Genomic DNA, 69541 nt, shown 5'->3' on the forward strand with positions numbered 1-69541 from the left:
GAGAGGAGTTCACCAAGGGAGGGAGTGTAGATGGAGAACAGAAGAGGGCTAAGAACTGACCCTTGAGGAATCCCTACAATTAGTGGATGGGAGGGGGAGGAGGAGCCCGCGAAGGAGACCGAGAATCAACGGCCAGTAAGATAAGAGGAGAACCGGGAGAGGACGGAGTCCGTGAAACCAAGGTGAGATAAAGTATGGAGGAGAAGGGGATGGTCAACAGTGTCAAAGGCGGTTGCCCATCCACCTCCGTGTCAAACAAAAACTCCTCACCATTGGCTTTAAGCACTCCATCACCTCGCCCCCTCCTACCTCACCTCGCTACTCTCCTACTGCCAACCAGCCCGCACACTTCCCTCCTCTAATGCTAACCTTCTCACTGGGCCTTGGTTTCGTCTATCTCTCCGCCGACCCCTCGCCCAAGTCCTGCCTCTGGCCCGGAACACCCTCCCTTCTCAAATCCGACAGACAATCGACTCTCCCCCATCCAAGGCCTTATTGAAGGTACATCTCCTCCAAGAGGCCTTCCCTGACTAAGCTTCCCTTTCCTCTTCTCCCACTCTTCTGTGTCACCCTGACTTGCTCCCTTGGTACTTCCCCCCTCCCGGCCCCACAGCACTTATGTAAATATCCGTCATTTATTTATTTAGATTAATGTCTGTCTCCCCCCCCCCCCCCCCCGTCTGGACCGCCAGCTTGGTGTGGGCAGGGAATGTGTCTGTTTATTGTTGTACTGTACTCTCCCGAGAGCTTAGTACAAGTATTGTGCACACAGTAAGTGCTCGATAAATATGAATGAATGAATGATTATCATGTCTACCCCAGCCCTTAGTACAGTGCTTGGCACAAAGTAAGTGCTGAAAAAATACCTCCATTATTATCATTTTTATTATGATTGGCAGAAGTGTTGAAGTGACAGTAGTGGGGAAAATAGGGTGGAGAGATGAGAGGATAATTAGAGAAGGCCCTCTGGGGGAGGTGTGCTTTTAGTAGGGCTTGAAGACGGGAAGCGTGGTGGTTTGTCAGATATGAAGGGGAAAGGAGTTCCAGCCAAGAGGGAGGACATGAGCAAGGGGTCAGTGGCAAAAGAGACAATTTCGATTCACATGCAGCATGGCATGATGGAAAGTGCATGGGCCTGGGAGTCAGAGGACCTGGGCTCTAATCCCAGCTCCACCGCCTGCCTGCTGCGTGATCTTGGGCAAGTCACTTAACTTCTCTATGCTTCAGTTTCCTCAACTGTGAAATGCTCTCCCTCCTAATTAGACTATGAGCCCCATGCGGGAAAGGAACCGCGTTCAACCTGATTAATTGTATCCATCTCAGCGCTTAGGACGGGGCCTGACAAATAAGGGCTTAACAGATACCATTAAAAAAAAAGACGAGGTCTTCAATTTTAGATTCGCCCTCAGAATCGATGGATGAGCCCCAGGAGGGAACATCTGCACAGAGTTTGGGAGTGTTCATGGTTTTGCAGGGCACCACTCCCTACTCTTTCATGGCTTGGGGCATGACCCCTCGCCAAGTGTACGTGTATGCGGTTTCTTTTTTCCTCACTAGAGCCAAACAAAGGCAGAGGCCCGACTAGGACTCGGGTGTCCTGGTGCCCTCTTTCCACTGAACCAACAGTCCAGCACTCTGTCATAATTCACGACGACAACGAGGGGAAGGGTGGGGGGGGCGAGGGGGGGCGGGAAGGAGGGGGGCTCAGAACTTGGAATGGGTGGGTGTCCTTACGTAGCCTCCCCAACCCACTGTGCCATTTTTTGCTCCAGTGGCTGAATGGCAGCACCTCTGCGAAGATGTCTTCCCAACCCCTAGCGAGCCTAAGATAACGTGGGTGGAGGGGAGAGCCAGGGCAGCTCCTCCCCCGCCCCCCCCACCCCTTTTTTTTCCACCCCTCCCCTTCTACCTCTATCCTTCTCCTGGCCTCTCCTATTCTCCCTTCCCCCACTCGTTCTCCCATCATCCCAGTTCTCCTTTGGCTACTCTTCTTGCCCCCTCCACCCTGACTCTTCCTTCCTTGTCTTCTCTCTCTCCCGGCTTCCGTCCCTGTTTCGTTGGTTGTTTTTTTTTGAGGTGCAGACATAATCTCGGCACAAGGGGGCGCCTAGGAGTCAGGGGGCGGGAAAGGCGCCTGAGGCGCCATTTTAGGTGGCGCACTTCCCACCTTTGTGCTCTCAACTCTGAGTGGCCGGTAAGGGCAGAGAACCAGAAGTCCTTGCGACGTTCAGTTTCACCTGCCTTCGGCATTAACCGTCCCGACTTGGGGTGTTGAGCCCTCGACCCCCCCAAGTCGGCTCAACGGCCCTGCCATCGATCCCCCCCACCCCAAACCCCCGACCACTCTGACAGATCAGCCAGTTCGAAGGAACATCGGTGGGCAGAAAAATGAACACCCCGTCCTTCTTAATCCAGAGCCTGCTGGAGAAGATGGAATCCGCCGACAAGGATTTAAGGTAAGAGCAGTTGTCCTCTCGACACCTTCCCTCCCCGCCCCCCATACGCACATCCCCAGTTTCCCCCAATTTGGTTCTCCACCCTTTTTGGGAAAATGCGAAGTGGGAATCAGAAAGCCCGAGTTTTTTCCTCAAGAATTTTCTTTTTTTTTTTGAGGAACTCTCTGGTTTGCCCTCAGGAACTTCAACTTTTTCCTCAGAAGTTAACGTTTTTTCTTCAGGAGAAGCTTCCAGAGCTTCTTCAAAACCTTAACGTTTCCCTCATTAGTTATTTTGGGTTTTTTTTCCCCGAGATTTTTTTTTTCCTTCAGAAAAAGCTTCTGGAGCTTAAGCTTTTTCCTCAGAGGTTAATTTTTTTTTCCTCAAATTTTTTTTTCTTCAGGAAAAGCTTTAGGAGCTTCTTTCAGAATCTTCAACTTTTTCCTCAGAAGTTGGAGATTTCTTTTTCCTCTGGAGCACAGGAATCTCCCTCAGGTCCTTTGAGTTTCACCTCATAGATGGGAACAGTTACGTGCCTCTTATAGGTGCCTAGTGCCATTTCCTGCAAATTCCTAGAGTTCAGGGCTATCCAAGCATATATGTGGGGCTATAGTGTTATCTCTATATGCATTTGCGGGGGTTGGAGGGGGCGTGGAAAGGGGCCTGGGGGAGAGCCAAATGAAACTTTTGAGCAGTCCGTTTGCAAAGAGCCAATTGGGATTTATGAGCGCCCGTCGTGATACGTGATGTCATTGCACGACGCTGCCCATGGGGTAAAGCACTGATGTCATTATGTTACATGGCTGCCTCAGAGCAAAAGCAGGGAAGGGGGAATGAGGCTTCAGAGGTAAGTGGCCACCTCGGGGCAGCACGTGGCCTCCCGATACTTCCACGACAGTCACTGCTTGGGACACACAAGATGGCGTCCGTACCGGCGATGACATAAACATGGCCGACACACGCAGAGTCGCTGCCTCCCCACCTCCCTCTGCTGCATATGTGACACACGTACACACCTATATATCCTCCTGAAATAAAGGAATTCCCCCAGAAAAGTCTGGCTTTTTCTTTTTAGCACCCAGGGGCAGTGGGGAGTTGCTTGATTTGGGGAGGGGGTAGCGGAAGGTAGCCGCTTCATTCAGGGGAGGGACTCGCTTCTTGCTGTCCCAGGATGGGAGCTCCCTCGGCTCCTGCCACACCTAGGAAGGCCTAGCGTGCGCAGGGAGAGATATTAGGGGAGGACAGACCGTGGGGTGGACTCCGCCGGCCTTGTCCCTGGCTCTCGCAGGTGCAGGCGCCGGGGACGAGACCAGGCCCCGAAGGGTCGTGGGCTGTGACAACTCCAGACTGGTAAGATAAAGATATCCGCTTTGGAGCCCTGGAGCTTGTCAGCCCTGTCTCTGCCCCCGGATGAGCCCTCTCCAATTTACAAAATGGCCACCACCACCACCAGCTATGAAGCTTTCTTCCCAGTTGCTCCCTGCTCCAAGCACCCAGCCACCGGCACCTGCCTACCACCAGCCTTGAGTGCAACCAGGCCCAGTGAGATATCTGCAACTCAGTTCCCCCACCAAAAATCCCCAAACGTTGGGCCAAAGCTGGAGCAGCCAGGACTCAGCCAAGTTCCTCCCCTAATATTTCTCCCCTTGCCCCTTAATAATCATTAACAATTATGTTATTTGTTAAGCATTTAGGATGTGTCAAGCACCCTTCTGAGCACTGGGGTAGATACAAGTTAATCAGGTCAGACACCGTCCTGTCCCACATGAGGCTCACCAGTCTGAGTAGGAGGAAGAACAGGTGATGAATCCCCATTTTACAGTTGAAGAAACTGAGGCACAGAGAAGCCAAGTGACTTGCCCAAGGCCCTACAGCAGACAAGTGGCAGAGTTGGGATTAATGATAATAATACTACTAATGGTATTTGTTAAGCACTTACTATGCACCAGGCAGTATTTTCAGCGCTGGGGTAAATCCAAGATAATTGGGTTGGACACAGTCCCTGTCCCACATTAGGGCTCACAGTCTTAATCCCCATTTTACAGATAAGGAAACTGAGGCACAAAGATGTTAAGTGACTTGCCCAAGGTCACACAGCAGATGAGTGGCAGAGCCAGGATTAGAACCCAGGTCCTCTGACTCCCAGAGCCGTGCTTTTTCCACTAGACCATGCTGCCTCCCCCTTGAAATAAAGATATCTCTGCGGGGGTTTTTTTCATTTTAAGAAATAGGTCCACTTAGTGGATCCTATTTCGCCCCCCCCCACACACACACACACACACGCACACCCAGTCAACCAATCAATGGTATTTAATAAGTGCTTACTGTGTGCAGAGCATTGTACTAAATTCTTGGGAGAGTACAATATAATTGAGTTCGTAGACATGATTCCTGCCCTCAAGGAACTTAAAATCTAATTGGAGAGGTAGACACCAGAGTAAGTTAGAGATAAGGAGAGCAGCAGCACGTGAGGATATGTACATCAGTGCACTGGGAATGAAGTGGGTATCGAAGTGCTCAAGGGGTACAGACCCGAGTGCTTATGCATGGCAGAAGGGAGGGCAAATAGGGTGGGGAAATGAGGGGTTAATCAGGGAAGGCTTCCTGTAGGACTTCGAAGATGAGGGGAGTGGTAGTCTAGATATGCAGGAGTAGGGCTTTCCAGTAGGTCAGTGTTAGAGGAGCAAAGTGAGTGTGCTGGGTTGTAGGAGATGAGCGAAGAGGGAGAGCCGATTGAGTGCCTTAGAGCAGAGGGAAAGGACTTTCTGTCAAACTGGGATTAAGAGTGGGAGCCCCATGTGGGACAGGGACTGTGTCCAACTTGATTAACTTCTATCTACCCCGGTGTTTAGAACAGTGCTTGGCACACAGCGCTCAACAAGTACCGTAATTTCTCTTCTCTTTGATGCGGAGGTGGATGGGCAACCATTGGAGGCTTTTGAAGAGTGGGGAGAGCTGCACAAAATGATTCCCCAGTTAATCGATGGTATGTATTGAGCCCTTCCTGTGTGCAGAGCACTGTACTCCGCACTTGGGCGAGTACATTACAACAGAGTTGGTAGGCACGTTCCCTGCCCACTACGAGTTTACAGTCACCACTCCCACTAGGGGGTTCTCCTCACTCCAGCAGTCAGGAAAGAGGCAGGAATGATCAGGCCACACCGAGGCCAACGAGTATGTGGTGTGGCTAGGGTTGAAAATCTCAAAGTGCCCAGCTTCCCTCTGCCCGAGTTGGAAGCAGCGCTTGCGTGAATCCAGGGAAATGGGAGTTATGTGCAAAGACAAGTGAAGGGATGGGCTCCGTATCCAAACTACCTTCCCTCGATGACCAAAATGATGCTCTCGACACCACCCTCTCTACTGAACTCAATTCACTTGCTCTCTTATGTCTTCACTGATCTCGTACCACTAACCCACTAACCCAACTGCTACGACGTTAATCCAATCACTTATCCTATCCTGCCTGGGTGACTCTGTCAGCCTCCTCGCAGGCCTCCCTGCTTCCTGTCTCTCTCCACTCCAGTCCCTACTTCACTCTGCTGCTCAGAACATTTTTCTAAAAAACGTTCAGGACATAATAATGATGGTATTTCTTATGCACTTACTATGTGCCAAGCACTGTTCTAAGCGCTGGATGTCTCCCCATTCCTCGAGAAACTCCAGTGGTTGCCCATCCGCCTCTGCATCAAACAAAAACTCTTCACCATTGGCTTTAAAGCACTCAATCATCTTACTCTCCTACTACAACCCAGCCCACACACTTCCCTCCTCTAATGCTAACCTTCTCACTGGGCATCTCATCTATCTCGCCGCCGACCTCTCGCCCACATCCTGCCTCTGGCCCGGAAAGCCCTCCCTCCTCATATATGACAGACAGTCACTCTCCCCCCTCCTTCAAAGCCTCACTGAAGGCACATCTCCAAGAGGCCTTCCCTGACTAAGCCCTCCTTTTCTCTTCTCCCACTCCCTTCTGCATCACCCTGACTTGCTTCCTTTATTCATCCCCCCTCCCAGCCCCACAGCTCTTACGTACCGATCTGTCATTTGTTTATACTAATGTCTGTCTCCCCCGCTAGACTGTAAACTCATTGTGGGCAGGGAGTGTGTCTGTTTATTGTTATATTGCACTCTCCCAAGTGCTTAGTACAGAGCTTTCTGCACAGTAAGCGCTCAATAAATATGAATGAATGAATGAATGAATGAATGAATCCCTCACCCAAACGCAGGGGGCTTCAGCAAGATCTCTGGAGAGAGGGTTTGGGGTGGAGGTCCTGCTCTTCTCTGCCCCCACAGCCAGAAATGGGTTTTGGCTGGCGATCCCCCTTCCTCCACTGACGTGAGGGGCAGGAACTCCCTCCCTGGGCAGAACAAACCAGGATTACCCTGTCAATGTGGCACTGTATGGGGAGGTCCAGGCGGCACGGGTCCAGCCTCCTGGGAGTCTCCAAGGCAGGAGACTGTGTCCCTGGCACCCCGGGGGTTGGCATCAAGCTGCCCTGTCCAACGGGTGTCCCTTAGTGGGCCACCTAGTGCTGCCTCTCGTTGTCCTCCAGTAAGAACGGTCTGGACAAAGCCCAGCCATCCCGCGGCTCTTCAGGTACATCGCAGCTGCGGTTCGGTGTGTGATAGTGGCCCCGTGCTGCATTGGGAGGTGTTTGGCAGCGGCTTCCCTGTAGTCCAAGGCCCTACTCAAGGGCCACATTCAGCTCCAAGGAGCCAATGTAGCTTGAGGGCCATAAGTTGCCGACCACTGTCCTGAAGTGAGACGTCCTCCCAAGTCTACGCCTTTACCTCACAGTCACTGAGTCTTCATTCAATCGTATTTCATTCGGTCATATTTATTGACCGCTTACTGTGTGCAGAGCACTATATCGAGCAGTTGGACAATACAATTCAGCAGCGAATAGAGACAATCCCTACCCACAGTGGGATCACAGTTTAGAAGGGGGGGAGACAGGCAGCAAAGCAAGTAAACAGGCATCAATAGCATCAACATAAACAGAATTATAGATATATACACATCATTAATATCAATAGAATTATAAATATGTACATATATACACAAGTGCTGTGGGGCGAGGAGGGGGATAGAGCAGAGGGAGCGAGTCGGGTTGACGTGGAGGGGAGGGGGAGCAGAAGAAAAGGGGGGCTTAGTCTGGGAAGGCCTCCTGGAGGAGGTGAGCCTTCAGTAAAGCTTTGAAGGGGGGAAGTGTGATTGTTTGAAGTCTCCCCTTTCCTGCGCCAGACGATCAAGCAATAGTATTTATTGAATGCTCCCAGTGTGCAGAGCACTGTACTAAGCCCTTGGGAGAGTGCGATACCACAGTCCGTAGTCACGGTCCCTGCCCATAAGGAATTTACAGTCTAGAAAGACATTAAAAGAATCGGCGTGGTTCAGTGGAAAGAGCCCGGGCTTGGGAGTCAGAGTTCATGGGTTCTGATCCCGGCCCCACCTCTTGTCAGCTGTGGGACCTTGGGCAAGTCACTTCACTTCTCTGTGCCTCAGTTACCTCATTTGTAAAATGGGGATGAAGACTGTGAGCCCTGTATGGGACAACCTGATTACCTTGTGGCTACCCCAGCGCTTAGAACAGTGTTTGGCACATAGTAAGCGATTAACAGATACCAAAATTATTTATTATTAAAATAAATTGCAGCTATGTACATAAGTGCTGGAGATGGGGAGAGGGTGGGGTGAATAACAAATGCTTAAAGGGTTCACAGATCCAAGTGCAGAAGGGAGAGGGAGCAGGGGTGATGAGGGCTTAGTCAGGGAAGGCCTCTTGGAGGAGATGTGGTTTTAATAAGGCTTTGAAAGTGGGGAGGATGTTGGTCTGTCATATGTGAATAATACTACTAATGAAAATTTGTTAAGCGCTGACTTAACAAATTTTTTATATACAAAGTGCTTACTAGGTCCCACATGGGGCTCATAGTCTTAGTAGGAAGGAGAACAGGTTTGAATCCCCATTTTGCAGATGAGGGAACTGAGGCACAGAGAAGTTAAGTGAATTGCCCCAGTTAAACTACAGGTAAGTGGTGAATCCAGGATTAGAACTCAGGTCCTTTGACTCCTAGACCCATGCTCTTTCCACTAGGCTACACTGGGAGGCAGGCGAGATTGAGGTACAGTGAGCAGGTTGTCGTTAGAAAGGCAAAGTGTGTGGGCCAAGTAGGAAATCAGCCAGGTAAGGAAGGAGTGGGTGAGCTGCTTGGGTGTTTTAAACCCAATTGCAAGAAGTTTTTGTCTGATGCGGAGGTGGATGGGCAACCACTGGAGGTTCTCGAGTGGGGAGGTGTGTGGGCTGAACGGTTTTTAGACAAATGATCCGGGCAGCAGAGTGAAGGAGGCTGGGAGGTCAGTCCGGAGGCTGATGCAGTAGTCAAGGTGGGATAGGATAAGTGCTTGGAGCAGCGTAGTAACAGCCTGGATGGAGAGGAATGGGCAAATTTTGTTAATGTTATGGAGGTAAAACCTACAGGATTTAGTAACCGAATGAATATGTGGGTTGAATGAATGAGATGAGTCGAGGATAACGCCAAAGTTATGGATTTGGGAGACAGGAGGGATAGTGATGTTGTCTATAGCGATGGGAAAGAAAGGGGAGGATGGGATTTAGATGGAAAGATGAGTTCTGTTTTGGGTATGTTAAGTTTGAGGTGTAGGGAGGACATCCAAGTAGAAATGTCTTGAAGGCAGGAGGAAATATGAGACCGCTGGGCCCCACAGCCTTTCTGAATCCCTTTACGGATCTCCTGGGATCTTTAGGAGGCTGGAGCCAAGGGATGCTTGAAAGGGCTTGGGGATTCTAGCTGACACTGAGCCCTTCGTATGGAGCACTTGGAAGGTAACCCAGGTCCAGGTCTATTTCTTCCAGGCCAGCCAAACCTGAACTAAGGAAACAATGGCAAGGAGAGAAGAAAGTGTGATTCACTGTTGCTGTCTGGGGAGGCAGTGGGCTAATGAGCACTTAATTTAGCCTCGCTGAGAAGTGGGACTCTGCTTGAAGGAAGCCAGGGCTTGGAGAGTCTCCGTCGGGCCTCTCTTCTGGGGCTGGGGTTCCAAAATGCAGCCTCTTGGTAAAGACTGTATGGTCCAAGTGGGGAACATAGTCCCAGGCCCAGCTCTGCCCGATTCCCTCTAAGACTGGGCTGCACTGCCATTCTGTGCTGCTTTGGGCCTCAGCTTCCTTTTCGGTGAAATGACAAAGTCGATGGAATGGGTTGGAATGGGAAAGTCAATGAACCCCACAGGCAACCGAAGCAAATCCTAGAATTGTTAACCCGGCAGCGACCCAGAGAAAACATTTCGTACTCTTCCCTCTGCCTCGGGGATGGACCTCATCTAATCCTTCCCAGCCAAAGTCACCTCTAGAAGTTACACGGTAAATGGAAAAAAGCAGGCCTTTTCCTTTTTCTGGGTCCTCCACTGCTCCCTGTTAGATGGGGCAAGGAGGGAGAGAAAGATGCTGACTGATAACGAAAAGACCCAAAAAAAAGAAGGAGAACTCAGAATAAATCTTCCCCTGGTACACAATGCCTGTACTCAGGGCTGCAAGTGCTCAGCAAGTGCTCAATCTATAAATTCTAAATTGTTTATATTAATGTCCGTCTCCCCCGCTTAGACTATAAGGTTCTTGTGAGCAGGGAGCATGTCTACCAATTCTTGTTGTATCGAACTCTCCCAAGCGCTTAGCACGGAGCTCTGCGCACCTTAAGCACTTAAGTAATACCACTGAATGACTGATTGATTGACTGACTGCACTTTCTCCGTTCTTGTTGGCCTTCCTTGGTGTGGCTCACCTGGTCCTACTATGGCCTGTTCTTGTCATTTCAGGTTCATGGCCACCTACGATCTGATAATGATGCTAAAGAAAGACTACGTTATAATGGATGAAAATACGACCAGAAAAGTGGCGATGATGGTCCCAATGCTGACACAAGATCAAAATGCATCGGTCCAGACTTTGGCGGTCACGTGGTAAGAACTGTAACACTAAGACCGTTTTGAGAGGCTTTTAGAGAAAGGTGTTGTTCATGGTTCTTTTTAGAAGAATTCCTTTCCTCTTTCTCAGAACCCTACCTGAGTCCTTCCCTTGTAGATTGAAGACCTGAATCACTGGATTTGGGAAGGGAAAATAGGCCCAAACCAAGGTCCGGGGCGGGGGGTGGGGGGGTGGGGCAGGAGGAGAGGAGGGAGGGGAGGGTCATAGGAATCCATCTGACCCTGTGAGCCACGTAAGATCATAGTCACAAGAGTCAAAAGACACAAATAACTTGTCCACATACGCCCCTACCTAACCCCCAGCTAATGCCCGCCACCCTCTCATTTTCATCAGTGGTTTCCAAAGTGCACCATTTTAATACTTCACCCTAAAAGTGTTAACAAAAACAAGTGAGTGGGGGTTGGGAAGCAAGTTAGTTTTAGAGTGATGGTGGTGAGAAGACAGATCTGGCCTGAAGAGGGAGTTGTCATGGGTAGAGGTGAAACCAGGCCGGGGTACATTAGCAAGAGGATGGAGAGTCACACTGGATGTTGACCAGGAGTCAAAAGGACCCCAGCATGGCCCTACTCCTTTACACTACCTGATGTAGGGGAGGGCGTGTAGTTTAAGTTTCCAGCTCTTCGACTTTAAGTCTCAGAAAATATATTGTACACTCCCGAGTGGACACGGTAAGCCCTCAATACATACCTCAATGTACTGTCCAGGAAATGTCCAGCATTGTGACTCTCGAGTGGGTACCCGTTTAAATTCCAGTCCTAGGCACAGAAAGCAGTGGAAACCTCCATCGAACACCCCAAGCACTTCAGGAAAGTATTGTAAGGAAGTTGAGCTGGGACCTTCTTTACCGAAGTCCTTTTAGATAGGTTTGTCTTGTGTTCTCCATCTTCAGCCGTAGCTGCCCTAGTTCTCCTCATTTCTTTCTCCCTCGGCTTTGCCCTGCTGAATTTTTTGGTTCCTTTAATTTAGCTCTTTACTCTCTCTTTACTGTCTCTTTGCTATTCTGCTTGCACTGTCACTTGCTTACATGTTTTTTTTCTATCCCTCTGTTTCCCAGCAAAGATCATTCCTTCAGGTCATGCATTCACTTTCTTATTCTCTGGCTCACACTGGCTTCTCTGTTCTCCAGCTTGAGGTCGTTTGATGGTGAAATCGAGAGGGAGTAACAGCTTCACTTTCTGAGCACATTGGCTGCCAGGAAGTGGAAAGAGCACGGGCTTGGGAGTCAGAGGTCGTGGGTTCTAATTCCGGCTCTGCCACTTGTCTGCTGTGTGACCTTGGGCAAGTCACTTAACTTCTCTGGGCCTCAGTTACCTCATCTGTAAAAATGGGGATTAAAAAAATGTGAGCCCCACGTGGGACAATCTGATTATCTTGTATCTACCCCAGCGCTTAGAACAGTGCTCAGCACATAGTAAGCGCTTAACAAATACCATTATTATTATTACTTCTCAGAAAGCCTCACTGCCACTACCGTGCTGCAACTCAACCTCTCCGGGCCTGTTTTCTCATGTGGAGAAAAATATAGTTCTCACAACCAAATATAATACAACCAAATCGATTCTTCAGGGTTTAGCTTCAGGTCCAGATGAACAGGGACTGATAAGGGGCAAGGCTTCTCATATGTGGAATCGTAATCTCATTTGACGTTCACAGCTAAGTTCCTCTAAGCTCTACGCCTTCTCCAGGGCCATTTCACCCCATGAAGTGCTGAAGCAGTTTCTGCCTATCTTTTGTGTTTGAACGGTGGATTTTCCTCTCTTCTCTGCAGCTTGTGCCTTCTGGTACAGAAAGTGAAAGAGACTCAAGTTGAAGTCATCGTGGACACTTTGTGTGTCAGTATGCTCACTGGGAGCAATAAATTTCGGGACATGTCTGGCATTAGCCTTGGAAAAGTCATCAAAGAATTTTCTTCTTTAACAGGTAACTGGTTCTCTCCCTGGGTATGTGAGTTGTGGGGAAAGGGGGAAGACTTTCTTTCTTTGTAGAGTGCATTCAGTAAGTGCACAATAAATACCATTCCTACCGTTAGCCAAGAACATTAAAACCATCCATGCTTTTTTGAATGATGACTTTCCGGATCATGTGACAGCATGTTATGACTGACCCGGGCTTTAAGATGGTTCAGTGGTGAATAAGGAATCTCCACAGTTACTTTACCTTGCTTTACTTCAGTCTTGGGTTGGTCAATCAATCAGTCATATCTATTGAGCACTTACTGTGTGCAGAGCACTGTACTTAGCTCTTGGGAGAGTACATTCCTGCCCACAGAGAGCTTACGGTCTAGACGGGGAAACAGACATTAACATAAATAAATTAATTAATTACCGATATGTATGTAAGTACTGTGGGGCTGAGGGAGGGATGAATGAGGGAGGGATGAGGGATGCTAAATGAGGATGTAGGGAAGGCTTCTTGGAGGAGATGTGCCTTCAACAAGGCTCCGAAGGCGGGGAAAGTCATTGTCGGGTATGAAGAGGGAGGGCGTTCCAGGCCGGCGGCAGAATGTAGGCGAGAGGTTGGCGGCCAGATCCAAGAGGTCTAAGTGCAGGGAGTAGGTTAGTGTGAGAGGAGCAAAGTGTATGGGCTGGGTCATAGAGGGAGAGCAGCGAGGTATAGTAGGAGGGGATAAGGGGATCGAGTGCTTTAAAGCCAATGGTGAGGAATTTCTGTTTGATGTGGGGGTAATGAAGGCAGGATAGGATAAGTGCTCGAATTAACGTGGTAGCGTCACGTCATCACTAAAATTCATTCATTCATTCAATAGTATTTATTGAGCGCTTACTATGTGCAGAGCACTGTACTAAGCGCTTGGAATGAACAAGTCGGCAACAGATAGAGACAGTCCCTGCCGTTTGACGGGCTTACAGTCTAATCGGGGGAGACGGACAGACAAGAACGATGGCAATAAATAGAGTCAAGGGGAAGAACATCTCGTAAAAACAATGGCAACTAAATAGAATCAAGGCGATGTACATTTCATTAACAAAATAAATAGGGTGATGAAAATATATACAGTTGAGCAGACGAGTACAGTGCTGAGGAGATGGGAAGGTAGAGGGGGAGGAGCAGAGGGAAATGGGGGGAAAAGAGGGTTAAGCTGCGGAGAGGTGAAGGGGGAGCGGTAGAGGGAGTAGAGGGAGAAGGGGAGCTCAGTCTGGGAAGGCCTCTTGGAGGAGGTGAGTTTTAAGTAGGGTTTTGAAGAGGGGAAGAGAATTAGTTTGGCGGAGGTGAGGAGGGAGGGCGTTCCAGGACCGCGGGAGGACGTGACCCAGGGGTCGACGGCGGGATAGGCGAGACCGAGGGACGGTGAGGAGGTGGGCGGCAGAGGAGCGGAGCGTGCGGGGTGGGCGGTAGAAAGAGAGACGGAAGGAGAGGTAGGAAGGGGCAAGGTGATGGAGAGCCTTGAAGCCTAGAGTGAGGAGTTTTTGTTTGGAGCGGAGGTCGATAGGCAACCACTGGAGTTGTTTAAGAAGGGGAGTGACATGCCCAGATGGTTTCTGCAGGAAGATGAGCCGGGCAGCGGAGTGAAGAATAGACTGGAGCGGGGAGAGAGAGGAGGAAGGGAGGTCAGAGAGAAGGCCGACACAGTAGTCTAGCCGGGATATAACGAGAGCCCGTAACAGTAAGGTTATGTCATGTCCAACAGATGATCACTCTCCCCACCTTTAAAGCCTTATCGGAATCACATCACCCAATTAAGCCTTCATTTCCTACTCTCCCACTCCCTTGTGTGTCACTTTTCTATGTGGATTTACACCCTTTATTCACCCCACCCTCAACCTCTCAGCATTTATGTACAGGTGCATACTTATTTCTATTAATGTGTGTCTCCCCCCGTAGACTGTTAGCTCATTGTGGGCAGGGAGTGTTTCTACCAACTCCGTAATGTTGCACTCTCCAGAGTGCTTAGTACGGTCCTCTGCGCACACTAAGCACTCAATAAATACAACCGATGGATAGTATTATTCTTATTAGCAAATGCTGCATTTCTTTCATTCACACTCAAACTGCATTGCAGTCTCACCTGTAATAATCCAAGTGTTCCAGAGACTCACAACTCAGCTCGTGGATGCTATTGAACGGCATCACGATGTGTCAGTGCAGATAGAAGCTCTGGATATCCTGCCACAGGTACTGAGCAGGTAAGAATAGCTCAACTCCCGGAAGGATGTGAAGGGCAGAGCACTTCGAGATGAAAGGGGCCTCCTGAAGCTCAAGCAGGCCTGGAGAATGCTCCTGGGCTTTGGGGGTTGGCTGCTTTCCTGCCCCCTGAGGGAGTCTCCAGAGCCAGAAATCTCTTGCAAATTAAGGGACCTGGAGCTGCTGGGTTTTGTGAGAGCCGAGGCTGGTGGGAGGGTCCATCTTGTGGGCTAAGGTGTTGGGATTGAAAGACAGAACCCAGGTAGGAGGGAGAGTCTTAAGGTGGACAGAGACAGCTGTGAACCCGGAGACCTCTCCCTGCCAAGAGGAGAGAGGAGGAGAAAATCCCGTGGGCGTCTTGGCACACTTTAGTGGCGGGATTCATCCATCGTCTAGGCTGAATTTTGACGAGCTAGTGGACGTCTCCCCAGTGGAGCCAAAGTCCCTGCTCCATAAATCAGCAGTATTGATCATGTCCAGTACCCTAGCCTGTCTGACAAGCCCAGAACAATATAATGAATTGGGCTTTAAATCTAACTCTGCCTCTCAGTGCGACCGTGGATGGGCCCCTGAATCTCGCTGTGGGCCATCTCCTCCAGCGCCATCCCGCGCCCTATCCCAACAGGCTTGCGTTGTCGGAAGGCTGTCCCCTCGTTCTCTTAACAGTATCGGAGCCAGAACGCAGAGCGCCAAAGTGCGTATTAGAGCCAAACCGAGGGCGCTGATATTTGCCCTGTTTGCTTTGCTTGGTGTCTTTGCTGTGCCCCTCTCCCATCTTGGGCTGCCAGGGGCAGACAGGAACCCTGGACTCCGCTCCTGCTCTCTCGGCTGAATCGTGGTCACAGAGCTGTTTCCTACATCATTTACCCTGCTTTCCAGATTGTGATTCTTCACCCCTGCCTCGTGTGAGGTGGGAGCTGGGAAGGTAGAATGAGAGTATGCGTGGAGGGCCCAGGAAGTCCCTTAGAGGAAGAAGTCCCCGGGTGCCCACAGGAGTTTTCTGGCTTCGGTTCACCACCTGCTCTCCCTGCCCTGCCGATCTTGGGCTCTTGGCCTGGCTCCGGCTGATCGGTCTTTTCTGTGCAGCTGTATCCTCCTGATGGCATGCCGCTTGAATGGTTTCCCTCCTTCTCTGCCGACAGGGGCAGAGCGATGCATGTCGTGGGCTGGGAGGAGCCAGGGCCTTGGGGGCGGAGGGGGTGGGGGACACCTGCTCTGCATCTGAAACTCCCTCCTTGTGCACCTGCAGGTTGGGGAAGGCTCTCTTGGATGTCCAAATTCCCGTCCTCCACTGCCTGATCTCAGTGCTCACCACCCCCAACAGTACTCTGCGGAAGAGAGCCATCAATGCCCTGGGATGCCTAGTCAGCAGCTGCAATGGGGATATCCTCTCCTTGCTCATGGATCACCTGTTGACGGGTATTAGGAGCCACAGGTCTTTCTCCACCATCAAGACCTACATCCAGTGTGTCACCACCATTGGAAAGATGGCATGCTGTCACATCGGTAGGACGGGGAGGGAGGTTGTAAGGGTGGGGAATCGGAGATCACGGGAGAGGACGAGAGGAGGAAGGTGTAGCCAGATTGCCATCCACATTTAGCAGGTCACAGCAGTTATCGGAAAACTAGAGTTCGAGCGTCACCCTTCACGGGATTTGTCAGGGTCAATTTGTGGATGAAAAGCCACAGGTACTGCTCAATTCGTGGATGAAAAGCCACGGGTACTGCTTGCCGACCCAGTCGAGTCTAACCCGTGTCCGCTGCCTAACTGTCGTAGTTTCAAACTCTGTAACTAACCTTAGTTGATTTTTTTCATGTTATTTGTTGAGTGCTTACTATGTGCCAGGCACCGTACTAAGCGCCGGGGTGGATCCAAGCAGATCGGGTCGGACACAGTCCCTGTCCCATGTGGGGCTCACGGTCTCAACACCCATTTTATAGATAAGGTAACTGAGGCCCAGAGAAGTGAAGTGACTTGCCCAAGGTCACACACAGCAGACAAGTGGCGGAGCCGGGATTAGAATCCAGAGACCCAGCCACTCAGGCCCTCTCATTCAGGACCTGTACGTACGTGGTGAGGGCCAGGGACCATCTCTCTCACACCCAGTGACTCTCTTCTAGAAAAATACCTGGAGCAGATCATCCTACTCTTGGGGCAGGTTTGCAGCATGGAGGACGAAGACCTGCGGGAAAATTGCTTCTACGCCTACGAGGTCTTCACGAGAAGGTGGGGGACAGGTTCACATCTGCTGGGCGGTGCGGTGAACTCTCCGTCCCGTCCGGCTGCGGGACGAGGCCGGCTGCCAGAATGGGAGGGGAGGGCCTGAGGGTCTGTCTCCTGGATGTCCAAGCGACTGGGTTCCAAAGCTCCTCTGTCTAAGGTCACCCCTCTGGCTGTGGGCTACAAGGCCAAGGCTCTGTGGGTCCGTCATCTCTTGGGTCTGCTTTCTGCTTTCACAGGGGGAAATAGTCACAGATTCTGGGAGCTGCCTAACCAAGTTTAGAAAACCAAGCCGGGCCTTCAAGGTCTCTTCATTTCCCCTCCCGACCCCGGCCAGGGTGAAACCGATCCCCCTACCTCATTTCTGGTCTCTTCCACAGGTATTCTAGAGAGCTGGACCCTTTCATCCCCAGCATAACCAAGATGTGCCTTCAGTATTTAGCTTACGATCCCATCTACGGTAACAACAGTGAGGGCGCTACGGATGACCAGCCGGACAGCAGTGATGAGGCTGCCGAACAAGGTGACTGTGCATGGCAGATTGAAGGTGTTCCGTTATTCTCTCTGTCCCTGGCTCACTCCCCCTCTGCTTTGTGTTCCCCCTCTCTCTCCCCATCCTCCCAAATCCTCCCAGCCAGAAAGCCAGTTCCCACCTTTCCAGAGCCGTATCAGCGCACATCACCCCTCCGTCCTCTCCAACCTGTCACCCCAAATGAGATTACGATTCTACATATGAGAATCCTTGCCCCTTATCAGTCCCTGTTCATCTGGACCTGAAGCTAAACCCTGAAGAGTTGATTTGGTTGTATTATATTTGGTTGTGAGAACTGTATTTTTCTCCACATGAGAAAACAGGCCCGGAGAGGTTGAGTTGCAGCATGGTAGTGGCAGTGAGGCTTTCTGAGAAGTAATAATAATAATAATAATGGTATTTGTTAAGCGCTTACTATGTGATGAGCACTGTTCTAAGCGCTGGGGGAGATACAGGATAATCAGATTGTCCCACGTGGGGTTCACATTTTTTTAATCCCCATTTTTACAGATGAGGTAACTGAGGCCCAGAGAAGTTAAATGACTTGCCCAAAGTCACACAGCTGATAGGTGGCAGGGCCGGGATTAGAACCCATGACCTCCGACTCCCAAGCCCGTGTTCTTTCAAGGACGCCATGAGAAGCAGTGAGGCCTAGCGGAAAGAGCGAGGACCTGGGAGTCAGAGGATGGGAGTGTGTCAGGTAGAGTGTTATAATGTACTCTCCCAAGCGCTTAATACAGTGCTCTGCACTCAATAAATACGATTGACTTACTCTCTACCCTCCACTCCTGCAAGATGTGGGTCTCGGCTTCTGCAGCATCCAGAAGGAGGGTACGGGTGGCCCTGGGTTTGCCCCGCCCTCCAGGGGAACCTGGGGCCCTGAAAGAAGGGGAGTCCTGGGCTGGGATATCCTCTCACTGCCAGCCCCGTTCATCCCGCTCCCTTTTTTAAAAATTGTGGTGGTTTTTATTAATGAGTAATCAGGTTGGACGCAATCCCTCTTCCACCTGGGGCTCGCAGTCCCCATTTTACAGAGGAGGGAACTGAGGTGCAGAGAAGTGAAATGACTTGCCCAAGGTCACGCAGCAGATAAGGGGCAAAGCCGGAATTAGAACTCAGGTCCTTCTGACTCCCAGGCCTGTGCTCTATCCACTAGGCCTACCCCGCTTCTCAATTATTGAGCGCTTCCCACGCGCGGGAAGCCTGTACTAAGCACTGTACACTGTACTAAGCCTCAGGAGTACCGCCAGCATGGCAGAGTCAGTACACACATTCCCCTTTCCACGACTAGCTTACAGTCCAGTTAACCATTCAATCCATCTGAATTCATCAGACGTTAGCTTTGCGTGGTCATGTAGATGGTTGGGGTTATTCCCCTCGGTGTCACACGCATGTGTCATACCTCCCCATCCAAACCCCGCGTGACTTGCGTGTGTGTGTGCATCCTGGTTTCCAGAAAGTGACGATCAATTCAGCGACGACGACGACGACGATGACATGAGCTGGAAAGTCCGCGGGGCGGTGGCCAAATGTCTGGATGCCGTTATCTGCACCTGGCCTAACCAACTGCTGGAGTTCTACCACACCCTGTCTCCAGCACTCATCGACAGGTTCAGAGAGCGGGAGGAGAATGTTCTGGCCAAAATCTTTGATGCCTACATTTCCCTGCTGAAGCAGACACAGTATACGAAGGACAGGCTCCAAATCGTGATGGCCAAGGACAGAGAGAGTACTCCGCTCCTCATGCTGCAGGATCAGGTGATGATGATGATGATGATTTCTTTCTTCCCCCCCTTTTTAATGGTACTCGTTAAACACTCATTATGGACCAAGCGTCACGTTAAATGCTGGGGTAGATACAAGGCAAGATAATCAGGTTGGACTCCGTCCCTGTCCCATACGGGCTGCAGAGGTCCGAGTAGGAGGGAGGAGAGGTATTGAATCCCCGCTGTACAGGTGAGGCAGATGAGGCACAGAGAAGTTACGTGACTTGCCCGAGGTCACCCAGAGGGCAAGCGGCAGAGCCGGGATTAGAACCCCAGGAGATCGATTGGTCAGTGAGTGTGCTTACAGTATGCAGAGCATTGTGCTAAGCGCTTGGGCACGTACAGTACAACAGCGTTGGTAGATGCTCTCCCTGCCCACAAAATCAAGCTACTCAGCTTTCCTCCTAAATCCACACCTCCTCCTCCTAATTTTCCTATCCAAATCAAGAATCCCACCATCTTCCCTAGCCCAGAAGTCCACGACCTGGACGTAATTGATATATTTACTTTTATTTATTTATTATATTATTTATTCATTCATATATATTTATAATTTATATCTGTAATTAATTATGTATGCCTGTAATTTATTTGTATTCACATCTGTCTCTCCCTCTGGACTGTAAGCTCATCGTGGGCAAGGAATGTGTTGGTTTACTGTTGTCCTGTCCTCTCCCAAGCAGTACAGTAATGGAAAAACTTGGGGAAGTTCAAGCCTGGTGGTGTCAATTTTGCCAATAGAGTAGTTGGCAAGGTCACCCAGTGTCAGGAAAGAAAATGGTGGGGCCCCTGGCGATTTCAGGAGGGAATTTTAAGTTTGGAAGAGGAGAGGGGATAGCGCCTGGGGGATTCAGTGGAGCTGAGGGAGGAATAGAAGAACTGTCCAGTGGAAGAAAGCTGACCTCTTCCGAGTGAACTGGAAAAGGCGGAAGTCGGCCCGGTGCCTTGGATTTCTGCCAGCTGCATTAAGCTGCGTTGCCGAGGAAGCGGGTATTGGGGACCTTGGGGAGGAAGAAGGGCTTCGAGGAGTAGGTGGAAAGTCATGGTGGGAGCCCTTCCTTGTTTTAAGTACTGATGGGGGCAGGCCAGCTCAGAAGCAACCCCCTTTGCAGGGGTGAAGGTCAAAGTCCTAAGTACAAAGTCCAGCTAGATAACAGTAAGCTTTTAGTAATAACAACAATAACCATAAAAATAATCACAGTACTTGTTAAGCACCTACTGTGTACCTTCAAACAGTGTACTAGTCACCGGGGCAGATACAGGAGAGTCAGGTGGGACACCATCCCTCTCCCACAAGGGGCTCACAGTTGAAGGGAGAGGGAGAACAGGTACTGAATCCCCATTTTACAGATGAGGAAACTGAGGCCCAGAGAAGTTAAGGGACAAACAAGACAAGTGGCAGTCCTGAAAAACCAGAGCAAGAGACCAGGGAGTTGTGTAGGCCGTGGGAAGCTCGGATTTTCTTTGACGGGAGTCTCAATTCCGGAGCATCCGGTCTGGCCCACCGAGTCTTCACTCGGTCTCCCATCTACAGGTTCCCCACATTGTCAACGCCCTCTATCAGCTTCTCATGAGCAAAAACAACAAAGTCCGACAAGGATGCGTCACTCTTCTCATCGAACTGTGTAATACCCTGCCGGGGTCTTTGACTGAGCACGTTCCTGTCCTGGTACCTGGTAAGAGAGAGCGAAAAAGGAAAGGGTGGGCCAGGGGTGGGGTTGAGGGATCTGGAGAGGGGAAAAGAGAGAGGCCACAGGGAAGGGCCTCGGGGATTGGTTTTGGTTCCCTCTGCCCACTCCGGCCTGCATCACAGAGCCGGAGCCAGCTGCATCCCTTTCGTGTTCACGGGTTGGTTTCTTTAACGGGAATGAATCCATTATCCCCAGGGTACTTTGGAAGGGGTGATCCAGATGAGGGGAGACAAGAAGCGACAATTTCCCTAACCTCCCAGCTCCCGAGCCACCTCCTTGTTTTTCCAATAATAATAATAACGATAATAGGAATGAAATCTGTTAAGCACTTACTCTGTGCCAAGCACTGAATGAACTGAATCGGAGTAGATAGAGGATAATCGGGTCAGGGGAGAGAGAATTGGCACTGAAGCCCCATTTTCCCGATGAGGAAACCGAGGCCATGAGAAGTCAAGTGACTTGCCCAAGTTCACGCAGCAGGAAAGTGGCAGAGTTGCGATTAGAGCCCAGTTCTTCTGACTCCCGGGCCCGTGCTCCTTCCACTGGACTACACTGCTTCCCTGCACCACGTTCCTCCTTCCCCGCTCCTTCCAGACTTTCCGGTCTCAAAGTGAAAGTGGCTGGGCCTGGGGTTTCTAGATAGCCATTAGCCAGTTTCCTCAGAAAGGTCTGTCGGGAGGGACCGGAAAATTGGCACACATCCAGGGTGCCATAAGCCCTGCCCCTCCGCGGGAGTAGCGGGCCAACGAAGCCAGATCCCAAACCTGAAATCTCTCAACCCTAGTTGGGGATATACATCCTGACGCCCGGGTTATCACCGTTGCAGGAAGGGTCATAGCATAGGGGCTGGGGGCCAAATCGATCGATCAGTCTTACTGGGCGCTTACTGTGCAGAGCACTGGGCTGAGCACTTGGGAGAGCACAGTGGAACAAGAGTTAGCAGACAGGTTCCCTGCCCCCAAGGAGCCTCCAGTCTAGAAGAGGCGCTTAAAACGAAAACCCTCCATCCGCCTCTCCCCGTGTCTCCCACCCTCTCTGACCCAAGGCCGCTTGGTCCCCTCTGGCCCTACCGGCCTGTCACCCCGCACCTCCCTACAGATGAACGTGGGCCCCGCCCCGGGGGAAGGCGTGGCTTAGTGGTCCCTCGGACTCGGGGCCTTCCAGGGCCACGGGGGTGAGCTGAGGCTAGCATGCGTCACTTCCTTTCAACCACTTTCAACCGTTTTTATCTCGCCCCCGTGGCAGGAATTGCCTTCTCCCTGGCTAACAAGTTGCATCCCAGCATGCGATTCGACACTTTGTTCTTCTTTCACACTCTCCTGACCACCCATCCCTGCGAGGCCTTCCAGCCGCACATCGCAGCGCTGCTGCCCTCGGTGATGGTCTGCCTCGGCGACCCCCTCAACAAGATCTCTTCCGAGGCCTTGCTGGTTACCCAACAGTTGGTGATGGTTCTCCGGCCCCTGGGCGGGGCTTCCCATTTCGACGCGCGACCCCACGTGCGGCAGATCTTCACAGCCATCCTGGACAAGCTGAAGGCCACCCACCCTGACCAAAAGGTGCAGGAGCAGGCTCTCATTTGCATGGGTCAGGTCGTGTGCCACTTCGGGGACCACCTGGGTGACGAGCTAGAGCCCACGTTGCTCATCTTGGTGGAGAAGCTGAAGCACGAGATCAGCCCGCTGACTACTGTCAAGGCCGTGACCCTGGTGGCGGACTGTTCGCTAAAGGTGGATCTCGGGCCCTTGGTGGGAGAGGCCCTCCCCATCCTGGTGCCCTTCCTACAAACGAACGAATGGAGCTTGAAAACGGCCACCCTGACGGCCCTCAAGACCTTGATGAGGCGCCACAGTGCCGGCCTTACGCCAGCAGCGGTGGAAGTGGTGCTGGCCCAACTGCCCGTCCTCATCAGCGATCGCGACATGCACATCTCCGAGGTGATCGTGAGCTTCCTCACCACCGTGGCTCAGTGCCACCTCGACTCCCTCACCAAAGTCAGCGATTCTCTCCTCCCGAAGATACTCGAGCTGATCTACTCGCCGCTGCTGCACACTGGAGCGCTGCCAACTATCACGGACTTCTTCCGGGCCTGGGTGGGGCCCGGAAGCTACGTGGAGCTGATGAGCCAGCTCATCGACCCCATCTACGACTCGAGCGCCAGCGCCCTCGAACTGCCCAAGCAGACCTATAACTCAGTGGCCACGTGCGTGGCCGCGCTGACCTCCAGCTGCCCCCGGGAGGTTCCTGGGACGGTGAGGCGATTTGTCCAGGATGCCCAGTCCCCCAGCTCAAGCCCAGCGGTGAAGGTGCTGGCCTTCTTTGTGTTGGCCGAGTTGAGGCAGGACGTGAGACGGGAGGAGCATCCAGAGCTGAAGGATGTGCTTCTGGGGGCACTCTCATCCCCCAGTCAGGAGGTGAAGGAGGCAGCATCCTATGCGTTGGGGTTTGTCGGGGCGGCAAACCTCTCCGACTACCTCCCTCGGTTACTGAAAGAGATTATAATCCCCAGCAGAAGACAGTACCTGCTGCTGCAATCCCTGAAGGAACTAATAGGAACCGCCCCCGCCAAGACCCTCAGGCCCTACGTGGAGGCCATATGGGCCCTACTCTTCATACACTGCAAAGACGCCGCAGACTGGGGCCAGAGCGTGGTGGCCAAATGTCTAGCGCAACTAGTGCTTGTGGACCCTGGCCAGCTGCTGCCTCGGCTGAGGGTGAAGCTCTTGTCAGGTAATCGTTCCATTGAACCGTGGTACTGACTGAGTGCGGAGCACTGGACTGAGCGCTGGGGGGAGGAGAGCGGAATAAGTAGATCCCTGCCCTCAAGGAGCTTAAAGCTGGGGGCGGGGAGAAGGACACTAAAACGAATTACGGGCAGGGGAAGCAGTGGACTCCAAAGAGAGTTACGTAAGTGCCCATGGGGCAGGGGTTTAAGAGCTTGGGCAGGGGACGACGGGCTCGAGTGCATGGGCGAGCCAGTGGGGTGGCGGGGGGAAACGGGGCACTGGTCATGGAAGGCTTCCTGGAGGAGATGGCCTTTTGATAAGGAGTTGAGGGAGCAGAGGGCGTTAGAAGAGGATTAAGGCCCAAGAAGTAATCTGCTTTACCCTGAACTGGTCAGACTGGTCTTTCTGCCAGAAAATTTTTCTGGGCCCAGAGATGTGGCCACGGTATTGTAGTGGCTGCGTTTTTTTTTAAATCGGGCTCATAATGAAAGCTAGCAGAAACCCATGAAACCTTTACAGGACTGTACAAAATACCCGTTGCCTGACCGTCTATGATTCACTCTCTCTAGTCTGCCTCTCATCCTCGGCCTTGTCCCTTTCACACTGTATCTCTCTAGGTTTCATGGAAATTTGATGGAGGCCGAGTGCTGCTCCGAGAGCTGCATTTGAGAAACACTTGGTCCTTTACTAGAGAGAAGTGCATCCATTTCTGGTCCCTGTACTTTGAAAAGGATGCAGAGAAACTGGAGAGGGTCCTGAGGAGACCCCTGAAATGACTGACAGGATATAAAATGGGTTCTCTGAGGAACTGGTTAGATAATCGGGGTGTCTGATCTCGGAGAAGAGAAAACTGACGAGGGACTTCATAACTGTCTTCGAGTCTGAGGGGGACTTCGATGAGGCAGATGCTAACTGCTTGTTCTCCATGTCCTCGGGCAACCAAACAGGAAGAAGTGGGCTTATGAGGTAAAGGGAGATGATTCGAGTGGACATAAAGAAGAATTTAGGGATTGCCGGGGTGGTGCAACTCGGAAATAGGCTACCAAGGGAGGTTTTGAAATCTCCATTCTTGGAGGTGTTCAAGAAACCATCTGGTTCAACCCCACTGCCAGCCAGGCAGATGACTTAACTCGGCAACGGAGAGTAGTTCATCCTTTTCTTAAAGTGCCTCGCATTTCTATTGTGCTGTGATGGGATGGTCATTGGTAACTGATCTTCACCAACCGCAGCTGTCTTGTTGGCCTTGCAGATTCCCCCAACATCCGTGGCACCGTAGTCACGTCTGTCAAATTCCTGATCTTCAAATCGGTGCAGCCAATCGATGACCTCCTAGAAGATTGCATAGGTAAACTTCAGCACTGGCCTCCCCCCATGCATTCCTTTGGGCTTGGTACTCATCCTCTAACCGCTACTCCCTCCCGGGTCTGTTCCCAAGCCACCTCCAGCAAAGGGAGCACAGACGGAGGTGCCGGATGAGCCTACGGGCTCGGCCAAGAAAGGACCTACCTTCTTCCCCCGCCCTGAGAGCTGGCAACGGATGGGGTCTCTCCCTTCAGGCTCCCTTCAGGCTCCGAGGGGTCTTCGGGCAAAAAATCCCTGCTGTGGCACGAGACGCCCCGCTGACTGAGGTGACGAGGTTGGAGGTTTGTGCTTTTAGTACATAGAACGGCCCAGACTCACCCCACTCCTTTCTGCTATCCCCCCCTTCCAGGAGATTTCTTAGAAACTCTTCAGGACTCGGATTTCAACGTCTGCCAGGTTGCACTGGCCTTGTTTATCATCCTCGCACACAACAAACCCTCACTGATCCGAGATCGCCTAGACACCCTATTGCCCCACGTGTACATCAAGACCAAGGTCTGTCGGGCGCTCATCCGGGAGGTACGTTGAGAACGGGGCTGGCACGGACTGGGAACTTCACTGGAGATCCCCGCTGAAGTGGGATCTAGGACGTCTTGAGTTTCCACCAAGAAACCAGTAGAGGAGGAAGGTCTCCGCTTAGGCACTGGGGCCCCCTCACAACTGGGTGGCACTGGGAGTGCTGTCTCAAAGCCTCCTTTGGGGGCTCAAGCTGAGGAGGTGAACCTAAGCAACTATCAGGTGGGATAATTAAGATAAGGATGTGGGTGTGGGTCCCTTGAGGGAATGAGGCAGCAAGTGAAGCCTTTTGAGATTAAAATCATCCCCGTGACACCCCCCCCCCCCACTCCCCCCCAATGAAAGGAAATAGGATGTTTCTCATGGGAATAACATTAAATTTGGGGAGGGGGGAGAAGGGGGAGGCGAGAGTCTCAAACTTTCTATGTTTTCTGAGTTCCCCCCTCATCCCAGACTAAAGACTGTTCTAAGCATGTTCCAACGTGACTGATTTTTGAATAAATTTCATTGCTACAAATGGATAACAAACCGTGGAAACACACTGGCATTCTTGGGTGGTGACCGGACACTTTCAGTAGATTTTAAAGTAGTCCTATCAAAGACATTCATTTTTACGTACACATTGAAAGGAGATGTGCAGTGTCCTTTAGCCAGTCACAGATCCCTCTTCCCACTACTGTTTTTCCCCTTTCCTTTAAGCTGAAAGAAACTCTTGAATATTTTCACCCGATAAAAGATCGCAAGTATTGCGGAAGCAGCATGGCTTAGTGGCAAGAGCACATGCCTGGGAGTCAGAGGACCTAGGTTCTAATCCCAGTTCTGCCATTTGTTTGCTGGGTAACTTTGGGCAAGTCACTTAACTTCTCAGTGCTTCAGTTTCTCCAACTGTAAAATGGGGATTCAAAACCCGTTCTCCCTCCTACTTAGACCGTGAGCCCCATACGGGTCAAGGACAGTGCCCAACCTGATTCAGTGTTTCTCCCCCAGTGCTTAGAACAGTGCTTGACACATAGGAAGTACTTTACAAATACATTTTAAAAAAAGAGTAACCCTGGCCGAATAACAGAACCACCACGTAAACGATGTAAAGCCTCCTTTCCTGATGCTGAACTGGATTTACTTGGAGACCTGGAACAGGTCATTTCCCTTCTGTTTCTCAGTTTCTCCACCCACAGGATAAAGCCACCATAATTGCTATATCTTGGAGGGTGGTCGTGAGAAACGGTGAACTGAAAATGCTTTAAAGAGATGGCAGAATATAGTGATGCTGTAGCAGCCATGACAGTGATCATGTATTACCTGGGGTTGAGCTTCCCGACCCAGGGGAGCCTCTGTATTGCTGAGCCTGACGGCCTCTGCTGCTTCTTTTCGAGGTGGAGATGGGTCCATTTAAACATCGTGTGGACGACGGCCTAGACCTCAGGAAGACTGCCTTTGAGTGCCTGTATACACTGCTGGACAGCTGCCTGGATAAGCTCAACATCTACGAGTATTTAGAACATGTCGAGGAGGGGTTGAATGATCATTACGACATCAAGGTAACTGGCTGTTTCTCCTTCCACCTTTCCCCTTAACTGAACCTCTCGGAGGCGAGGTCCACACTGGCTGGCAAGGAGTCCATTCCAAAGGGACTCAACATTTGCTCTGGTGGCTATTTATGATCAATCAGTGGTACTGAGCACTTGTGTGCAGAGCATTCTACTAAGCGCTGACGGGCCTCTATTCCATCCTGATCCTCCTCCAACCTCTCAGCCGACCAGCCCCTTCTCTTGGAAACTTGATCCAACCTTGACTTCACTGACACTGACCCTTCCGGGTTCTCCTCCTCTCTGGTCACTGCTTCTCAGTCTCTTTCACGGGCTCCTCCTCTGCCCCTCACCCCTTTACATGGGGAAGTCCCTCAAGGCTCAGTTCTGGATCCCCTTCTATTCTCAACCAATCAATGCTATTTACTGAGTGCTTACTATGTGGAGAGCGCTGTGCTAGGGGCCCGGAAGAGTACAACACAATTAGTGGGTATGTTCCCTGCCCATAACAAGCTTACAGTCTGGGAGGGGAGACAGACAATAACGTAAGTAATTTATAATCTAAAGATATGTATGTAAGTGTTGTGGGGTAGGGTGAATATCAGGTGTACAGAGGTCGGAGATCCAAGCACATGGACAACGCAGAAGGGAGAGCAAGCTGGCCATGTTTCCCTACTTCTCAAGCACCTCCAGTGGTTGCCCATCCACCTCCGCATCAGACAGAAACTCCTGACCGTCAGCTTTAAAGCACTCAAATCGCCTTGCCCCCTCCCACCTCACCTCGCTGCTTTCCTACTACAACCCAGCCCGCACATTTCGATCCTCTAGCGCCAACCTACTCAGATGTACCCATCTCACTGTTTACCTCTCGCTCGTGACCTTCAACGCCCTTCCCCTTTAAGTCACACCATCACTCTCCTCACCTTCAAAGCCTTACTGAAGGCACATCTCCCAGAGGCCTTCCCCACCTAAGCCCTCCTTCCCTCTTCTCCCACTCCCTTCTACCTTGGCCTGGCACTCGGATTTGCACCCTTTATTCACCCCTCCCTCAGCCCCACAACACTTACATACATTTCCAGAATTTCTTTCTATTCACGTTTATCTCCCCATCTAGACCGTGAGCGCACTCTGGGCAGGGAACATGGCTACCAACTGTTACACTGTACCTTCCCAAGTGCTTAGTACAGTACTCTGCATGGTAAGTGCCCAATAAGTGATTGATAGGGAGAATACGGTAGAGTGGAATCGGTAGACACCGTCCCTGTCCACGAGGAGTTACAGACTAGCTGGGGAGACAGACATTTAAAGTGAGTGATAGATATTGCACGTAATTGCTGTGGGGCTGAGGGTGGGGTGAATGTCAATAATGATGGTATTTGTTAGGCGCTTACTACGTGCCAAGCACTGTTCTAAGCACTGAAGTGCTTAAATGGGTATATAAGGTCCTCTGCTCAGTGTGGCATTTCTTAATTTCTTCTGAAGCTATGGCTGTATAGTAGTATTGCTGTGTGCAGAGCATCCTGCCAAGTCTCAGGAGAGCACAACAGAACTAGGAATATGTGATTCATTCATTCATTCATTCAATAGTATTTATTGAGCGCTTACTATGTGCAGAGCACTGTACTAAGCGCTTGGGATGAACAAGTCGGCAACAGATAGAGACAGTCCCTGCCGTTTGACGGGCTTACAGTCTAATCGGGGGAGACGGACAGACAAGAACAATGGCACTAAACAGCGTCAAGGGGAAGAACATCTCGTAAAAACAATGGCAACTAAATAGAATCAAGGCAATGTACAATTCATTAACAAAATAAATAGGGTAACGAAAATATATACAGTTGAGCGGACGGGTACAGTGCTGTGGGGATGGGAAGGGAGAGGTGGAGGAGCAGAGGGAAAAGGGGAAAATGAGGCTTTAGCTGCGGAGAGGTAAAGGGGGGATGGCAGAGGGAGTAGAGGGGGAAGAGGAGCTCAGTCTGGGAAGGCCTCTTGGAGGAGGTGATTTTTAAGTAAGGTTTTGAAGAGGGAAAGAGAATCAGTTTGGCGGAGGTGAGGAGGGAGGGCGTTCCAGGACCGCGGGAGGACGTGACCCAGGGGTCGACGGCGGGATAGGCGAGACCGAGGGACGGCGAGGAGGTGGGCGGCAGAGGAGCGGAGCGTGCGGGGTGGGCGGTAGAAAGAGAGAAGGGAGGAGAGGTAGGAAGGGGCAAGGTGATGGAGAGCCTTGAAGCCTAGAGTGAGGAGTTTTTGTTTGGAGCGGAGGTCGATAGGCAACCACTGGAGTTGTTTAAGAAGGGGAGTGACATGCCCAGATCGTTTCTGCAGGAAGATGAGCCGGGCAGCGGAGTGAAGAATAGACCGGAGCGGGGCAAGAGAGGAGGAAGGGAGGTCAGAGAGAAGGCTGACACAGTAGTCTAGCCGGGATATAACGAGAGCCCGTAATAGTAAGGTAGCCGTTTGGGTGGAGAGGAAAGGGCGGATCTTGGCGATATTGTAGAGGTGAAACCGGCAGGTCTTGGTAACGGATAGGATGTGTGGGGTGAACGAGAGGGACGAGTCAAGGATGACACCGAGATTGCGGGCCTGAGAGACGGGAAGGATGGTCGTGCCATCCACGGTGATGGAGAAGTCTGGGAGCGGACCGGGCTTGGGAGGGAAGATGAGGAGCTCAGTCTTGCTCATGTTGAGTTTTAGGTGGCGGGCCGACATCCAGGTGGAGACGTCCCGGAGGCAGGAGGAGATGCGAGCCTGAAGGGAGGGGGAGAGGACAGGGGCGGAGATGTAGATCTGCGTGTCATCTGCGTAGAGATGGTAGTCAAAGCCGTGAGAGCGAATGAGTTCACCGAGGGAGTGAGTGTAAATGGAGAACAGAAGAGGGCCAAGAACTGACCCTTGAGGAACTCCAACAGTTAAAGGATGGGAGGGGGAGGAGGCTCCAGCGTAGGAGACCGAGAATGATCGGCCAGAGAGGTAAGAGGAGAACCAGGAGAGGACAGAGTCCGTGAAGCCAAGGTGAGATAAGGTACGGAGGAGGAGGGGATGGTCGACAGTGTCAAAGGCAGCAGAGAGGTCAAGGAGGATCAGAATGGAGTAGGAGCCATTGGATTTGGCAAGAAGGAGATCATGGGTGACCTTAGAGAGAGCAGTCTCGGTAGAGTGGAGGGGACGGAAGCCAGATTGGAGGGGGTCTAGGAGAGAATGGGAGTTAAGGAATTCTAGGCATCGATTGTAGACGACTCGTTCTAAGATTTTGGAAAGGAAGGGTAGTAGGGAGATAGGACGATAACTGGAGGGGGAAGTGGGGTCAAGAGTGGGTTTTTTTAGGATGGGGGAGACGTGGGCGTGTTTGAAGGCAGAGGGGAAGGAGCCCTCTGTGATGTGATCCCTGCCCTTAAGGAACTCACTGTCTAGTTGGGGGAGACAAGACAAATAAACCACAGCTAAGAATCAATAGAGCATAAGTGTAAAAAAGATATGTGCATCAGTGATAAAGGGAATTGGAGGGCGGGGGGAGACATTGAGTGTAGAAGGGGTAGTTGGGGGAGATGAAAAATTCATCAGGGAAGGTCTCCTATAGAGGGGCTTTCAGGACTTTGAAGGTGGGGAGAGCAGTGGTCTGTCTGACAGAAAGTGTGAGGGAGTTTCAGACAGTAGGAGCATGTGAGCAAGAATTGGAAGGGAGAGAGGAAAGCAGACCATGAGTAGGTTAGCTGAAGAACCAGTGCTCTGGAGCTGGGGTGTAGTGCCCATTGTGGGCAAAGCTTGTCTCTTTACTGCTGAATTGTACTTTCCAAGCGCTTAATACAGTGCTCTGCACACACTAAGTGCTCAATAAATACGATTGATCAAATGAATGAATGAGAAAAGAATGGATATTTACTTACCTATTTGTACTGTCTCCCCCACTAGACTGAGCTCGTTGTGGGCAGGAATGTGTCTATTTGTTGTTATATTTTACTCTCCCCAAGGGTAAGTGCTCAATAAATACAATTAAATGAATGAGTGAATGAATAAGGAGGATTCAGTGCCCTAAAGCCAAGAGTCAGCATTTCTGCTTGATGCAGAGGGGAATGGGTAACACTTGTGGGCGTTTTGTTTAGGACAGGGCTCTGCACATAGTAAGCGCTCAATCACTGTGATTGATTTTGAGTTGGAGAGGCATACACAGAACGGCACCCTACAAAAATGACCCAGGCAGCTCAAGTGGAGAGACTAATGTGGCTTAGTGGAAAGAGCACGGGCTTGGGAGTCAGAGGTCATGGGTTCTAATGCCCACTCTGCCACTCGTCTATGTGACCTTGGGCAAGCCACAACTTCTCTGAAGCTAACTCATTTGTAAAATGGGGTTTAAGACTGTGAGCCCCATGTGGGACAACCTTGTATCTACCCCAGCACCTAGAACAGTGCTTGGCAAGCGCTGAACAAATACCATCATTATGAGGCAGAGCGATCGGTGGAGACTGGAGTAGGTTGAGTGCTTGGACCAGTGTGGTGGCCACCGGATGAAAAGGGGCGGATAGTGGAAACGCTGAATAAGCAGGATTTGGTGGCAGGCTGAAATGGGATCAAAGAAGGAAGTTAAGGACAATGCCAAGGATGTAGCCTGGAGAAATGGGAAATATGGTGTTGTCGATGGTGATGGGAAAATTTGATGGAGAGTTTAAGAAGGGATAGGGAGTCCAGTTTTGGACCCAGTTCAGATGCTGGTGGCCACGATTAAGGAGACATCCAGATGGACACCTACCCCCTCTTTACCTCGATTTATCGTTTTAGGCTGATTTTGGGGAGGCCGGGAGGATTGGTTGACATTTTATTAACTGTTCCTGTGCGAAATCTCGTTACCACAAAATGTTTTTCACACTATCTTCTGTCCTGGTAGATGCTGATTTTCATCTTACTGAATAGGCTGTCCAAGCTGTGCCCCCTGGATTTGCTGCCGAAGATAGAAGGCCTCCTTGAACCCCTCAGAATCATTTGCACAAGTGAAATACCCTCCTCCCCAATATGGCATCACCTCACCAGCTCCCCTGTGCAAATATTCCCACCACGGGGTTAGCGAGACTAACCCAGCACATACGAAGGCAAGTTTAGTCAGCCAAATAACTCCAATGGTAACAAGTGACCCCGATCAATAGTAACACTGACCCAAGTTTAGGGTAAATGGAAACCCAGTTTTCAAAGCAATAAACGATTTTAATTCCTTACATTTTCACCCTAATTTAAACTCTGAAATGCCCCCATTTAACTGTTATGAAAATTAGCATGTATGGGGGTTGCCAGTCTTTGCACTTTAAGGGGTCTTAAACCCCAAACTGAGCCAAGAAAATTTTTTCTCCGAGTCTTTTTTCCTCTAAGGATTTATCAAAAGCTTTTTGTACTCAGTAAGTTACATATCCTGTGTGCACTAAGCCAACTGAGTTAGCAACAGGCCAAGTTTATCTCAACATTGACATCTGCCATGAAGCCAAATGCATTACTACCAATCCATCATTACCCAAGACCATTTCTCTCTATCAAGTAGTGCAGGTTTTTCAGTAAACTGATGCTTTTGAGCCACTCCACCCCCACCTAGTTGCACTTGGGGGTTTCAACACTTGTCATTTTGCAGTCTTCCTCAAATTAGGGCCAACACCAAAATGGCTTAACTGTGAAGGCATGCAAAACTCTTATGCACTTAAGTCAGTAGATACTACTTAATCTTCCTTTCAACCCTGCAATGCATACTTCTTGCGCCTTCCCTGGGATAAATTATTTTAAGAGCGCTAAGCAGTTGCCCCTCCCCATAACCATCTGAGGGGAACTGAAAGACCAAACGAAATGGTAGGCTTTTCTTAAAGAATCCATAGTTGGAAAAAAATTCCATTGCATATTGCTCAAGATCATTTTAGGGCAAAGGATTGTTTTTAAGCTTAAGCATCTTTTTAAGCTTAATATAAAACCATGCAAAAATCCCAAATGCGCCCCCCCCCCCCCAATAATTATTAGTTGCTAACCAGTAACTCCTACAGAGCACTACCAAATCTAGTTCTCAACCCCACATACTCCCTATAGCCACATGGTGGGTAAGTTAAGTTGCACATTTTAGTATAAGGATGCCATGTGTAGAATTCATGAGAATGTCAAGAATCGCCATCATAAAAAAAAAAAAATAAAGTCGTCAAATCCAGGCAGTGGTTTGGATGTTTTATTAAGCTTAAAGTTGCAGTTTACTCATTTTCCTCACTGCGCAGTCTGGCATTTGCATTGGTGATCTTGATGGCCAACTGGGCTGCTCTCTCCACAATTACCTTGCGACTCTTGGAGGAAACATTGTGAGCAATCTCGGCACAGTAAGTTCTGAAAGAAAATGGACTCAGTTGAATAAGCTAGGCACCAACCCCCGGGGCGTATCTTCTAATCAACGGCGCCTCCTGACGTCCTCGTAAGTATACCTAATCCACTCCTAAGTTATTAAATGATTCTAGCGTTCATATAATGACTAGCCATATGCCTTTTTGTTCAGGGAAAGAGCTTTAGTGATGCATAAGCCAAAGTCAGGAAGCCTGGGTTCTCTTCCACTTGCCTGTGTGACCTTGGGCAAGTCACTCAACTTCTCTGGGCCTCAATTTCCTCATCTGTAAAATGGGGATTCAAGACCTGTTCTCTCTCCCCACTTTAGAATGGGAGCTCCCTGTGGGCCAAGGACTGGTCTCCTGACAATACCTACCCTAGAGAAGCGGCTTAGCTCAGTGGAGAGCACGGGTTTGGGAGTCAGAGGTCATGGGCTCTAATCCCAGTTCCACCACTCATCAGCTGTGTGACTTTGGGCAAGCCACTCAACTTCTCTGTGCCTCAATTCCCTAATCTGTAAAAATGGGGATTAGGACTGTGAGCCCCACATGGGACAACCTGATTACCTTGTATCCCCCACCCCAAGTACTTAGAACAGTGCTTGGCACATAACGCATACTGAGTGCTAAAATACCCAAACCATTACGCCACGTAAAAAAGCGACCCCCACAGTGGTAAATTACTTCCTCTCTGGCTGCCGCCCACATGCCACAGATACCGATTTCTGGGACTGTAGTTTCTAAGAGCCACCAAAACTCACTTGTTGCACATCAAAAGCACTTCCAGCTCTTTGGTATTATGCACCAAAAACTTTTTGAATCCCGAGGGCAGCATGTGCTTGGTCTTCTTATTGCTGCCATAACCAATGTTGGGCATCAAAATCTGGCCCTTGAATCTCCTGCGCACTCTGTTGTCAATGCCTCTTGGCTTACGCCAGTTGCGCTGTAAGGAAAGAACACCAATGTTACCATGGCAATCAGCAACCGGTCCTCTGGAAGACACAGGCTCCCTAAAGATAGGTCGTCCATTCGCTCATCCCTCACCGCCCCTCAAACTTGCAAGCCAACTTTCACGACAATCACTCACCCTTATCTTGACATAACGATCCGACTGGTGGCGGATAAACTTCTTAGTTCTCTTCTTGACGATCTTAGGTTTGACGAGGGGCCTGAGGGCAGGCATGGTGTCTAGGAGGAAGAGGAGTCAGACTACGTAGTAAGCACTCGATAAATACCATCGACTGAACGGTCAGAGCAACGCCACTGGTGCAGACCGTCCTATCCGGTTCCCAGGGACTTGGGGGCAGACGGCCTTCCCCTCGCTAGCCACTGGCCAAGCTCGGAATGGAATGGATAGGCCTCTGCTTGACTCTCCCTCCCGTAGCAGAGGCTGGGAGAGGGCTAGAAACTCTCCACCTGCGATCCTGAAAGGTAGGAGCTAAACTCTACACCGTGAACCCGTTTTGGGCAGGAATTGGCGCTCTGTATTGTTGTATTGGACTTTCCCAAGCGCTCAGTACGGTGCTCTGCACACATTAAACGCCTAATAACTACTACGACCGAACGAACAGATCCAAGCCAGTTTACACGGCAACACGCCCGCGCACTAGGCAAACGCGAATCGCTTTCCACCTCGTGAAAGGAAGTCGATATTGCCCTCCCTCCCTAACCCTCCCGTTAGTAAAACCCACTCAGGGATGGGAGATTCAAGCCCCTCACCCCCATATCCGGGGAGATTTCCCCGCCTTTTCCCTTCCACCGAAAGGAAGCAAAAGGGGCCTCGCTTTAACATTTCATTCGAAATCCAGCCTCAGTAGAGGGGCTGATCGTCGCCCCCGCTCCCCTCTCCCTCCCCCGATGATGCCGCGTGGGTATCTTCACCCCGAAACCGGGCCCGCATTCTCGCGGGCGCCCACCCTCCAATCTCAGAGCAAAATCCTCTGTACACCACCCAAATGGGAGGCAGCCGTAGGAACGGAAGGAGAACCGGCTTTTGGAAAGGCCCCGCTCCTCTGCCCTGGGCAATCCCGCTCCGCCTTTGGCAACGCGCGACGGGCACCCCGGGTGCCATCAACGCGTCTTAACAAACAGAAGCTGATGCTGTTCCTCCTTTAGCGGAGCTGGAAGCAAACGAAGGCTCCCCAGAGCGCGGATGGCACCGGATTAAAACTCACCGACAAAAGAATGACAACCTCCCCAACAGCAGCGCCTCTGAAGAGAGCGAAAAAGAGGCGGAGCGCAAGGGCTGATGGGACTTAAACTCTAGGTCCTGGCAGGATGCAGCGACGGGATTTCCATTTTGATTTCCGCCAAAGAAATCTAACTCGACTGAATTAAGGTCGGTTGAGCATTACCAATCTGATATCTCCATTTTGGTAATTTTTAAAAGGTGAGAATTACCCTTAGAACCTGTACCGGTGTTAGGAAATCTGGATGACGTATTGTGAACTTTCAGGACCTGGCAGGAAAACTACTTCCGCTTGATTTTGTGTTCGGCGTTAAGGGATTTCATCTATTCTGCTCGTCGCTTGAAAAGTGGTGTCCATTCTGTCGTATCTATTGAGCGCTTACCGTGGGCAGAGCACTGTCCTGAACGCTTTGGAAAGTGCAACAATAAGCAGTGACGTTCCCTACCCCAAAATAGTAGCGCAGCTCGTCCGGAAACTAAGTATTTCTGAAGCGCCACCTAAGCCCTCGTGTAGTACAGTCCAGTGTAGTCCACTCGGTAAAGCGCTCAATAAATACGATTGAAAGGTGGAGCTGATGCTATAACGGGCATGCAGAAATATTTACCGGTAGTTGGGGCTGGAGGAGGAACAACGTTTAGATAGAGAGTGGAACGAATATGCCAGGGTGCAGTGTAAGGATAAATAAAAAATAATTGACTATAAAATGTCAATATACATATATAAATAAGTACAGGGGGTTGGGGAGAGCGTTATGGCGTAGTGGATAGAAAATGGGCCTGGGCGTCAGAAGGTTCTAACTCCGCTCCGCCGCTTGTCTGCTGTGTGACCTTGGGCCAGTCACTTCACTTTTCTGTGCCTCAGTTACCTCATCTGTAAAATGGGGATGGAGAATGTGAGCCCCACGTGGGACGGGGACTGTGTCCAACCTGATTTGCTCCTATCCACCCCTGGGCTTAGTACGGTGCCTGGGCACATAGGAAAAGCTTAACAAATACCACGATTGATGGGAAATGACACCACCCTGAACCACTCAAAATGTGGTCCTTGGAGAATACAAAGAAGTCAGAAACTGCTCACTATGCTTTGTACTTCCATGAAGCTATTTTTCAAAAGATCTCAGTTATTTACAGATGTGATTAAAAAAAAATTGTGCTATTTGTTAAACGCTTACTATGTGCCAAGCACTGCACTAAGCGCTGGGGTAGATACAAGATATTCAGGTCCCACATGGGGCACAAAGTCTGAGTAGGAGGGAGAACAGGGATTGAATCCCTATTTTGCCGATGAGGGAACTGAGGCACAGAGAAGTGAAGTGACCTGCCCAAGGTCACACAGCAGGTAAGTGGCAGATCTGGGATTAGAACCCAGGCCCTTTGACTTCCAGACCCATGCGCTTTCCACTAAGCCACCCTGTCTCTCATGGCAGTTCTATTATTCATAGCCCTCACACTTATTGATGGTGGCCCCCCCCCCCCCCAGAGGTCTCCCGCCAGCCCAGAGGAAAAATGATCCACTAATTCAATTATTATTACGGTAGTAAGCTATTTATCCAAACTACCTGAGACCAAGGAACATGCATATCAAAGGTATGGCTAACCCAACCCGATTATGTTTGGCCGTCTTGGAGGGGTCCGGGTGGGGGATCGAATTGTCTTCAAGTTATCCAAGCCTCTGAAAAAATGAGCTGAACTAACCTCATTTCAAAGGATGGATCATCGAGATAATCAGCTTTTTTCCCATATATCAGAAATCTGCCATCCCTAGGACAGATTTTTAGATTTACGAGCCACAGATTTTGGGCTGAGCATACCCTGGTCTGAGCAAGGGTCTCTCCACCCCAGCGCTTAGTACAGTGCCTGCCACATAGTAAGCACTTAACAAACACAATTATAATTGTTATAATAGGTTAGCTAGTATATGCCGTGTTACATCCAGGTAACCCAGGTGCAAATTGGAGAAACTTGCCCTGAATGCACAAATCTGTAGTTGTGCTTCCATGCTAGGCTGCAGATTTGGGATATGTACTGTGATTTTTGATTTACTGCATTATCAGCACCACCACTATTGGGGAACTATTCTAATTATTTCCACTCTGAACTAATCTAATAGCCCTTCACCCGATCACCTTGGACCTCCTGCAGTGGAGACAGGTTGGGAAAATCATCGTGTGGACGGTTTAAGTTTTTCGTCCTTCCTTTAGGGCTAAAATAATCTCACTCTTCTGCCATTCGAATGCTTGAGTTTTACCAAAGAGAGCAAGAGCTGTTTCTCCTATTAGGCCGTCCCCGCAGCGCTTATGTATGTATCTGTAATTTTATTTATTTAATACTAATGTTCCGCCCCCCCCGCCCCGGCTCTAGACTGTAAGTTCACTGTGGGCAGGGAATGTGTCTGTTACGCTGTACTCTCCCAACCACTTAGAGAAGCAGCGTGGCTTGGTGGAAAGAGCCCAGGCTTGGGAGTCAGAGGTCATGGGTTCTAATGCCGGCTCCGCCGCTTGCCAGCTGTGTGACTTTGGGCAAGTCATTTCATTTCTCTGTGCCTCAGTTACCTCATCTGTAAAATGGGGATTAAAACTGTGAGCCCCACATGGGACAAACTGATCACCTTGTATCCCCCCCAGCGCTTAGGACAGTGCTTTGCACATAGTAAGCGCTTAACAAATACCAACACTATTATCATCATTACAGTGCTCTGCACGCAATAAAGCGTTCAATAACTACGATCGACTGGCTTTGTTGCGATTTTATTGTTCTATGCCCCAAGTTTCTTCAGACCAAGACATGATTCTCCAGGTTTTGAGACCTCGGCTGCAAGCCTGGGGAAATCACAGCGTCTTGGTATCATGCTTGCTGAAGCACGGCGAGGATGGGATTTCCCACCCCAGCTCTCTCTAAATGAGATAGGTCTTCTTGGGGTTATAGTTGCCGTAGGTCATGTATCCTTGATAGTTGATGGGCCACCTGTCTATCGGCTGGTAGGCGGCAGGATAGACGGGTGGGGTCTGGTGGATCCAACTGAAGAGGGGATTTTCCCGCTCTCGCCCCTGCGTTGGTAGGTAGAGCCGGAGCTTGTCCAGGAGGTGACCGGGCCAGAAGAAGTTGGGATGGGTTGCATTGTCTTCTGAGGTGTAGCTCTCCTCTTTCAACTGACTGGACGATTCAATTAAACGAGACGTGTGTTTGATATGGTACGGCCTAGCGTTCACAGCTCACCTCGGCCCTGGGCATGTATGCTAGATGTGCTGCTCTCTTCAGAGATGCAGCTAATAGCGCAGAAGTGCCCAGGACAGGACTCAAAAAAGATCCTGCAGAATCAGGGATACTAGCTCCCCCCTCGCTGCCTCCTGATGGGCCTTTTTAGCACACCCGGAGTTGGAAGGGTGATTAGATGGGAGGGTTCGGGAAGGCCTACCGTGAGCCCCCCGTGGGACGGGGACTGTGTCCAACCTGACTAGCTTGTATCCAGCGCTTAGAACGTTGCTCGACACACAGCAAGTGCTTAACGAACACCTTCATTATTATCTTCGACTGAGGAGGGCAGTGAGGCTCCTCCCAGATCTGGTTCTTGAATGCTTGGGAGAGCTAAGGGCCCTGCCCCCTCACACTGGCCGCTGCGGTGGGGGGTCCCCTCGTCGTCCACCCAGGCGGAGGGCAGGTGGACGACCTCAGGTGCTGCTAAGGAAAAGACCCCAAACCGTCAGTGATCTATGGGGCCAGGAGGGGGCTTCCAGAGCTGCTAAGAAAGCCCTCGGCTTCCTTCAGCATTAATAAAGGATGGAGCTTTTTCTGTTTGACTTCCTCCATCGAATGTAAGCCTCTTGAAAGCAGGGACTGGATCCAAACTGTTGCTCTGCAACTTCCCCAACACCTATAACAGTAGCGCTACGCTACAGTGGCTATTCAACCAGTGGTGACGATGAAAAGAACCGATAACCCCAACTCTCAAATAATAATAATAAGGATGATGGTATTTGTTAAGTGCTTACTGTGTGTGAAGCGCTGTTCTACACATTGGGGTAGAAAGGTCATCAGGTTGTCCCACAAGGGGCTCAGAGTCTTAATCCCCATTTTACAGATGAGGTCACTGAGGCCCAAAGAAGTCAAGTGACTTGCCCAAAGTCATGCAGCTGATAAGTGGCAGAGCCGGGATTGCTCTCCAAGGCTCAGGCATTGCCCATGCAGTTCCTTCCCAATTCCTTTTTTCTTTTTCTTTTTTTTTTTTGTGACTATTTGCTAAGCGCTTACTGTGTGCCAGGCACCATACGAAGTGCTGGGGTAGACGCAAGCTAATCAGGTGGCACACGGTCCCCGTCTCACACGGAGCTCACGTTCTTCATCCCCATTTTATAGATGAAGTAACTGAGGCTGAGAGAAGCGAAGCGACTTGCCCGAGGTCACACGGCAGACAAGTGGCAGAGTCGGGATTAGGACCCCGGTCCATCTGACTCCCAGCCCCGTGCTCTATCCACTCCACTAGGTCACGCTGCTTCTCCTTGTTGGGGCAGAAGTCCCAGGACTCACTACTGTCGCCGGCCTGGGAGTCAGAAGGACCTGGGTCCTAGACTGCAAGCTCGTTGCGGGCAGGGAACGCGTCTGCTTATTGTTGTACCGTCTTCTCCCCAGTGCTTACTACAGTACTCTGCATAAGGTAAGTGCTCGATAAGTACGGTTGAGTGCATGAATGAATAACCCTGGCTCTGCCCCTTGTCTGCTGTGTGACCCTGGGCCAACCACTCCGCTTCTCTGGGCCTCAGTCACCTCATCTATAAAATGGGGATGAAGACTGTGAGCCCCATGTGGGACAGGGACTGGGTCCAACCTGATTTGCTTAGTACAGTGCCTGGCACATAGTAAGCGCTTATCAGATACCACAGTTATTACTACATTATTATTATCTCTCCATTCTCTGTGGTCAGTGGTGGGCAGCAGGGATAACTGAAATCCACAGATAACCCCAAAACAAGAGATTTCACCAATAGTTGCCACCCCTTCCCCACCAAATTTGTGACCCGAGCTGCTGCAAACAAAGAGCTACATGGGTTATTGGAGCTTTCCCCCCTCCTTCCTGCCCCCGCTGTCACCTGAGTCAGAGGGCTAAGGACCAGTGAGATGCTCCCTCCCCGACCCCACCACAGAGGAATGGCAAGTGGCACAACTGAGGACCTCTCCTACTCTGAGGAGACTTTACGGTCACTGTGGGCAGGGGACGTGCATGTTTATGGTTATACTGTACTCTCCCAAGCGCTTAGGACAGTGCTCTGCACACAGTAAGGGCTCAACAGAGCCGATAGAATGAATGAGGAATGAAGAGGCGAATGGACTGCCGGCTGGTCGGCTGCCTCAGGGGAGGGGAGAGGCCTGGACGCTGAAGAGGGGATTCTAGTCCTCCTCCAAGACCCCAGCCCCCGTGGTCTCGGCCTCCGTTCCCCGCAGGGTTTAGGGAACTCCTCCGGACCTGATCGGAACATCAACCTCTTCGAAGTTACTCCAGTCGAAGCTGTCCCTAGAATTAGAGAAAGACCCTTTGTTAAGAGGGAGGGAAGACACCCAGACGTGGGCCTTGGTTAACAAGAAGGCTGGGGGGCGGGGGCTGTATCAAGCAGAAGACAGAAGCAATCCTTCCTCTTAATGGGCGGGCTGTTTCCGACTCCAGCCCAGCCTCCCGAGCCTCCGAGGACCGGTCTTTAAGCGCGCCGAGCTTAGTGATAGGAAGGCCACTCCGGGACCACCATCACGGGCCCATGACCTCTGAAATAGCAGGCCTATGTTTGGCCGGGATGGGGAACAGTGAGCCACTGAGTCAGGAGGGTACGGGAATAAATGAGAGCCTGGCATAAGCCACACCATCTTATTGGTTGGGAGACTTGCAGGCCAAGCAGGTCCGGGGGGTTTAAGGAGAGACGAACCAAACTTTAGGGTTAGCAAACCCCGGGGCCGTTGAGAGGCCGTCCCACTGCTTACCGATCTCTGGAATCGCTTACCCTCTCCTGCCTTGATTACCGTATCGGCCTCCTTGCTGACCTCCCTCCCTCCTGTCTCTCCCCACTGCAGTCCCTACTTCACTCTGCTGCCCGGGTCATTTTTTCTACAAAAACATTTGGGCCAGGTTTTCTCAACTCCTCAAGAAACTCCAGTGGTTGCCCATCCACCTCCGCATCCAACAAAAACTCTTTACCACTGGCTTTAAAACACTCAATCACCTTGCCCACAACTACCTCACCTCGCTATTCTCCTACCACAACCCAGCCCGCACATTTCGCTCCTCTAACGCTAACCTTCTTGCTGTACTTTGATCTGTCTGGCCTCCGACCTCTCGCCCACATCCCGCCTCTGGCCTGTGGAACGCCCTCCCTCCTCATATCTGACAGCCTTCCCTGGCTAAGCCCGCCTTTCCTCTTCTCCCGCTCCTTCTGCATCGCCCTGACTTGCTCGCTTGATTCATCCCCACCTCCCAGCCCCACAACACTAATGTACGTATCCGTCATTTCTTTATTTATATTAACATCCGTCTCCCCCTCTAGACTGTAAGCTCGCTGTTGGCCGGGAATGTCTGTTGTTATATTGTACTCTCCGAGGCGTTCGGTACAGTGCTCCGCACACAGTAAGCACTCGATAAATATGACTGGCCGAGTGGAATGAAGCCACTGGCAATGTGAGGTGGAGAAAATATGGGATTGAAAGCAGAACTCACTGAAAGAACATTTCCTCCGGTGACTCCGGGATTTCCGCCTCTTCTTCCTTCTCCAAGACTGGGCTTGGACGTATCGTCCAGAGATCACTGAAACTCTCCCAGGGCTGTCGGATCTTGCGCATGAATCCTTTCTCCTCGATGATTTTGTCTCCAGGGTAGAGCAGAGCTGTCGACAACAAGGTCAACACAGGCGATTAGCCCAGCGCCCCTTCTCCTACCCCCAAATCTGGGTTCTAGGGACTTTAAAGACTGTATGTGGTGTCGGAGTGTGTGTGGGGGGTTGATCAGAATCTCGGCGACAAAGGATAAAACAGGGCACTTCCAGGACCCGCTTGGAGTCTGTCAGAGATCGGCCGGCCTCCTGTCTCTGGGTTCTGGATTATGTGTGTGTGTGGATGTGTGTGTGTCTCCAGTTTGGATTCCATCCCTTCATTTCACCCGAACTGTCCTCTCAAAGGTCACCAACGATCTTTTTCTCGACAAATCCAACGGGCCCTACCCCATCCTAATCTGCCTCGATCTCTCAGCTGCCTTCGACGCTGCGGACACCAGGCTCGCAGTCTTTCCACAAGGCCACACCGCTTCACTAAAGAAGGAAGAGGAGGCTAGGAGAATATAGTTTGTCAAAAATCCCTTTGTTGAACCCATTTCTTAATTAGTCAGTAGTATCTCCTGAACTCCTACTGTGTGCAGAACCCTGCGTTTAGCACTTTGGAGAGTACCAAAGCGGGGGAAGCAGTACGGCCTAGTTGAAAGAGCACAGGCTTGGGAGTCAGAGGACCTGAGTTCTAATCCCGGCTCTGCCACATGTCCGCTGTGTGACCTTGGGCAAATCACTTAATTTTTCTGTGCCTCGGTTACCTCTTCTGGAAAATGGGGATTAAGACCGTGAGCCCCATGTAGGACGAGGGACCGTATCCAACCCAATTTGCTTCTACCCACCCCAGTGCTTAGTATAGTGCCTGGCACATAGTCAGCGCTTAACAAATACCAATCTTATTATTATTGCCAAAGAGGTAAAAGGCCTACTCAAGGAATTTACAATCTAGCAGAATCATATGGTTCAGAGAAGCAGTGTGGCGCAGTGGAAAGAGCACGGGCTTTGGAGTCAGGGCTCATGAGTTCGAATCCCAGCTCTGCCACTTGTCAGCTGTGTGACTGTGGGCAAGTCACTTAACTTCTCTGTGCCTCAGTTCCCTCATCTGTAAAATGGGGATTAAGACTGTGAGCCCCACGGGGGACAACCTGATTCCCCTGTGTCTACCCCAGTGCTTAGAACAGTGCTCTGCACATAGTAAGCGCTTAACAAATACCAACATTATTATTATTATTATTATATGGTTCTCTGGAATCACGTGATTAACCGGGTTAGAAAGCCTGCTTCCTCCCAGCTGATTTTTGCTTTACCTTACCTTTACTTAAGACCGTCTCTGTCAGTGAGATGTTATACTTCCTGCAGCGGGTCACGCTTTGCAGGTAGGTCAGGAAGCACTTCTGCCGATAGACGTTTGTCCACTCCCCCATCTCTTCCCGGAGCGTGGACGGGATGCAGTTGTCATCAAATATCTTGATCCTGCTACGCACCAGGCGGCATCTTTCAGCATATAATAGGGGATTGACCTTTCTCTGCGAAACAGAAAGAAAGAGGAAACTAACCCTAGATTTTCCCCCTAGACAGAAGTGATTATTAGCTCTTATTATTAGTGGGATGGGGACGGTGTCCAACCTGGTTATCTTGTATCTACCCCAGAGCTTAGTACGGTGCTTGGCACACCGTAAGTGCTTACCAAATACCACAATTTTCATCATCATTATTAGTAGTAGTAGTTCATTAAACTTCTCCTGTGGTCCTGAAGTTTTCTCCAGTTTAGCCAGTCCATACCGACCAGTTAGCAAAAGACATAATAATGCTCACTGTGACCGTTGGCCTTCCAGCCATTGTTATTTGCTCTCGTTATGAGGGAAAGTGGAAACTTACAAGCTGTTTCTGACCCTCGCTTCTGTCTCAAAGACAAAGAGCAGAAGCTAGCAGCATAGACCTTCTCAGCCACAGAAGCTGGCGGAACAAGCATGGGCCTGGGAGTCAGAGGACCTGGTTCTGATCCTAGCCCTGTTACTTGTCTGCTATGTGACCTTGGGTGAGTCACTTCACCTCTCTGTGTCTCATCTGTAAAATGGCGATTAGATCCTACTCCCTCCTTATCAGACTATCTTGTATCTACCCCAGTGCTTAGTAAGTACAGTGCTTGGCCCATAGTAGGTGCTTAAAATATACCATTATTATTATTTTTATGCCCTTACCCAAACATGTGTGCATGCGCGCGCGCACACACACACACACACACACACACACACACACACCCCCAAGCATGGCAGAGTGGATAGAGCACAGGCCTGGGAGTCAGAAGGTTGTGACCCAGCTCTGCCACTTGTCTGCTTTGTGACCTTGGGCAAGTAAACTCCTTCTCTGGGCCTCAGTTACCTCATCTGCAAAATGGGGATTGAGACTGTGAGACAGGGACTGTGTCTAATCCGATTTGCTTGTACCCACCCCAGCGCTTAGTACAGCATCTGGCACAGAGTGAGCACTTAACAAATGCCATTATTATTATTATTATTTATTGAGTGCTTAGGCTAGGTAACAGATAGAACAGTTGATCCAGGCAGAGATCTGGGTACCAGACCTCCTCCCTCTCCACCTCTGCCATGGATTTCTTACGGCTCCCTTGCTTTGTCTCCCCAAACCTCCCTAAACCTCATTTCGTCTCACTAAACCTCATTCATCCGTTCATTTAAACAGTAGTTATTGAGGATTTACCCAACGCAGAGCTCTACAGTAGGTGCTTGGGCGGGTACAACAAAAGCAAGCTATGACAGGAAGACACAAACTATACAGTGGCAACAGAAGGGAAAAACAGAGAAGGAGCTGGAACCAGCCAAAGAACAGGAAAAAATAACTAAAGAAATGAAACACATAAATTGATAACACACATAAATTCTCAGGATGGCTGATAGGATAACATGACCTGGGAAATGCCTCCAGAGGAAAGAGGGTTTGAGGGCAGGCTGTGAAGTTAGGGAGGGCTTAGGTCTGCCAGATAAAAAGATGGAAGGAGTTCCAAGCAGGAGAAACAGCTTGAGGAATGGGTCAGAGGCGGGAGTGTCGAGAGCAAGAAGCAGAGCTTGGGAGGAGTGAAGAGTGCAAGCAGAGGCGTAGCAGGAAAAGAGAGCAAAAGGGTAAGGAGAGAGCTGGTGGAGCCTCTCGAAGCCGCTCTCCAAAGCAGGAAATACACCAGTGGACCAGAGACAGCTCCGTGGCCTTCAAAGAGCCTGAACCTCCCGGTGGGTGGGTCCAGGCTAATGGAGCCATCAAAGTGCTCGCTGAAGGGAACTCTGGGAAAGAGAAAATGCTACCGAAGAAAATGCTAATTCTCCAATCCAGGAAAACACTCACGCAGCAGAGGGCAAGAAGAGACAGGATGCAGTCCGGAAGAAGTGTGTGTGTGGGCGGCGGGGGCGGGGGGGGAGGTACAGCTCAGAGGCAGATTTGGGATTGGAGACAGAGAGAGGGATTGGGCAGCTAGTCTTTGGCTGGCAGGGGAAAGAGGGAAGGCCGTTTAACCATTCCGTTTCACACTCCTAAAAGGCACCTTAGCTTTTCTCCTCCTCTCTCGGTACAGCCTCCCAACCTCTTCCATATCCTCGTATGTCAGAGGCATGCGCTCGGTTTCTATGGGGAAGGAAGGCACTTCCAAGTACATCAGCTTTCGAGGTAGCTTTCTAGAAGGTTTCTTCTTGACTGGTGAAATATATCTGTACCCTGCAGGTGTGAGGGGAGAGAGAGCACATTTCAGTATCCCTGGTGAGACATGTCAGCTAGAAAGGAAGGAGACAGAAGTAAGAGAGAAAAGCAAGAGCTTATTAGCATGATGTCAGCATCCAATTAGACATCCCTTCCCAAACGACCCATTTCCGGAGAAGAACCTAATTCCTCCCCCTCACTCCCCTTCATCCCGGTCTCCATCAAGGTCAACCGGCTGGGTTTAGTGGTTTCATCGATGCAAGCATCCTGTGGGAGAGTGTCCACCCCTACGTTGGGGCAACAGGTCCATTCATTCAATCATATTTATTGAGCACTTACTGTGTGCAGAGCACTGTCCTAAACGCTTGGGAGAGGGCAATACCAAATTAACAGACACATTCCCTGACCACAGCGAGCTGACAGTCCAGAGGTCCAGCTCACCTCTGCTCATTTGGGAAAGCTTTTCTATGGGGATTTCAGTTGCAGGGTGGGAATTGGGGTCCCAGCATCCCATTCCTGGGTACTTACTTCTCCGGTTTTCCAGGAGAGCACTGCGGAGCTGAAAGGAACTGAGCCAGTCTCTGAACGATATCTCCATGTTGGCAGTGTTGATCTCCGTTCGCCGGTTCAGGGAGCTCAGGTAAATCACCAGATCTTCCAAGTCCTTGTCAGTCACAGGGGCGTGGATCTGACAACGGAACAGAAGTGCTGGATCTCAGCCCCAGAAGTGTCTTTGTGAGACGCCCCCTTCGCCCCCCACACAAGCCCCCCAAATAATAATTAATAAAAATAACTGTGGTTATTCATTAAGCGCTCACTATGTGACAGTCCAGGCAAACCCTTCCCATTCCCCTCTTTGGGGGCGAATCTGCGTCCCTTCCCAACCTTTAGAACGCTGGGAAAGGTTGGGGCCGTTTTTCACACAACACCACTTGCCCGGATTGATGAAGGGAAGAAGGGCGGAAAGGTCTCAACCTTTGCAATTTTAACCATTCAACGGTTCCTTTTTTAATGTGTTTTTCCCTGTTCTGGTTCATTTTCATTACTGACCTTTTCCTGCGCTTCCGTCCTCTCCTCCTTCAATCAATGGTATTTATTGAGTGCTTACTATGCGCGGAGCATTGTACTAAGCAGTTGAGATACCACAGAATTAGCAGACATGTCCTCTGCTCATTAGGGACACTCCCCCTCCCCATGCCCCTTGCGGGTCAGGGACAGTGTCTGAATTAACATCCAAGTAATCTTAGTTACCTCACCTGTAAAATGGGGATTAAGAGTGTGAGCCTCATGTGGGACAGGGATTGTGTTCAACCTGATTAACCTGTATCTACCTCAGTGCTTAGAACAGTGCTTAGCACATAGTAAGTGCTTTTATTATTATTCTCATTAATATTCCCAGCATGTGGTAAGTACTTCATAAATGTTGTTGACTAGTGGAATGTAACACAAAAACATCAAGGGGAGCAAAGGGAGTTTGAGGCCTTGGAGTTTGTGGGATCATTATAGAGACAGCCTTGGCCGAAATTCAGTCTCCAGAAGCGTGGCTTAGTGGAAAGGGTACAGGTTTGGGAGTCAGAGGACATGGGTTCTAATCCCGCCTCCACCACTTGTCTGCTGTGTGACCTTGGGCAAGCCACTTAACTTCTATGTGCCTCAGTTCCCTCATCTGTAAAATGGGGATTAAGACCGTGAGCCCCACTTGGGACAACCTGATGACCTTGTATCTATCCCAGTGCTTAGAACAGTGCTTGGCACATAGTAAGGCTTCAGAAATCCCATAATTATTATCATTATAGCTTTAGATGAAAAAAACTCTTAATTCCTCCTCTCTCCCACCTTATATTCTTAGATACTTTTCCCTATATAATCCTCTCTAATGCTCAGTACAGTGCTCCACACATACTATTACTACTGTCTCACCAGAACCCCACTTTTGCCTCCTCTTTGCTTAGGTCATTATTCTTGTCACTGACCAGTGGTTCCAGCAGGGGAATTATATTGGCATCCTGCACAGACCCCAGAACATGGGGTTTTACTGAATCCCAGAGCTTGAAGACCAGACCTCGCTGAAATTCAGCTGGGCCCATTAGGGACCCAACCTCAAAAAGAGCAGCATTTACACATGCGATCCAGGGCATGCGTGCCGCTGTCCCTAAAGCCTGCCGAGGCTTGTAATCCCAGTGATCGCATTGGAGGAAAGGCTTAAGGAACTGGGGGAAGTCTCCCCTTCTTCAGGAAGCCTCCACTGACTCCACCGTGTCTAAACATGCAACTCACAGGACAACCCCCTGATTCACCAGCTCACCAAGTGCCCTGACTCCTTGGCTCTTACAGAACGTGCTTTCTCTCTTTCTTTCCCAGTACTTATCAAATCCGACAATTACTCTCCCCCGCACTTCGAAGCCTCACTGAAGGCACATCTCCTCCAAGAGGCCTTTCCTAAGCCCCCCTTTGTCTTCTCCCACTCCTCCCTTCTGCGTCCTCCTGACTTGCTCCCTTCATTCATCCCCCGCCTCAGCCCTACGGCACTTATGTACGTGCATGTACAATTATGTAATTTATTTATGTATATTAATGTCCGTCTCCCCTCTCTACTGTAAGCTCGTTGTGGGCAGGGGATGTGTCTGGTTATTGTTATAACTGTACTCTCCCAGGCGCTTAGTACATTCTCAGCCCACAGGAAGTGCTCAATAAATACGATTGAATGAATGAATGAATGAATTCAATGTTCTCTATGTATGGGTGTCCAGGTCAGTGGTATCTGCCCTAGACTGCTCCAAGGGGTATCTTGGTATCTGGTATCTGCTCCAAGGGGGCCAGAAAAACAAAAGCAAAACTCTTCTAAAGTGGAACAGGGAAATGGTGAGTTCTTGTTTGTTCGTTCGTTCATTCAATAGTATTTACTGAACAATGTACACAGCACTGTACTAAGCACTTGGGAGAGTGTAACGTAGCAATAAATAGAAACAATTCCTGCCTACAATGAGGTTACAGTCTAGAGGGGGAGACAGACATTAATAGAAATAAATCAATTACAGATATGTATATATGTGCTGTAAGGCTGGGAGGGGGGATGAATAAATGGCTAAGTAGAAGGAAGTAGGAGAAGAGGAAAGGAGGGCTCAGGCAGGGAAGGCCTCCTGGAGGAGATGTGCCTTCGTCATTTACATGGGGTCTTGACTCTAGTGTCACTGAAGTTAGCCTGTCCGTTATTCCTTATTTCAGAGCTCTAGGAACCAATTTGGGATTCACAGCTCCCATCCTCCACAACTCTACCTACCTCCTTCAATTCTGTGATAAATTCTCTCCTGGAGATCTTCCATCTGGCGCCTCCCCCCTTGGTGAATACTTCAGCCAGCGTGGTGTTGTGCTTGTATAAGTAAGCATGAAGCCGAGAAAGAACTTCGGGTTCTGGTAGTTTCAGCTTGGGAATAACCCTGCGTTTGCGTGGGAGTTTCTTTGGGTAAAAGAGAGAGAGAGATCAGAAAAGGAAGCATTGAGAACTAGGTTTCCTGGAACAAGAACCAAGGGAGCTCACATGGGGCAAGCGGCCTTGTGATGGAAGCAGTTAGAAAAACACCCAATAAGGGATAATTGGGCGGCCAGGGCTGACCTAGGGTTGGGTAGGGTCCGGTCAACTAACCTGGCCCAGGGGCTTTGTTCGTCCAGGGTTCTAAAAAGTGGAAGTTCCCTCCTCCCTGGACTGATCCACTGGTGCTTCAGACAAAGCACTGGTCCCACCTTCCCACTAGTGCCTCCCAGCGCCTCCCAGTGCTCAGCGGCTTCCCCCGAACGGGCCTATCCTAGGGAGCCTCGGAGGGTGACATCGTGACAAAACCTGGGCAGTTAATATGAGTCCACAGCGAACAGTTGGCCATCAGCCCTGGGGCCCAGCCACCCAAAGGAATGGTAGCCACCCCGGGTACTTACTCGGGTAGCTGCGGCCGCTGCCAGCTCGGCCTCTCTGCGGCATTGAATCCTCTTCGCCACTTTTGCCTCCAACCGAGAGGAGGTTGGCTTTGTGCACACCCACTTCTCTAAATCCAAAGAGAAATCAAGTTCTTTCTGGATCTTCTGCCTTTGGGAGAGCCAGTTGTGCAAATCGTCATCCCTCTCTCTTTCCACGGTTCTCTGGGAATGAGTAGAGTAACTCTTGAGTTCAGGGAGCACCACCCGGTTGTCTGCCTCCAAGTCCCCAGAGATCTTCACCATGGTAGGTGCAACTATGACGCGGCGTCTGGAGAGCTTCTGGTTATCACTGTTCCAGGGCGTTGGACTGCAACTCTGGCGCCTGAACTGCTTGAAGCAATGTCTGGTCCTCAACTCTGGGTTAAACTGAGGGGGTTTGGCCTGAACATCTTCACATGAGTCATCAGAGCTCAGGGTAGGAGAACCTTTGGGGAAGACAGCATTGGGTTAAAATGTTACAACGAAAATTATTTGTCTGGGGGCGGGGGGTACCTCCAGAACATGAGAGAACGAATGAACTCCCTTACGCGTTAGGCACAGTACAGAATTTAAAGAGAGAAGACGTGTGCCTTGTCTTTCAGAGAGGGCTTTCCAAGGTGACAAACTACAGTGTCCATCATTTCATTTTTCTTTGAAGTGTCTTTCCCTTTCCCAGACTTGGAGACCTAAGGGAGAAGAGGGAAGGGAAACAGGATTTAAATCAGGGTCGGGATCTGACAAGAAGAGAAGTAATCTGGTGTATGTAGCTTGACCTCCGAGAGGTCAAATGAATGATAATCTTCAGGCCGACACAGATGGGAAATACATGTTGCATTAAGGCCCATCTATAAACAGCCTCGCTTAGTGGCCCATGACTTTAATGGGGCTGCTAGTGGACAGTCTGGATGCTTTTCATCCAAAAGCATCATCATTGAACTGTGTAAAGTAACGTTAAACTGAATCAAAGGCCTTGGGTAGGCTTCAATTTCCCAGACTTACCCTGGAAATGTACTGGATATGAATGAAGAGGAGCTTAGATGGGCCAATTAATATAAACGGGCCTGGTGGTGGATCAGGTGGTGGATGGTCAACTATGCTTGATGAAGCAGATATGCCCGATTCTCCTCTATCTCAAGAGTTGCGTTTTTGAAAAACTTCATATTTAAGCAAAACTTGGGCTGCAGTTACTCACCTCCTGAAGACGCTGCAGCAGTTTCTTCAATCGCACAGCACAGCGACAAAATACATAGAGAGAGCCCAGTGTAAGAATAAGTTCTACCTTCATGACAGCGCTAAAATCTGCCGCTTCTTCTCCACCCAAACTGCTACCACATTAATACAAGCACTTATCCTCTCCCAACTTGATTTCTGTATCAGCCTCCTTGCTGACTTCCCTGCCTCCTGTCTCTCCCCACCCCCGTCCATACTCCACTCTGCTGCCTGGATCATTTTTCTTCAAAAACATTCAGGATATTCCTCCCCACTCTTCAGAAAACTCCAGTGGTTGACCCTCCACCTCTATATCGAACAAAAACTCCTCACCATTGGCTTTAGAGCACTCTCTCACCTTGCCCCTTCCTACCTCACCTCGCTTGTCTCCTACTACGCCCCAGCCCGCACACTTCACTCCTCTAATGCCAACCTTCTCACTGGGCCTCGACCTTGCCTATCTCGCCGCTGACCCCTCGCCCACCTCCTGACTCTGGCCTTGAACACTCTCCCTCCTCAAATCCGACAGATAGTTACTCTCCCCTCCTTTGAAGCCTTAATGAAGGCGCATCTCCTCCAAGAAGCTTTCCCTGACTAAGCCCTCCTCTCCTCTTTTTATTCACCTTCTCTTCATTCATCTTCCCGCCCAGCCCCACAGCACATACGTGTATATTTCTCGTCTGCAAAATGCGTCCGGTCTCATAAGCGGGCCTAGAAGTGCTTAATAAATGCCATAATTATTATCGTATTTTTCTTTTTACAAATCAGAACCTCTCTCCAATAGCACACACTGGCCTGCCCCTTGCTCTTTCCCTGGCAATAGCAAAAATTTCAGAGTGAATATCATCATATCAATCATTGCTAAAACATATGGTCCTATGGTGGCTGATACTAGCCCCATGAGATTTCCTTTCACAATGTATGCCCAAGCATTCGGTGGATCTGTTTCCAAATCACTACCTGTGGTATTTGGGCAGTGGCCGAAAAAAAGTAAAAAAAATTGCCCACACCAGGACTGTCCTCCTTCATATCTATTGGCACATTCTCCAGTGTGTTCCTTGATGATATAGATGTAGCTGAATGATGTTGAATTTTTGTTTTCTTCAGCTCCTTGATTTTATTCATTCATTCATTCATTCATTCAATAGGTATTTATTGAGCGCTTACTATGTGCAGAGCACTGTACTAAGCGCTTGGAATGTACAAATCGGTAACAGATAGAGACAGTCCCTGCCCTTTGATGGGCTTACAGTCTAATCGGGGGAGACAGACAGACAAGAACAATGGCAATAAATAGAATCAAGGGGAAGAACATCTCATTAAAACAATAGCAAATAAATAGAATCAAGGTGATGTACATCGCATTAACAAAATAAATAGGGTAATGAAGATATATACAGTTATGATCTCATATGTAGATTGTGAGCCCTATGTGGGACAGGGAATATATGCAACCTGATTTTCGAGTATCTACCCGGTGCTCAGTACAGTTCTTGGCACATAGTATGTGCTTAACAGATGCCACAATCATTATCATTGTTGTTATTATTATTATTGCCTTCTTATTTGCATCATGATCTCTTTGCCTCCTCTCATTTTATTTTCCATAATGTTCAGTGCAGTTGGAGTTTAATAAATGAGAAAAAGAAATTGAACAGAAAATGCTTGTGGTTTGGTTCGCTATAAGCATATCTGGGTTGAAAAGTATTGGTTATGAGCGTCCTTTTTCTTTTATTTTGGTTAACCAGAGGCAATCTCCTCCCTTTCTTATTTCTTGTAGGCACACACACACACACACGCACGCACGCACGCACGCTCGCTCGCTCGCTCACTCATTATCCTTCTGGACTAATGGAAAAAGTACGGTCTAGGTGTCAAGAGACCTGGGTTCCGATCTCGGCTCCGCCACTTGCCTCCTTTGTGACCTGGGGCAAGTCACTTAACTTCTCTGTGCCTCACTTTCCCCATCTGTAAAATGAGGACAAAGGACCTGTTCTCCCTTCCTTTTAGACCATGAGACCTAGGTGGAAAAGAGACTGCGTCTGATCTACTCCAGCGCTTAGCACAGTGCTTGGCACACGGTAAGCACTTAACAAATACCGCAATTACTATTGTTATTATTATTCGTACTCAAAGAAGATGCCACTGACGGTGAAATTCATCTATGAACACCTGTGTGAATGCTAAGGCCAATGCGGTTCCCATTATCCCGAGGGCATTGTGTGCACAAAAAAAGCTGTCCTTTATTTTGTTGTCATAGGTCCTTGGGGGTAGGAATGTGTCTGTTGTTGTACTCTCCCAAGTGCTTGGTACAGTGCTTTGCACGCAATAAGCGCTCAATTAATACGATCGAATGAATGAATGATTGAGAAACATTTCAAGAAGTAATCTAGAATGAGTGCCAGGGAAAATAGTGAGAGGTAAATGACAAGATTGCTTAGTTTTGGACATTGTTATTTTCGATTCAACTGATTGAGTAGTTTTTTTAATATTCTTATAACAAAATCCTGCTGTAATTTAGTATGATCTCTTTTTCTGATTATTTTTAATAGCTTGTTCAATTCACTTATTTATGTGGGATTTCTTAGTGACTTAAACTGTAGTTATTTAGCAGGGAACCTAGTCACTATTGTAAGAGGTTACGGGACTAATACGAATCAGTAATTTTTGGCCCGCTGACAGCACAAAAATGAAACTTCTGAAAATTCTCACAATCTGGAGTTACACTTCTAATGAAAAGTGCTCTGATCATAAAGGCACCTCAATGGTCTCGTGTTACCATTTACCTTTCCTGCCTTTGTTCCTTGGGCACTCAATGGAAACGGTTTTGCAACAGCGTTAAACAGATGTAGTTACTGGTAAAAGCCCACTGAAAAATCCAATTATAACTCACTCAAAAATACCCATGGCACCCCATAACAATCTCTTGGTACCATAATCCTCATTTTCTGTGGTCTACCACACACACCAAGCAACAATTTTGCCCACGAAAATACATGCCACTGATCATCTGGTGGTGTGAGATGTAAAAATTCCCTGGTGAATTAATCTTTCATCATTTGATATTAGTTTAAATATGCATACTTCACATTTTTGGAGTGATGATTCAGTATATTTTAACATTTGGGACTATGCAAGTTTTAAATTACCATCCCCGTCAGATTAGCCCCCTCCTACCTCACCTGGCTACTCTCCTAATACAACCCAGGCCACACACTTTGCTCCTCTAGCGCTAACCTTCTCACTGTGCCTCGATCTGGCCTATCTCACTGCCGACCCCTCGCCCACGTCCTGCCTCTGGCCTGGAGTGCCCTCCCTCCTCAAATCAATCAGACAATTACTCTCCCCCTACTTCAAAGCCTTATCAAAGGCACATCTGTGTCCCCTGGACTTCCCTCTTCTCCCACTCCCATCTGTGTCCCCTGGACTTCCTCCCTTTATTCATCGCTGCCCCCCCCCCAGCCCCGCAGCACTTATGTACACATCTGTAATTTATTGATCTATATTAATGTCTGTCGTCCCCCCCTCCCCCCCCCAGAATGTAAGCTCATTGTGGGCAGGGACTGTGTCTGTTTATTGCTGTAGTCCTCTCTCAAGCGCTTAATACAGTGCTCTGCACATGGTAAGCGCTCAATAAATATGATCGAATGAATCTGTAATGGACTTCTTTATTTACTTTAATATCTGTCTCCCCCTCTAGACTGTGAGCTCGCTGTGGGCAGGGAATGTCTGTTCGTTACGGTATCGTACTCTCTGGAGCGCTCGGTACAATGCTTTGCACACAGTAAGCGCTCAATAAATACGGTCAAATGAATGAACAATAAACAGACACATTCCCTGCCCACAATGAGCTTACAGCCTCAAGTCCAAAGCTGACCCTTCGGAAGAATACTGAGACCTTGGCTATCGCTTCTCCCCAGTAGACGCGAACAACTTCTCCACTGTGTTGCTGGCCTGGGGCCTAGCCATCAACCCAAGGGCCCGAAGGGTCAGCGATCCAGCATCAAGGAGCAGAAGTCACAAATGGCAGTGGCAACATCATAGCCTAAAGGAATGTGCCGGCATCTATCTGTCCCAGGAAGATTACACTCCTTCGCCAGTTAATCAATCAATCAATCAATCAATCGACCATATTTACTGTGAGCATTTACCGATCCCTCTCCCTTCTGCCTCGCCTGTGCAGTTGGATCCCTGCCCTTTGAGCATTTGGTATTCACCCCATGGCCTTTTATTCGTTCGCTCATTCAATTGTATTTATTGAGCGCTTACTGTGTGCGGAGCACCGTACTAGGCGCTTGGAAAGTACAGTTCGGCGACAGAGACGATCCCTACCCAACAACGGGCTCGCAGTCTAGCATTTGCGTACGCATCCAGTAATTCATTTCTTTATATTAATGTCTGTCTCCCTCCTCCCCCGCCCCCAGAATGTAAACTCCCTGGGGGCCAGGACCGTGCCCACCAACTCTGCTGCATGTACTCTCCCAAGCTCTTAGAGCGGTGCTCTGCACAACAGTGCTCTGCACATAGTAAGCGCTCAATAAATACTCTTGTATGAATGAATGAATGAACAGTGAGCGCTCGATAAATACCACTGATTGATCCATCGATGGAGTCTTGGTTTCTGGAACAGATTGGATTTCGGAAACTCTCCTTCGGGGCTGGGCTGGGACCACTTTCTCTAGTGGGCGCCTCTAAGCGCAGAAGCACAGTGCTCAGCGTAAAGTCCTCGTTCAGGAAACGCCTTCGAATCGATGGGTCCGAGCGGTTGGGGAATTTGAGCGGAGTTGCTTTGGGATTAACGAGCAAGAGGGGGGATTGATCTCCCTTCCCAGATCCCTTTACCGGGCGCCGGCAACTCGTCCATCGAACGGAATGGTCAGCCGACCTCAGTGTGCAACGGTTTGTATAATTCGGCATCGGGAAGGAGGAAGAGAAGGGGGTCGTTGGACAGATCTTTCCGTTGGCTCTGGAGTGGAGGGCGCGTTATTTGGTTACCATGACGACGGCCCCTTCAGCTGCTCACAATGCTGCTGAGAACGAACCGCGCCCACTACGTCGATGACCTTCGCCTTCTAACTGGAGCTAGAGGTTTTGGGGAAAAAGAAAGGAAGGACGGATGGGAGGAAGTGCGGGTTAGGGGGCAAACGAGGTGTGGCTGAAAAGGGATCACAGCCGGAGCGCTCAGGAGACTCAACGAATGCCGTCGTCATGATTATTAATCGGAGTCTTTATTAAGTGCTGATGACGTGCCAAACACCGCACTAAGCACTGGGGTGGATGAGACCATCAGGTCAGGCAGGGCCCCAGTTCCACGTGGTGCTCATACAGATGGAGAGACTGAGGCAAAGGGAAAGGTGAGTCACTCGGCTGAGGTCGCCCACCCGGATGGGCTCGAGAGTCAGGGAAGCCGGGCTCTAATCCCAGCTCTACCGCTTGTCTGCTGCACGGCCTTGGGCAAGTCACTTCATTTCTCTGTGCCTCAGTTTCCTCAACTGTAAAACGCAGATTCAATACTCGTTCTCGCTCCGACTTGAACCGTGAGCTCCACGTGGGACAGGGACTGACCTGATCAACTTGTATCTGCCCCAGGGTTTAGAGAAGCAGTGTGACCTCGCGGGTGGAGCAACGGGCCTGAGAGTCGGAAGGACCTGGGTTCTAATTCCACCTCCGCCACTCGTCTGCTGTGCTGTGTGACTCTGTGCAAGGTACTTCACTTCTCAGTGCCTGTTACCTCATCTGTAAAATGGGCATTAAGACTGTGAGCTTCTCTGCTATTACCCAGCTGCCTTTGATAGGGTGCAAAAAACCTTGACTTTCACCAAAGATACTCAAACCTCCACCCAACAGAGCCCAACAGGAGCTAGTGAACCCACCCCACCCAGAGCTGGGTGGGGGTGAGATGAGAGGCAGCATTGCCTGGTGGATACAACTCAGGCCTGGGAGTCAGAAGGACACGAGTTCTAAAATCCCAGCCCCGCCACTTGTCTGCCGTGTGACCTCGGGCAAGTTAGTTAACTTCTCTGTGCCTCGGTTACCTCATCTGGAAAATGGGGATTAAGCCTATGAGCCCCATGTGGGACATGGACTGTGTCCAACCTGATTACTTTGTATCTGTCCCAGGGCTTAGAACAGTGCTTGGCACATAGTAAGAACTTAAATACCATAATTATTATTATTACACTGCTTGGCAAATAGTAAGTGCTTAACAAATACCCCACTTAATTATAAGCCTGTTTAGCATTTCCCAGATCAATTAAAAATTGCCCAGTGAAAAGATACACTTTAAAAAAAAAATTAGAACTTTTCAGGCACACAACTTCAGACGTGTGGACAGTTGTGATTATGTTCACATCAGCAAAAGTTTAAGAGATCATGGGAGTTTTTCCTCATAGGATTTATGTTAATGCACACTGAAACCTAAGTAGCTATCCTTCAGGAGGTAGGCAGACTTTTTCCTTTTAATATATTTTTTGTGCCTTCTTTCCCCCATTCATACACTACCCACTTTTATCCCACTATCATACACCTAGCAATTTCCAAACCCTGGGTTTTCAATGAAGCCCTCAATGATTAGAACATCTAACATGAGTGCCTCAGACTGTAAACTTACTGTGGGCGGGGAATGTATCTGCTATATTGCTATATTGTACTCTCCCAAGTGCTTAGTACAGTGCTCCGCACACAGTAAGTGCTCAGTAAATACGACTGACTTTACAACAATCATATTTATTGAGCCCTGAGTGCGAAGCACTGAACTAAGCGCTTGGGAGAGTATACTGTAACAGTGTGTACACACTCCCTGCCCCCGTTAAGCTCACAGTCTAGAGAGGGAGACAGCCATCAAGAATATGAGGGCTTAGTCAGGGAAGGCTTCTTGGAGGAGCTCTGCCTTCGATAAGGCTTGAATGTAAAGAGAGTGATTGTCGGATACGAAGAGGGAGGGCCTACCGGGCCAGAGGCAGGACATGAGTGAGAGATCGGAGATGAAAGAGTCGAGATCAAGGTATAGTGAGTAGGTTGGCATTAGAGGAGAGAAGGATGTGGGCTGGGTTGTTAATAGGAGAGCAGGGAGGTAATGTAGGAGGGGGCGAGGTGATTGAGTGTTTTAAAGTTGATGGTAAGGCCCTTCTGTTTGATGCAGAGGTGGATGGGCAACCACTGGAGGTTCTTGAGGGGGCAGGAAACACAACGTTTTTGTAGAAAAATGATCTGGGCAGCAGAGATGTATGGACTGGAGTGGGGAGAGAGAAGGCAGGGTGATCAGCAAGGAGGCTGATACAGTAATTAAGGCCGAATAGGATGAGCTTTGGTAGCAATTTGGATGAGGAGGAAGAGATGGATTTTTGAGATGTTGTGAAGGTTGGACCCACAGGATTTATTGATAGACTGAATTAGTGGGTTTAATGACAGAGAAAAGCCAAGGATAACACCCAGGTTACGGGCTCGAGAGACAGGAAGGATGGTGGTGCTTACGGTGACGGGAAAATCAGGGGGAGGACGGGGTTTGGGCAGGAAGATGAGTTCTGTTTTGGACATGTTAGGTTAGAGGTATCGGCGGGACATCCAAGCATAGATGTCGAAGGCAGGAGGAAATGTGAGACTGCAGAGAGGGAGAGAGAGAAGGGCTGGAGATGTAGAAGGGCTGGGGATCATCAGCATAGAGGTGCTAGTTAAAACCATGGGAGCAAATGAGTTCTCCAGGGGAGTGGGTGTAGATGGAGAATAGAAGGGGATCCAGAACTGAGCCTCGAGGGACTCCCCCACTTAGCGGATGGGAGGCAGAAGAGGAGCCCACAAAACAGACTGAGAATGAGCGATCAGAAAGAGAGGAGGATGAGGGCCCGGTAATGCCAGTCGATAAGAAGGGGGCAAATTCACCCTCATCCCAGTCACCTTACAGGGCACAGAGAGACCAGGAGCGTGTGTGAACAGCGCACGGAAACCCATTACCACTACTGGAAAACCAACTCAAGTGCAACTTCTATTGAACACAGATACCCCCTTACCAGCCTTTTTTTCATCCACCTGTATGTACTTCACCATCAGTGACTTTGTCTCCAAATATGATGGATTTTTTTTTTTTGTTTCATTTCTTGTTCTTCCAGTTTATTTCAAAAAAACAGAAAAGACCCCCCTCCAACTTTACTAAAGCCAATTTACGCCCCCTATTCAATGACTAGGGAAACAGCATGGCCTAGTGGAAAGAGCCAGGGCTTGGGACTCCGGGGACCTGGGTTCTAATCTGTTTTGCCACGTTTGTCACGTGACCTTGGGATATTCACTTGACTTCTCTGTGCCTCAGTTACTTCATCCTTAACATGGGAATTAAGACTGTGAGCCCCATGTGGGACTGTCCAATGTGGTTATCTTGTACCTACTCCAGTGCCTAGTGTGGAGCCTGGCACATAGTAGGCGCTTAACAAATACCATTAAAAAAAAAAGACTTGAAATGGGTGAGGGTACAACAGGGTCTGTTGCTGCTGAAGCTTCAGTGACATGTTTCAGTGACATGTAGGGAAGCAGCGTGGCTTAGTGGAAAGAGCCTGGGCTTCGGAGTCAGAGGTCATGGGTTCGACTCCCGGCTCTGCCATTTGTCAGCTGTGTGACTGTGGGCAAGTCACTTAACTTCTCTGTGCCTCAGTTACCTCATCTGTAAAATGGGGATTAACTGTGAGCCTCACGTGGGACGACCTGATTACCCTGTATCTCCCCCAGCGCTTAAAACAGTGCTCGGCACATAGTAAGCGCTTAACAAATACCAACATTATTATTATTATGTTTTTCCATAATCACAGACTGCAGCTGTTATTGGCAGTCCTCTTTCTCCCGACACCCTCTCCCTTCTGTGTCATCTATGCCCTTGGAGGTAGACTGTTCGGGCATTTTTTTTTTTTTATGGTATGTGTTAAGTGCTTACTATGTGACCAAGCACTCTCTGAAGCCCTGGAGTAAATACAAGCTAGCCAAAAAAAAAAAAGAAATCTTATGAAACATTTTGGTATTACATAGGAGACAACAGTGCTATCTGACAGTCCCCTTGTTGAACAGCCCTAATAATTAGCTGTGGTATTTGCCAAGCACTTATGTGCCAAAAACTGTGCTGAATCCAAATTAATCAGGGTCGGATATAATCCCTGTCCCACTTGGGGCTCACATTCTAAGTAGGAGGGAGAACAGGTATTGGATCCCCATTTTACAGATGGGGAAACCAAGGCACAGGGAAGTTAAGTGACTTGCCCATGGTCACATAGCAGGCAAGTGGTGGAGTCGGGATTAGAACGCAGGTCTTCTGACTCCCAGGTCCGTGCTCTTTCCACTAGGCCTCGTGGCTTCTCTACTCAGGGATGCAATGCTCACGTCAAATGGCAAGGGGCAAGAGGTGGTTCCCCGCCGTATTTTCATGGGCCCAGTCTGCAATAGCTTATTCCTCATTAATACTCACACATATGGAAGCAATCCCACTGTGTGTTTGTGTCTTTGAAACTGGACAGCTATTAACAAGAAGTGCTCTGGTACTCACCTTTCATTTACAAAAAAACTGCTTAGTGTTTGCCTTTATCAATAAAAAACCAAACCAAAACAGTTATGATTTATTTTTAAAAAAATAAAAACCTTTCTGGCCCGAGTTAGAACGACTACACACACAGCACATATATATGAAAATGTCTCGAACATGCAGCAATTCTGGAATTCCATCCACTTACTTTTTAAAAAAGATTTGTGGAAAGGAAGAAAGTAGCAGGAGCAATTTAATAAACTGTTTCTCTAAAAGGAGGTGCCAAGCATTGAAGAGTAAATCTGGATTATTAATATTTTCAACTAAGATTCAGTTTTTCATGATTTTCCCAGAGCCAGTCATGGTATTTATTCAACTTGTGATCTTCAGGATGGACCTGAAAGGAAAAGCATTGGGAGAATATCCGCTATTGAGAACGCTTTCACAAACAAGGCAGGAACCAATTTCCTAAATTAATAGTAAAACTTTTTAAAAACATTATTTAGGTTGTAGTGGAAAAAAACAAATTAAGATGAGTAATAAAGTGGAAATTTCCTTTTATTCAAATGTGTATTTACCTCCACCCCCATGGTACTTAGGTACATCTCTTTAGACTCCCATTGCTTCCTCTTCCTGTACTTTATTTTACTGTCTTTTCCACTAGATTGAAAGCTCCTTGAGAGGTAGGGATCCTAATTACCTCCTCTACTGCTGTACTCTCCCAAACGCTCAGCAGAGTGCTCTCCACACGGTAAGTGCTCAGTACATACCACATTTTACAAGGTAAGGATTTTATATTTTCAATGCTGGTACTTGTTCCGTCTTTTAATACTCATAATTAAAGGCTCCCTTCTGCTCTCTCTCCCCATATACGGCTGTTAGTAATGAAGGGAGAATCGTTCACCGACTGAAGTGAACGTGACTTGAGCCTAGAAGCTAACCACCAGCTCAAAATGGCATTCACATTTACGACTGAGCTGAGGGATTGAATTCGGCAGGTAAGAATTTCTAGACTCCAGAGATTACCTGGCTACTGTCCATTTTAAGCCCACGGCCCAACCTATGGCTTCCTTTGGCTCCGAAGACCCAGTTTTCCTGAGGGTGCCTCCTCACCTGTTTCCATTCATTGATACAAAAAATTCGATAGGAATCGTTGCCATACTTTCCAATCCCGTGCAGTTCAATTGGGTACTTCCACTGCTTTGTCAGGTATTCATCTAGAGAACACGGTACCCCCAAACCCCAACATATTAGTGCAGAAGTGGAAAAGACCAGAAAACACTATCTAATATTGATCCCAAGTCACTCATCTGAGGCTCCTAAGGGGGCACTCTCGGAAGCCACGGATGGGAAAACTCTCTCTTTCCGCCCTCATTTTTTGAAGGCAGGGATGTCTCAAGCACTTAGTACAGTGCTTTACACACAGTAAGCGCTCAATAAATACGACTGAATGAATGTCTCTAGAGAAGGCTCCAAAGGGGCCGTTCCCCCAGACCTTAGGTCCTGGGGACCTTGTGCCACCATGTCAGTAGGACGCCAAAGAGCTGCTGCCATGTAGGCCTGTGGAAGGAGAGAGGGGTGTGAAGATAGCTCTTCTTACCTTAAAAAAAACCAAAAACACCCAAGGTAATCAGGTTGTCCCACGTGGGGCTCACAGTCTATCCCCATTTTAAAGATGAGGTAACTGAGGGACAGAGAAGTGAAGTGGCTTACCCAAGGTCACATATCAGACAAGTGGCGGAGCAGGGATTAGAACCCACGTCCTCTGACCCCCAAGCCCGTGTTCTTTCCACTAAGCCACGCTGCTTCTCTACCAGAGTGCTTAGACTGTAAACTCACTGTGGGCAGGGAATGTGTCTGTTATACTATACTCTCCCCAGTTTTTAGTACAATATGCTCTGCACACAATAAGCACTCAATAAATACAACTGACTGACTTATGCTTAGCCTGTCACGCTCCTTCAGGGAGAGTTTCTCCGGTGAGGACATTCTGAGATTCCTTGGGCGAATCACTGCTCCCATCCCATGATGGCACTTGAATCAGTCAGGTTTCCCCGTGTAGCCCGGCCCCATGGCTGGGAAGAAACCAGTCTCTGAGAGGATTTTGGCCTTTCCCTTGGTAATGTGGTCCCAACAAGGATGTGGATACTCAGAATACGAGAGAAGTGGGCTTTTCCATTTGAGAAGACGGAAAAGCATTTTAATAAAGTTACAGTTAGTTTCCAGTAGTAAATCAAATCATAAACAGCAATCAGTATTTAATATGCTTACATCAGACAATCGGGTTGCACCATTACTGGTTCAAAAGAGCATAAAATAAAATCCAGCCACAAGACATAATTCTTTCCTTTGCCACCTACTACTCCCTGAGTTCCGGATCAGTGTTCTTAACTGGGTCCAAAAGGTACTTGGTGTTCATTGATTCAACTGGCCCTCATTCATCAGCCACATGCTTTATGTCACTTTCCCATTCTTCACAAAGGCCCGGACTTCCTGTCTGCTGGCTTTTTTTTAAGGTTTTCCCTACTTTCAGCCCACTGTTTTCTTCCTCATCTGATGCTGGCTCAGCCCACTGTGATGTCATCATATTCCAAGGACCCTAGGCTCAGTCTGTCTACTCAGCAAACTCCCTGAAGTCAGACAGTCACTTGGAAGTTGTGAATATTCATATTTTTCACTCCCGACCCCTAGCTGGCAACAATATAGGACAGCTACTGTCTTTAAGGGAACAAGTTCCTGGGGGTTTCAGTCATTTTTAAAAGGCAACATAGCTTAATGGAAAAATCATGGGACTGGGTAACTGGAAGACCCGGTTGTTTTAGAGTAACCCATTTGATAATCTTATATCTACCCTACAGCTTGGGACAGAACGTGGTACACAAATAATTGTAGTGCTTAAGTGCTTACTATGGGCCTAGCATTATTAAATGTTGGTATTTGTTAAATGCTTACTATGTGCAGAGCACTGTTCTAAGCGCTGGGGTAAACACAGGGGAATCAGGTTGTCCCACGTGGGGCTCACAGTCTTAATCCCCATTTTACAGATGAGGGAACTGAGGCACAGAGAAGTTAAGTGACTTGCCCACAGTCACACAGCTGACAAATAGCAGAGCTGGGATTCGAACTCATGAGCCCTGACTCCAAAGCCTGTGCTCTTTCCACTGCGCCACGCTGCTTCTCAAGCTTCTCAGTGCTTATTAAGCGCTGGGGTAGATACAAGAAAATCAGGTTGGACGCAGTCTCTGTCCCCCATAGGGATCACAATCGAAGTAAGAGGGAGAACTGGTATTGAATCCCATTTTACAGATGAGGAAATCCCATTTTACTGAGGCATAAAGATGATAAGTAGTTTGCCCGATGTCACACTGCAGGCAAGTAGCGGTGCCAGGATCAGAGCCCAGGTCCTCTTACTCCCAAGACCGTGCTCTTTCTACTAGGCCCTACTGCTCTAAGTATCATAAAACCCAGTGCTTGGCACAGTGTTTTGGCATCTAGTACGTACTTTTCATCGATTCACAGAATATCAGCCCTAAGAGTCTTGGGCTGCCTGCTTCATTGGACCGAAGCAGTTGTATGTTCGAGCAGGAGCTGGCTTCTCAAGTACTTGCTTAATAAAGGTTTGGGTGGGGGCCCCTCCCTTGCCCTGCCCATCCCATTGCCTCACGCAGTAACACTAGGTTTTGGGGGGTTTGAATGAGAAGCAGCGTGGCCTAGTGGAATGAGCATAAGTCTGGGAGTCGGAGGACCTGGGTTTTAATCTCCACTCTGCCCCTTTTCGGCTGTGTGACCGTGGGCAAGTCACTTGACTTCTCTTTGGCCCACTTTCCTCACCTGTAACAGGGAGATTCGATACCTGTTCACCCTCCTGTGAGCCCCATTTGGACGGAGACTGTGTCTGGTCAGGGTATCTTCCATCTTCCCCAGAATTTAGCGCATAGGAAGTGGTCCGAGAACACGATTATCATTCTTCTGTCAACGCAAGGGACGCTACACGTCACATGCCGTACACTGTGATGACGTTGTATGGGGCGGGATGAAACAGTTAGTGTTTCCCTACCTCAGGGTGGGCTCCCCTAAGGGGACTGAAGCTTGGAGGTGTTTAGGCGGCAAGTCTTTTGTGAGGCCTGCCACTCCTGGACCAAGTCAACTGCTTTTTAAACACTTCCTCCCCGACTGATGGGAGGCTCTTGCACCTCCCAAGGGAAAGGACCTGCTTAGGCCTGCTTGATTCAAACGGAGAACTGCCTGTTACCTGCAGTGTGTGGAGGACCTCTGGCTGGAAAGTGGATTGGTGGCAATTGAGCTGATGAGAAAACTGCTTTAATTACGCCGGTGGGTTTCAACTGAGATCTTTTAAAGGTTAATGTCCTCCCTCTCTCCTGAGGCGCTGTAGTCATCGGGCCCAGGGAATCAAGGCAGGGGGATGGGAGAAGGGATAAAAGAAGGGGATTTATAGCAACTGGATATTTGGGGTGTATTGGAGGTATCCTATGCCTGGTTCAAACATGCTCCCTGAACTTTGGCAAGTTCAAAATAATAGGCTAGAGATATGTTACACATATATCTCGGCACATATAAGGGAAAGTACCTGAAAATTTGACAATGGTCTTGGCTCTGAGGTCATAGAGGCCAAGAGGTTTAAGGAGTTCTGACACTTCTTTCCAATCGGCAGTTCTGGCTACTTCAGCCGAAGGGTATTTCTCCAAAAACTCCCAGAGCACGGGTATCGCCATCTTGCCTAGCCAGAAAAAAAAAAAGAAAAAAAGAAATGGTATATCAGTTTCTATTTCTCACCTTACCTGTCCCCTTGGATAACTTCCTTACCTAAGTTTAGCTTTAGAAGTAGGTTTTGCTTCAGCTGGATTCCAACTTCCTCTAACTAGACTTAGCTTAGCTCATCATGGGCAGGGAACGTGTCTACCAACTCTGTTGTATTATAGTCATTCGTATTGATCGAGTGCTTATTGTGTGCAGAGCACTGTACTAAGCTCTTGGGAGAGTAGAATATGACAATAAACAGATATATGCCCTGCCCACAATGAGCTTACAGTCTAGAGTGGGAGACAGACATTAATCTAAGTTACAGATATGTACATAAGTGCTGTGGGGCTGGGAAGGGGGATGAATAAAGGAAGCAAGCCAGGGCAAAGCAGAAGGGAGTGGGGGAGGGGGGCCCTTAGTCAGGGAAGGCCTCTTGGAGGAGATGTGCCTTCAATAAGACTTTGAAGGAGGGAAGATACTTCTCCACCCTTACTGACTCCCATCCCCATCCCCTGGGTCCGCCATTCCAGATGCTTAATTAATGGTATTTAATGAACGCTTCCTATGTGCAAAACATTGTACTTAGCACTTAGTTGAATTCCCTGTCCCCCTGCCCCTCCCAACTGCTTTCCCCTAATGACCTGGCCATGAACCTTATTAATAAAATTGCAACCATCAAACGTGATCTCCCACAAATCTGCCCTGCTCCTCTCCAGTCCGGCCCTCCTTGACTTTCCCATCTTTCCCACGGGTATATCAAGAGATCTCCTGCCTCTTCTCAAAAATCTACCACCTCCACCTCTGACCCCATCCCTTCAGTCATATCAAAACACCCTCTCCTGTTTTCCCCTCCCTGATCGCCATCTTCAACCGTTCACTTTCCAACGGCTTCTTCTCCTCTGCTCATTTCTCTCCTATCCTCAAAAAAGCCTCCATGGCTTTTATCCACGGCTCCCTCCAGTTATCACCCCATCTCCCTCCTACCACTCCTCTCCAAACTCCTTGAGCGAGCTGTCTCCGCCCAACGCCTCCACTTTCTCTCCTTCAATTCTCTTCTTGACCCGCTCCAATCTGGTTTCCAACCCCTTCATTCACAGAAGCTGCCCCAAGGTCATCAGTGACCTTCTTCTTCCAAATCCAGTGGCCTCTCCTCCATCCTGCTCCTTGAAAAACTCCAGTGGTTGCCGATCCACCTCCACGTCAAATAGAAACTCCTGACCGTCGGCTTTAAAGCACTCCATCACCTTGCCCCCTCCTACCTCTCCTCGCTACTCTCCTGCTACAACCCGGCCCGCACGCTTTGCTCCTCGAATGCCAGCCTTCTCACTGTGCCTTGATCTCACCTATCTCGCCGCCGACCCCTCACCCACGTCCTGCCTCTGGCCTGGAGCTCCCTCCCCCTTCGTGTCTAGTAGACGATCACACTCCCGGCCAAATCTCAACTCCTCCAAGAGGCCTTCCCTAAGTCCTCATTTCTCCTACTCCCTTTCACTTCTGTGTTGCACTTGGCTCTATCCTTGAAGCTTTTGATAGTCACCCCACCCTCAGCCCCACAACACTTCTGAATGTTATGGTAATGTATTTATATTAATGTCTGCCTCCCACTCTGGGCTATAAGCTCCTTGTGGGCAGGGAAAGTGTCCAACTCTAATGCGTTATAATAATAATAATGTTATTTGTTAAGTGCTTACTATGTGCAGAGCACTGTTCTAAGCGCTGGGGTAGATACAGGGTAATCAGGTTGTCCCACGTGAGGCTCACAGTCTTCATCCCCATTTTACAGATGAGGGAACTGAGGCACAGAGAAGTTAAGTGACTTGCCCACAGTCACAAAGCTGACAGATGGCAGAGCCGGAATTCAAACCCGTGACCTCTGACTCCCAAGCCCATGCTCGTTCCACTGAGCCACGCTGCTTCTCTAATACTCTTATACTCTCCCAAGCGCTTAAGCGCTCAATAAATAGCACCAATTGATTAATTGTTGAAATAATTGCTCACTTGGCAATCAGAAGGAGCATCTTGGTTAGCAAAATGAAAAACCAGAATTAACACAATCAGGTCTGAGCTCCCTGAAGTCACCCCTCCCTCTTCTTCTTCCCCCTGGCTCACAACCCTCTCCCCCACTTTCCCATCCTTCCCTGCAGTATCCTCAGCGGAGGTCTCTTCCTTCCTCGCAAGGGCCACCCCCTCCACCTGTGCTTCGGACCCCATTCTCGCTCACCTTATAAAAACTATCGCCCCTTCCCTCCTCCCCTCAACTTCTATCTTGAACCACTCACTCTCCAATGGCTTCTTCCCCTCTGCCTTCAAACAGACCCATGTCTCCCCGTCCTAAAAAGACCCTCTCTCGACCCCACTTCCCCTTCCAGTGAATGTCCTATCTCCCGCCTACCCTTCCTTTCCAAACTCCTAGACTGAGTCATCTACACGCGCTGCCTTGAATTCCTCAACTCCAACTCTCTTCTGAACCCCCTCCAATCTGGCTTCCGTCCCCTCCACTCTACTGAGACTACTCTCTCAACGGTCACCCGTGACCTCCTTCTTGCCAAATCCAATGGCTCCTACTCTATCCTAATCCTTCTCGACCTCTCAGCTACCTTGGACACCGTCGACCATCCCCTTCTCCTCCACACCTTATCTCCCCTTGGCTTCACGGACTCCGTCCTCTCCTGGTTCTCCGTTCATTCTCAGTCTCCTCCTCCCCCTCCTATCCACTAACTATTGGGGTTCCTCGAGGGTCAGTTCTTGGCCCTCTTCTGTTCTCCATCTAGACTCACTCCCTTGGTGAACTCATTTGCTCCCACGGCTTCAACTATCATCTCTACGCAGATGACACCCAAATCGACATCTCCTCCCCTGTTCTCTCCTCCCTTCAGGCTCGTATCTCCTCCTGCCTTCAGGACGTCTCCACCTGGATGTCTGCCCGCCACCTAAAACTCAACATGTCCAAAACTGAGCTCCTTATCTTCCCTCCCAAACCCTGTCCTCTCCTTGACTTCCCTGTCACTGTGGACCACCCTTCCCGTCTCACAGGCCCGCAACCTTGGTGTCGTCCTTGACTAGGCTCTCTCATTCACCCCACACATCCAATCCGTCACCAACACCTGCCGGTCTCACCTTTACAATATTGCCAAGATCTGCCCTTTCCTCTCCATCCAAACGGCTATCGGGATGATACAGGCTCTCATTATATCCCGACTGGATTACTGTGTCAGCCTTCTCTCTGATCTCCCTTCCTCCTGTCTCTCCCCACTCCAGTCTATTCTTCATTCCGCTGCCCGGATCATCTTCCTACAGAAACGCTCTGGGCATGTCACTCCCCTCCTCAAAAACCTCCAGGGGTTGCCTATCAACCTTCACACGAAACAAAAACTCCTCACTCTTGGCTTCAAAGCTCTCCGTCACCTTGCCCCCTCCTACCTCACCTCCCTTCTCTCTTTCTACTGCCCACCCCGTTCGCTCTGCTCCTCTGCTGCTCACCTCCTCACTGTCCCCCATTCACGCCTATTCCGTCGGCCCCTGGCCCACGTCCTACCGCTGTCCTGGAATGCCCTCCCTCTTCACGTCCACTAAACTAACTCTCTTCCCCTTCAAAGCCCTACTGAGAGCACACCTCCTCCAAGAGGCCTTCCCAGACTGAGCCCCCCTTTTCCCTCTCCTCCCCCTCCACCCTCTGCCCCTCCTCCTTCCCCTCCCCTCAGCACTGTGCTCATTTGTATATATTATTTATTACCCTATTTATTTTCTTAATGAGGTGTATATCCCCTTGATTCTATTTGTCGTGATAAAGTTGTCTTATTTTTGTTTTGTCTGTTTTGCTCTGCTGTCTATCTCCCCCGTTTAGACTGTGAGCCTGTCATTGGGCAGGGATTGTCTCTATCTGTTGCCGAATTGTACATTCCAAGCGCTTCGTACAATGCTCTGCACATAGTAAGCGCTCAATAAATACTACTGAATGAATGGAAAAAGGCCCAAAAGGAGAGATTACAAGGAAGTATAGACAACTGTAGAAAGAGGAAAGGAATATTGCTGAGGTTCTATTAATATTTCATAGCCTTAGTTTTGTTACCAATAACCTAGCAGCTCCACTCGGTCAATTCTGTAGCGATATGCAGGTCAATAACATTACTTAATAAACACCAATTATACACAGAGCACTGCCCCAGGGATTTGGGAGCACAGAAATAGAAGGA

At 49.4% G+C, this 69541-nt stretch overlaps 4 protein-coding genes across 6 annotated transcripts in view; 1 reads left to right on the forward strand and 3 right to left on the reverse strand.

Moving 5' to 3' along the window:
* Window positions 1-1919: 1919 nt before the first annotated feature.
* Window positions 1920-33088, forward strand: LOC100073450 (cullin-associated NEDD8-dissociated protein 1-like). The gene is made up of 14 exons (XM_029051993.2): window positions 1920-2456; window positions 10273-10416; window positions 12210-12361; window positions 14460-14583; window positions 15831-16087; window positions 16703-16808; window positions 17183-17325; window positions 18791-19092; window positions 20635-20776; window positions 22037-23521; window positions 24767-24862; window positions 25229-25398; window positions 26769-26933; window positions 31801-33088. The coding sequence occupies exons 1-14, from the start codon at window positions 2389-2391 to the stop codon at window positions 31975-31977; spliced, it is 3531 nt and encodes a 1176-aa protein (XP_028907826.1). The 5' UTR covers window positions 1920-2388; the 3' UTR covers window positions 31978-33088.
* RPL32 (ribosomal protein L32) lies at window positions 33084-35643 on the reverse strand. Its single transcript, XM_001508362.5, has 4 exons — window positions 35425-35643; window positions 34338-34438; window positions 34012-34193; window positions 33084-33257 (listed from the first exon to the last, which is right to left on the reverse strand). Exons 2-4 carry the CDS (start codon window positions 34431-34433, stop codon window positions 33128-33130), a joined length of 408 nt encoding a protein of 135 aa, XP_001508412.1. The 5' UTR covers window positions 34434-34438; window positions 35425-35643; the 3' UTR covers window positions 33084-33127.
* A 2526-nt stretch (window positions 35644-38169) lies between these two features.
* Window positions 38170-56075, reverse strand: EFCAB12 (EF-hand calcium binding domain 12). 2 transcript variants are annotated; one of them, XM_029049948.2, is made up of 10 exons: window positions 55681-56075; window positions 51075-51098; window positions 49865-50328; window positions 49215-49391; window positions 46463-46622; window positions 45783-45952; window positions 43545-43758; window positions 42133-42298; window positions 40897-40944; window positions 38170-38591 (listed from the first exon to the last, which is right to left on the reverse strand). In XM_029049948.2, exons 1-10 carry the CDS (start codon window positions 56006-56008, stop codon window positions 38333-38335), a joined length of 2010 nt encoding a protein of 669 aa, XP_028905781.1. In that variant the 5' UTR covers window positions 56009-56075; the 3' UTR covers window positions 38170-38332. The 2 variants fall into 2 exon arrangements, with proteins under 2 accessions (XP_028905781.1, XP_028905782.1); XM_029049949.2 differs by lacking the exon at window positions 51075-51098.
* Window positions 56076-60668: 4593 nt separating this feature from the next.
* The window catches only part of MBD4 (methyl-CpG binding domain 4, DNA glycosylase), a 15453-nt gene continuing 6580 nt past the window's right edge, over window positions 60669-69541 (reverse strand). The window contains exons 6-8 of one of the 2 annotated variants that reach the window (XM_029050395.2): window positions 65176-65325; window positions 61701-61804; window positions 60669-60984 (exon numbers count right to left, since the gene is read on the reverse strand). In XM_029050395.2, the coding sequence (XP_028906228.1) occupies window positions 60907-60984; window positions 61701-61804; window positions 65176-65325 (332 nt within the window). In that variant the 3' untranslated portion in view covers window positions 60669-60906. The remainder of the gene's footprint in view (window positions 60985-61700; window positions 61805-65175; window positions 65326-69541) is intronic. The other variant, XM_029050397.2, reaches the window with a different exon arrangement.

Source organism: Ornithorhynchus anatinus, chromosome X1, assembly GCF_004115215.2.
Source record: "Ornithorhynchus anatinus isolate Pmale09 chromosome X1, mOrnAna1.pri.v4, whole genome shotgun sequence".
Taxonomy (NCBI): Eukaryota; Metazoa; Chordata; class Mammalia; order Monotremata; family Ornithorhynchidae; genus Ornithorhynchus; species Ornithorhynchus anatinus.

Excerpts from the sequence above, each read along its gene's own strand:
- LOC100073450 (XM_029051993.2), top strand. The coding sequence starts at position 2,389 with ATGAACACCCCGTCCTTCTTAATCCAGAGCCTGCTGGAGAAGATGGAA. Across the intron at positions 10,417-12,209 it reads CAGACTTTGGCGGTCACGTG|CTTGTGCCTTCTGGTACAGA; the intron begins GTAAGAACTGTA and ends TCTTCTCTGCAG. Across the intron at positions 26,934-31,800 it reads ATGATCATTACGACATCAAG|ATGCTGATTTTCATCTTACT; the intron begins GTAACTGGCTGT and ends CTGTCCTGGTAG.
- RPL32 (XM_001508362.5), bottom strand. The coding sequence starts at position 34,433 with ATGCCTGCCCTCAGGCCCCTCGTCAAACCTAAGATCGTCAAGAAGAGA. Across the intron at positions 34,194-34,337 it reads ATCGTTATGTCAAGATAAGG|CGCAACTGGCGTAAGCCAAG; the intron begins GTGAGTGATTGT and ends CTTTCCTTACAG. Across the intron at positions 33,258-34,011 it reads GTGCTTTTGATGTGCAACAA|AACTTACTGTGCCGAGATTG; the intron begins GTGAGTTTTGGT and ends ATTTTCTTTCAG.
- EFCAB12 (XM_029049948.2), bottom strand. The coding sequence starts at position 56,008 with ATGCCGAATTATACAAACCGTTGCACACTGAGGTCGGCTGACCATTCC. Across the intron at positions 50,329-51,074 it reads TGCTGCAGCGTCTTCAGGAG|GTTCTCCTACCCTGAGCTCT; the intron begins GTGAGTAACTGC and ends TCTTCCCCAAAG. Across the intron at positions 43,759-45,782 it reads AGAGGAGGAGAAAAGCTAAG|AGAAAGGTCAATCCCCTATT; the intron begins GTGCCTTTTAGG and ends TCTGTTTCGCAG.